Raw genomic sequence first — 72089 nt, 5'->3', positions numbered from 1 at the left:
CTCAATTTAGCTTTTGCAATGAAATATTTAGGCTCAATTGAACTTATTTTAGGCATGTGCATAGCGAGAGATATGCAATAGAGACCGTTGTATTTGTCTCAAGAAAAGTACATTGAAAAAGTACTTGACAAGTTTAAGATGGCTGACGCTAAGCCTTTGAGCATGTCATTGTAACCATATGTAAAGTTGAGTGCAAGTGATCGCCCAAAAATTGATGATGCAACCAATGCTATGAGGGGAGTACCTTATGCTTCAGCTTGTGGCTCTCTCATGTATGCTATGATTTCCACTAGACCTAACATTGCTTATTTAGTGGGAGTAGTAAGCATGTTTATTTCTAATCCTTGTAGAGCACATTGGGATGCTATAAATTCCATAATGAGGTATTTGAAAGGGACCAAAAGCAAATGCATGTTATGGAAAGGGTCCGTTAAAATTGCAGGGATATTGTGATTTTGACATGGTAGGTGATGTTGATACCCGCAAGTCAACTAGTGGGTACATTTACACCCTGGCAAGTGGTGTTATGCTCTAGACTTCAGAGGATAGTTTCACTCCCTACTACTCAGGCTGGATATATTTTAATCATTGAGGCTTCCAAAGAAGCCATATGGTTATCCCACCTAGTCAGTGAGCTTGGATTAACTGATGACACACATGTGCTTCGATGTGATAGCCAAAGTGCAGTTTGTTCGGCTAAAAATTCCATGTTTCATGCATGTACCAAACACATTGATGTGTAGTAATTTTATCGGATGATGGTTTGGTCTCATTGATCAAAATCTGAACGCATGAAAACCCTACAAATGCTCTTGCCAAAAATCTATCTAAGGCATGACATGAGCGTTGCCTACAAATGATGGGAGTTACATAGCTTAAAGGTGATTCTTTGGGCCTTTAAGTGGAGGTTGGTGGGGATAAATGAGTAGAGGTCACTCTCGATCTCCTCTGGACCATTTCCAGTGCGTATCTCTGCTTAAGAGCTTCGTATATATTTTTAGTATATTTTTAGCACACCACTTTGGGCTTGTACAAGCATTATACTTCATTTTTTGGCCTTTGGGCCACTTGGACTATTTTTTAAGGTTTCACATTGTCCAAGTGGCCAAATGGCACATTTTAATAAAAGAGCCTCAAAAACCTCATCACTTGAGTTTTTGGACTTCTAAAAACTTACGTAGCCTCTTCGCTGCAACTAGTGCTACCTCTTTCCTTTATGCACTCCACTTGCACGCACACACTTTGTTGCTTCTCACCCAACCTGGTTTAGCAAAACTCCTCTTTCATACACATGCATCCACACACCCCTTCAACAAGGGAGGAGAAGAAAAAGAGAGAAGGCCGCCATCGGAAGCAAAGAGAGAGACTGTGTCGGCACGCACTCCTTCTCCTGCATTAGAGAGACCAAAGGGGGGCTGATTCAACACACACATAGATCAGCCCAATGTTCTTTCTACACACACATACACACACACACACAATTTTCTAGCCTCGACATTCATGGCATCGGATCTTATTTTTTGGCGCTCTCGGCATCGCATCGGCATCAGCATATTTGACGAGCAATTTTTGGCACACATAGGAATGCTTCTTGATGCATGCTTATTGTGGTTTGAAGATTGATTTTCCTTGAGTTTTAGCATAGCCGTGTTTGGAGACAGGTTCGAAGGTGTTTACTTGTTGCAGGATTTGCAATCTTCTCTGTAGTTTTGAGAGAGTTTGTTACTACCATACCCGTCTTGGCACATGTATGGCATCTACGGTTACATGCATAGCCTAGTTGGCTATGTTTGACATATTCTTACTCTAGTGGGAACTTTATGCATTGTTTCATGCGTGATTAGCACTTGTGGTGCTATTGTGCTCTTTTGAAAGCGGCTTTCACTCCCTACAAGGAGAGGTCAATACAGAGTGCTTGCACTCCTTTGGCTCCTATTTATGTGCAAATCATGCTACACTAGGAGAGACTATCATTACATGTACGTTGAGTTGTGGATAATGACATTGTATGACATTATAGAGCTAGTTTTTGACTTGTTCTTGGTAGTCACCCGATCGGTTTTGAGACTTGGTCAGGAAGAGCCCTTTCTGAGACTGTAATTAGTCATTGACTCTGCATAACCTTTTGTGAGGGTCATTGCGTGAGGTTTTTTGAAGCTGAGCATTGGGGTCCGGGTTACCCATTGTGAGGTGGATTAGGTTGTTGGAGATCCCCATTTGTGGCCTTACCATAGGTTATGTATCGACGGTACAGGTGCTTTTGAGGTTGAGCTGGCTGTCATCCATGCTCTGTTAGTGGTTTATGCTATCATTTTATGCTAGTACATGCTTTGAGATAATTTGATCTTGTTTACGCTTTCTTTTACATTCATATTGGATTGAGATATCACTCCCCAAACAAAGGAGACAATGCCGGATTTTCCTTTGCGAGTCGTCTATATGCATTCTTGGCACACTTGATTGTTCACGCAACGATTTTTGTTGCATTTTCTTTTGAGGTTTTGCTCATGTTATAGGGAAAACTCTGTCAAAATTCTCCCAATTTTTTTTTCCATAAGTCTTTTGGTCACATTCTCTTGAAATATGGCTACTAGTGGTGTGTCGGACAAGGATGAGTACTACATTAAGAAGTTTGATGGCACAAACTTTGCGATCTGAAAGTAGCATATGCACCATGTGTTGATTAATAAACGCTTGATAGCACCATTGCATGAGAGAAAAGAGAATGCATACACTGTTGATCAGTGGAGAGATTTGAATGAGCATGCCATGGCAACCATTTTCCTACACCTTGGTAAATCCATTTACTTCACAATAATGAATAAGACCAATGCCAAATTTTTATGGACGCCTTATGTGTAGCATGGGATGGTAAAAGTGCCTTAAACAAGGTTTTTCTCATGAAGAAACTTATGCACATGAACATGAAAGAAGGCAACAGTGTTAGCTCTCATTTGATTGAGTTCAACAATGTATTTTTGCAGCTTACTTTCGAAGGTCTTAAATTTGATGATGAGATGGAAGGCCATCTTCTTGCTATGTTTGCTGCCATTGTCATGGGATACGTTCAATACAGTCATAAGTAACTCAGCACCCAAGCAGGAATGTAGTGTTCGGTGATGTCCTAGCACGTTTCTCACTGAGGAGATTAAAGTCAGTCTCTTGATGCGATTGGGCATGGTGATGCGTATATGGCTAGTGGCAGTCGTGACAAAACAAGGCAGTGTGGTTGTAGTCATGGTCGTTCTTAGGATTGCGAGAATAGTCATAGCAAGAGTCATGGAACAGACATGAAGAACGTTAAATGTTATCACTTTCATAAAAAGGGACATTTGAAGAAGGATTGGCGTGCATTACAGTGTGAAAAAGGTAAAGAAAAAGCAAATCTTGACACACCTAAATGTGCTGGTCTTCACCTCACATCTGAGTCCTAATGCATTGTTAGCTCTTGACGAGTATTATGCCCATAATTGGATAGTGGAATCAGGTGCTAGCTTTCATGTGACTCCTCATAAGGTGGTTCTCCATATATATTGCTACACATGGTACAATGAAGTTGGGTAATTCTTATGAGATCAATATATGTGGTATTGGGGCCATAAAACTTTGTATGTGTAATGGCACCAAATTTATGTTGCAGAGTGTCAAACATGTACCCAAATTGACAAAAATTTAAATGTATGTAGGAAAATTATACGATTTGGGTTACACATTGCACATGGTCCTGGGATAATCAAGAAAGGAAACCTGGTCATGCTTAAAGGCCAGAAATCTAGCTCATTGTACTCATTCTATGTCTCTTCAGGGAAAGTGATTTCTATTTGTGTAACCAAACTGACGTCTATAAAGTTGTAGCATAGCCAGCTGGGACATATGAGTCAAAACAAATAAAGGTATTGCAGCGTCCTCGTTATACCCTCGTGCTAGAATACATTGATTTCTCTTTATGTAAGCATTGCATTTATGGAAATTAGACTAGGTTGACCTCAACACCTTTAGACAAGGAGTTAGGAAGCCCTCTAGATCTTGTTCATAGCGACTTATGCAGACCTTTGCATGTTAAGTCTCTAGGGGAGAACTATACTTCCAAACATTCATAGATGACTCTACTAGGAAGGTGTGGGTTTATCTCTTGAAGTAGAAGAGTGCAGTCTTTAGTGTCTTTCAAAAGTTCTCAGCCATGGTAGAAAACCAATCAAGTATAAAGCTTAAAGCTTTACAAAGTGACAATGGAGGTGAGTATATCTCCTCTGAGTTCAAGGACTTTTAAAATAAACAAGGCACTAGAAGATAGTTCACCACGCCTTACAAACCTGCTCAGAACGGTGTGGCAAAAAGGATGAATAGGATTATCCAAAAATGAGTCACTTCTATGTTGTCTACGGCCACTTTACCTCAGGAGTTTTGGGACGAAGCTGTTATGACAATTGTTTACTTGATAAGATAGGTCGCCTAGTACCATTGAAGTATAAGATTCTGCAAGAGATGTGGATGGGAAAGCAACATAATTATGATAGATTATGTATATTTAGGTGTTAGGAATTCTCACATGTGCCAAAAAGTATTAGGCAGAAGATGGATCCCAAACCATACAAGTGCATCTTCGTTGGATATGGTGTGGATGGAGAGATGGGGTATCGTCTTTGGCACTCAAAATCTAAGAATGTCATATGCAGCTCAAAGGTGTTATTCAACGAGTCTAAGATAGACAACCAGTGAAAGAGATTGAATATAAAAAATTAAGGTTTGAGGATGTTGCCTCACCACTAAGTATGCAAAATGCTGGACATGCTAGTGATACACCTTCCACTAGTACACAAATAAATGTTGCTCCACAGAGAGAGAAATCCGACAGTCAGTAGACACTCAAGAGATCTACTCATGTATCTCATGCACTTGAGATTTTTTAGCCGGGGTTGGACTATTTGTTAGTCATTGACTACGGTGATCCCACTTGTTATAAATAAGCTATTCAGATGAAAGATAGTGTGAAGTGGAAGCAGGCTATGCAATCTGAGTATAACCCAAATGAGACTTGGGAATTGACAAAGTTACCAGAGGGTAGAAAAGCATTGTGTTTCAAATGGGTGTATAAGAAGAAGTACACGGCAGAAGATATCGAGCCTAAGTATAAGGATAGATTTGTTGCTAAAGGATTCAAGCAAAACAAAGGCATAGATTTTGATGAGATTTTCTCCAATGGTCAAGGTGACTACATTGCATCTTGTGCTTGGTATAGTAGCCATAGAGAGCATAAAATTGGTCCAAATGGATGTGAAGATGGCATTTCTTTATGGGGATCTAAAACAAGACGCCTACATGATGTAGCCAGAAGGTTTTGAGATAAAGTTTGAAATGCCAACAAGGGTAGAACTCGTTTGTAGACTCAAGGAATCTTTGTATAGACTAAATCAAGGCTCAAGGCAATGGTACATCAAGTTTGATAAGTACATTGAATCCCAAGATTATGTACAGAGCCAAGAGAATCATTGCTTGTGCACAAGGAGGTTGAATGATGGTTTTCTCATCATTCTAATGTTGTACATGGATGATATGCTTATAGTCCGGAAGTCAAAAGATGAAATTGCACCTCTCAAAGATGCCTTAGGCAAACATTTTTTCCTTGAAAGATTTGGGCGATGCAAATCACTTTCTTGGCATGCATATCAAGAGAGATCGTAAGCATGGAATACTTGAAATATCTTAAGAAGAGTATATTTGCAAGGTCTTGCAATGTTTTAACATGCAAGGAGGAAATCATTAAGTATCCCAATGGTTGCATATGTAAAACTTGGGGGTTTCACTAAAAAATGTGTAGAATAGCACGTGAATTCAACAAGAGGGTTAAATTTCTCTTATGAACTTATAGAAAATATACATATAGAAGTGTGTTTGAAATTGAAAAAAGTGAAAATTTGGTACATAAGGGGTCTCTATATACCTCAAAAGATGTAGAAAGGGGGTTTTAAAAATACCTCTTGAAGGCACATGCTATCTGAAATCTCTATATAGTGAACCCCTCGAGATGTAAAACTTAGCAAAAATGATAGCCCAAATTGGATGCCAAAAAGGTAAAGCAAAAATGATTGCCCCAAATCAGATGCTCAATAGGCAAAGATGGAAAAGGTGCCATATTCTTCGGTAGTTGGTAGTCTCATGTTTGCCATGGTTAGCACGCTGTGGATGAAATCATTGTGGATATCCTACAGTTCTCCTCGATGAATGAGATAGTACTACCCTCTAATCATACTCTTCCCTATCTCATGGGTAATTATAAAATTGATAAGGAGGAATTTACATGGATAACCAATGCACATGACTGTATTTTTTCCCCTTTAACTAACCTCATGGCATCAATTCTCAAGGCGGTAAACATTGGTCTTAGTGAATATAGTGAAGGTCTGCATACTAAATTAAAAACCTTCTCGAGGATTAGTACTAATGGATACTAGATTATCCATAATCAATATGATTTTTTGATAAACATTCTAGATAAAGTGTTCTTAGCATATTCTTTTGATATAAAAGCTTGCTACGAGGAAATATCCCAGTATGGTAATAATAGATTGGTTGACATACTTGAACGTATTATAAAACTACTTAGTGGAATGGGTTATAAAGGGTTTAAAAAATCTCAAAAAAATATTATCCTCACCAAAAAACAAAAAGAGACTACATGTTTATTTGAGTTTTTTATCACTTTGAACCCCTTTTTGTTGGATAATTGTGTATCCAAATTATGAAATTACATTTTTGATCAAAAACAAGGGATCCCAATGGGATATGCATGTTCCCCTTTATGGTGTAATCTTTATCTAGCATGGTTTGGACTTGACTTTATTAGAAAGATATCAAGACTACAAAAAATGACATGTTAAAGGCATTTCTGTATTCATGGAGATACATGGATGATCTGCTTTTTGTTAATAATCGATATGTATTGGATTGCCTAAACCATAGTAGACATTTCTCAGATGAGGACCCCTTTTCTATTTACCCACTTGATATTATCAATATCAAGCCCACTTTTGACAACCACATAACTTCATACTTGAGTACTACTATCAAATTGGTTCGTCCCTTTATTGGGGAATTTGAAACCTTCACGTATTGGATAAAAGACACATTACCAAGAGACCATGTTAATTTTATTCATGCACATAGTAACATACCAAAACAAATCGCTGAAAAAGTTTGCATATCACAGGTGCTTCCTATCATTTACAATGCGTAAAAAACATTGTTAGCATTTATTGATTTGTCACGTTTTATTAACATGTTTGAAATAAATAGTTTTTGTCATAATAGGATCACTCGTCATATTATACATTTTTGAAAAGTAAGCAATTTCTTGACGTTAGAATTAATGTATCTTTACTTATTAAGCTTTTGGTGGGGGATAGGTCAATTTGGTGGCCTATCTCCCACCAAGTGGACCTTTCCTCTGGGATGGGAGAGGGCCACACACACACACACACACACACACACACACACACACACACACACACACACACACACACACACACACACACACACACACACACACACACACACACACACACACACACACACACACACACACATAACATTGGTGGGTTGTGAAGACTTATCAGAATAACACCGTGATAAATATCGGACCTTAAGATCCCATATGTTGAGTTAATAATTTAATACTTTATGCTAGGATAATTTGGCTACCAGTTTTTATAATAAAATATATGTGGTAACAAGATTAATTTTTGTGCAAACAAAAACTCCTTCCGGAGGTACGGTATCTTCAAGCAATTTTTTGAGCGGTATATAACCGAAAGGATATCGGTGTTCGGTTTTTGGAAATAAACCATGGTGTTACCATTTACAAACTTTGGCACTCATTGTAAATTGATATTGCTTGATGCAAACCTTTGTAGTTCTATTTTGGGGCTCCCTGTTTTTCTTGTAACGTGTGTGTATGCTAAGCTGGCCAGAGATATTTGGTAGCGGCTCTCATCCTAAATAAAGCAAACCATATTTAAGGTTCACCACGCTTCAAGTGGCTCTCATTCTTTATGAGTCCTTGTGTCATTTTATAAAAACTGGAGCATCCTTGCATGCATTCCCTACTTTGTTCTGCACGATATCTTACAGTGCTCGCTGCACGCATAATACGTATAGGTATTCGGTCACATAGTAATGCTGACTCGTATTAGGAGCATACACGCGCAATTAAGATTCGGGAACACACAATCACAAACACACGTACACATTCACATACACACCAGGGTGTATAGCTTGTATCAGATTGTGTGACAAGCTGAAAAGACCAAGGCCTTGCGGGTTCTCTTGGTATGACAACATAGCCATATTTAAAAGCTTCTGCTGCGTTATCTCACACATGGCGGCCACTTCTAACCATTAGGTAGGTCTTTGCACCTACTGAGATAAACTATTTCCTCTTTTGATACATCTTGAATGATTGAAAGTCGGTTTCAATACTATTTGTTTCTATCTCTGAATACATCACTTGATCTACAGTAGAGTTAATCCTTTTTTTTTAATGGTTTGTTATGTTTCATTGTGGCGACGTGAATGATGTATACGAGACGAGAACTTATTTTCTGGGATAGGCATGCAAAGAATATATCTGTTTTTGTAAATGGGGACATGGGCTTGGTATTTACAATATCGCATCAACAGAGATATCAAATCCTGGTTTTTTAACTTGCATATAATATAACAATATCTATTCATTTCAAGCACTACATAGATTTTCTTGGCTGACTGTATACCTATATACAACATGGGAATGGTCGTAATAAGATAGACATAATCATTATCTGGTCATTTTTTGAGAAATGGGTATACTGGTGGTATGGCATTACATAATTTTTTGGATTTTCTGATAACTTTGCATAAAATGGGAGATTTTCCATAACCGGACTTAAACTTATGATGAAGCATTCTGTATACGATAAAAAATTGGGATTCTATACATTGTTTTTTGCATTTAATAAACATGACATTCATAAGCAACTTATTCTAAATTTTACACACACACACACACACACACACACACACACACACACACACACACACACACACACACACACACACACACACACACACACACACACACACACACACACACACACACGCACACGTGTATACTATAGGCATAGTAACCTTATGGCTCAGCTAAATTTCCCATGAATAGACTTTGAATGTAACTCTAAGTTCTTGGAAGGCTGCCGGCATGTGATTTTACATGTACTGCATCATTACCATCCCATACCGATTCAAATTTCTGTTTGTTGAAGGTCCTTTGCTGGTAATAATTTCTAGAATGAGGTTCGTACCTATTACCTATGACTTAGTGATGAAAAAATGCATCTAACCTTGATTTTCATGCTGAATATCTGTAGGTATTGGCACCGAATGTGAATTTTTTGAATAACATGCATAAAAAAGCAGTTTTTTAGCACTTTGATAGTAGCATAAGTTGGGTTTTGCTTGTCTTGTATTATGAATTTTTTTTTGGTATCTCGTATGAATACAACAAAAAAACTTAGATGGTATTGAGGTTGGCAATATCTAGTGTTTACATAAAGCAAAGTCTGGAGAAGCTTACACTATAGATATCTAAGATTGATATATGGTGATCATAAAATTACATACATGGGGGTTACCCATAACCTGACCTGGTTTCTTTGATGCATTACACAACCGAGGTTGCCGAGGTGGATTGGACATAAAACAATATCTGTCATATGTTGATATATGGGTTTTTTTGGGAGAAATTATACTAATTACAAACAGAATGTTGTCAATTTTTTTACACGTGTAGTAGTATTAATTGACCTGTACTCTGGTTCACATAGAGTGACATATTCTTGGCTTAGAATGTGATACATATGACCATTCTATTTCTGTAATAGAAGAAAGTATCATACTGGAGGTATCTCTCATAAATAGAGGGTGCTTTGTTATTCATAATGGTGTCATATTGGAGGTATCTCTCATAAATAGAGGGTGCTTTGTTATTCATAATGGTCAAATTGCTCATATTTTATTGAAGTTCTGCAATAAACATAGGATATATTTCAATTTTTGCCTTTATAATATCTTACAATGATTGCCAACATCTCATTAATAGATGTGTATTTCAGGAAAAAGCTAGTACCATGGATTTTACTTATAAATGTACAACTAGGATGCATACTTGTACTGACCCAGCCAAGATGGCAGCTATCAATTGGAAAATGGAATTAGAACGTGAAAAACAGGAATTGGAGTACCTTGTGACTAATCATAAACCATTGTCTAAAACTAGACCATATCTTGCCCGACTGGCCAAGAAAGTTGTAATATATCCAAAATAAAATGTACTGACATTTAGTTGCGGGATTTTTTTTGGGGATTGACAGCGATAACAAGCGATTGAGGTTGCATTGTACCTGTCTTCCCGCAATGTCAAAATGTGTTCTAATGCATCTGTGTTGTTGGATGGTGGGCAGGTATAAACTTTAGTCTTGTTCCTTAGAGGATTTGTCGCCACAACCTTCGTACCAAATGATTGTATTTGGATCATTATTAATATAAAATGTTTGATATATGTCACATGTGTTTTGTATTCTGTCGGTCTTATTATACAATCTGTATATCGAAGGGGATTTTCATATTAAACACACACACACACACACACACACACACACACACACACACACACACACACACACACACACACACACACACACACACACACACACACACACACACACACACACACACACACACACATGGTTGATTATAGCGTGTTGTTATTTCCCTAGTATAATTTTGCTAGAAATGTTGGCTTGGGGTACCTTTAGTGAATAACTCACTTAAATTCACTAGGTACTGCATATACTGGTACTAATATTGGCACTATACACTACTGATACTGCTACAGCTACACTAGTACTGGTAGTTCTGGTGTACTGGTACTGTATATACTAGTACTGATATTGGTACTTAGTGATACTATCGGACTATACTGGTGCTGATACTGGTACACACATACACTCACGTGGCTGGGTATTTACTGTTTCCATTTCCCTGGTATAATTCACTGGAACTGTTGGCCTAGGGTACCTTTGGTACTAACTGTTACTACTGAACTATACTGGTATTGATAAAGGCACTATACACTATTGATACTGATACTGTTATTGGTACTGATTGGTTGTACTGTTACTGTATATATTGGATCTGGTACACACACACATGGCTGGTTATTGTGCGTTTCCATTTCCCTGGTATAATTCACTAGAACTGCTGGCCTGGGGTACCTTTGGTGTTGATGACTGGTACTACTAAACTATAGTGGTAGTGGTAATGGCACTATACACTACTGATACTGATATTGCTATACTACTATACTTGTATCGGTACTGGTACTTACTGGTACTACTGGACCATATTGGTACTGGTATTGGTACACACACACACACACACACACTCATATGGCTGGTTTTTACCGTGTTACCACTTCCCTAGTATAATTCGCTGGAACTTTTGGCGTGGGGTACCTTTGGTGAATAATTGGCTTCAACTCACTAGAAAATATTTTTTTAGGTGGTACCTTAATGGTACCTAACCCTTAGTTATTAAATGGTTTATGGGCGGGCTACCCGGCTTTGTAAATGATGTTGTCCTCTGCTTAATAGCGAGGTGGCTCCCTCCTATCATGTCTGCAATACTGTGCCCTTAGCTCTCTCTCTCTCTCTCTCTCTCTCTCTCTCTCTCTCTCTCTCTATACAAGGCGGCGCTGCTGCACTTTCCCCTCTTTAAACCAGGCTCGTCATATGACCATGAAGGACAGTGGCTATCTGCTCCAACCCCTATAAAAAGATGAGCTTTACATGATCACTTAGCATTGGTTGTGTGTGTTCTTGGGAGTTGTTGTCTGACATTAGAACAGTGAAGGTTTTACCTGCAAGCGATAATGTTAAGTGTCGGATCTATGGCAAAGGGCAAGATAAGCAAGCTATTGTGGAGCTGGATGCTCCGACTCAATCTTAGGTCACTGACATTTTGGCATTGAAATGGACTACTGTCCGAACTAATTGATGGGTTGTGATTCACGTGTTGGTATGGGAAAACTCTCATGCATATGATGGTAGAGGTACTTTAATGGCAGCTTTTGTTGAGATGTTTTTGTATTTACAGCACTGGTTTTTTACTCACCTTATGAGTTAGGAATTTCTTTTTCCTATCATATGCATGTATATGAACACCCTTTCGGTGTCTATGACTTTGGTTTAAAATTCACCTTTGAGTTTCGGGATATTTGTCAATGCATTTCTACGGTTTGTTATAAGCATGTAAAAGAGCATTGATAGGTTGCATCTTCTTAAATGTGACCTTGAAAGGGGGTTCCTTAAAAAAAGAAGGGGTGTATTGATAGAGGTTTTGCCTAAAAATCGGGTGTATGACCTTATATAGTGGGGTTGACACACTTGTGGGGCGTATTAAAGCGGCATGTATGGTCTGGCCTTATCTCATGAGACCTTGCAAAGCTAAAGGGGCTCCAAATGGTGCAGCTTCACATTTGCTATGTTTTTTCTTTGAAAACAATTTAGTTAGGTGACATCTATAACATGTGGGATACCCATGCATCACCTACATACGGTGCCAATGCTAACTACAAGTTGTGTTGTTTCCATGGGTGCAGGTGAGGGTTACCTTCTCAACTACGGTTTTCAAAGTTAGATGACGGACTAATATATCTTCTGGCCCTTGAATTCAGCACTTGTGTATAGAGACTATTCTGTACTATGAATGGGAATTATACCACCTTTTCATTTACATAGTTTCTAGTGTCTTTTGTAATTCGAAAGGATTTTGGTGTAAATGTTATATTGTTATTAGTACACACACACCCCTAACACCAAGAATTATATTCAAAGACCTAGGGATAGTATGTTAATGACACTGGTGCTACTAGTACTAGAGCTAGTTTTGGTATTGGTGCTACTTGTGTACTGGTACTGATATTTGTACTATATTATACTAGACTGATATTGGTGCCACATATGTACTGGTGGTGGTGATACGTGTGTATTGGTACTATATTGTATTGATACCGGTATTGTATTGTACTGAACTGGTACTACTGCTACCTATACAAGTACTGTAAATGTTACCGATTGTGTACATTATTATACTGAACTGGTACTTGTGCTACTCATGATATTGCTACTGGTACTTCTTGTGTAATGGTATTGAACTGGTACTGATACTGGTACTGATACTAGTACTGTAATATACTGGACTGGTGCTACTTGTGTACTGGTACTGGTGCTACTTGTGGATTGGTACTATACTGGTATGGTACTGGAGATATTGGAACTGGTGAAAAAATAGGTTAACCCTTTACCCGGCTAGGATAGTATAAGGATAGTATGGGCATTATAAACTGGTACTATATTATAGTGGTATTGGTATTGTATTGTACAGAACTAGGAATGCTGCTACTTATGTGATATATTGGTACTTGAACTGGTACTGTTTGTGAACAATATTATACTGGACTAATACTGGTGCTACTTGTGATACTAGTACTGGTACTAATTGTGTAATGGTACTGGTACTGGTACTACTTGTGTACTGGTATTGGTACTACTTGTGTATTGGTATTGGTACTACTTGTGTACTGGTACTATACTGTTATTGGCACTAGTACGGTTTGTGTACAGGTATTGGTGCTACTTGCGTACTCATACTGTAATGGTACTAGTACTCGGATATTGGAACTAGTACAAGGTATACAGATTGAAGCTCAAATGATTACAGTAGAGCCGTAATGATTACAAAGAGAAGTTATAGGCGAAGAGTTTGTAGCTCAGCAAATACTTAGAAGGCTCAACTAAAAGTAAGAAGCAAGAAGCCCGATTACAATGTAGTGGGTCCTATTTATAGCCCTCTAGATTTACTGTAGTAATTGTCGTGGTAATTACTAGTGTGTGACTGATCCATTGTTTGGCTTTCTAGGAGACAGTTCTTGCCTGTTGGGACTATCTTCGCCTTCTACATCCTTCCCTCCTTTCTTGAATTTTGGTGTAACTCCAAATTTTTGAAAAATCCCCCGCCTAATTTTGAAATGGTGTTGAAGAACCCGTCTGGGTTTTTGGTTGAGTGCCAAACCCTAAACCCTAAACCCATTTGTCTATTTGGTGAGTTGGCCAATGTTCCTCCTGAGTTGGCCGATGTTTCTCATGATAGTACCCTTCTGAAGCCACTAGCTCTATTGGTATTGGTAGCTTTATGCCATATTTCATGCTTGTTGAGTGCTTGATACCCCTAGAATTGTAATTCCAAGGGTGTCGAGCCAAAGAAATTCTAGCGCCTCACTGGGAAAATCCACGGTCTGATTTTGAAATGGAACTACCTAGAATCCTTCCACTGAACCCGCTTCCTCTTGCCCTTCTTCTGTTTAGTGCTTCAGAAGTTCCAGTGCCAACATTGTCCTTCTTGATAAGTCGATAAATGGCCTCCCGCTCAAGCTAATTCCGCCTTGCTGTGGACATTTCCAATTGTTAACCCTCACGGCTCACGGACATCCTATCACCTACGACGGACCTTGTAACCTACGGCGGACATTGCATTATTTATTTGGTAGAGTCAGGTACCGGGCTTGTCGGTCCAATAGGAAAAGGGTAAGAGTGATCGCCGATGAGAGGCGCACTCTAAGTGGAACATTCAAGGGATTAGTTGGCTAAGCATGGGTGCCCAAGTGTGAATGGGGCGAGCTCATATAAAAGTCAACTAAACCTAAAATTCATTCATTCTCTCATTTGTGCAATAGAAGAGCGCTCTTGCTCCATCTCCATCTTCTTCTTCTTCATCTCCTTGTGTGTGTGTGTGTATGTGTGTGAGAGAGAGAGAGGGAGAGGGAGAGAGAGAGAGAGAGAGTGTGTGTGTGCGATCGAGCATTGCGACGACGGCATGGCAGCGGCGAAGCGGTTGAGCGCGGCGAAGCGGCGGCTCCTTCTTCTTCGCGGCGAGGAATCCTCCACGAAGCAAGCGTAGAGCGGTGAGTGACACACCATCACCTTCTTTGAGCTTACTAGTTTAGGCTTGTTGTGTGCTTGGAGCCATTTGTGGCTCGCACATGGTGTATCGGCAAGTTCCTTGCATTGACACGTGCGACATACGCGCACACCAATTCATAAGGTGTGAGAGGATTATATGTCTTGGTGTTGGGATCATACAGCGTACGTCTACCCTTTGTCAGACGGCATCGGGCCAATTTATGACAATGCAAAGCTGTGTGGATCCATCCTTCTGGGAGAGGTTGATTTATTTAATCCTAGTTTCAAAGAGTATCTTATCCATTTCTCTGTATTGTGGCCCCAAACTTGGTTTAGCTGTAATATTCTTTTCAGGAATCTTAGAGCACTCCATAGTGAGTTGAAGCAACTGATTTGTGATCTTGGTAAGACCTTTGAGCTGGATTTTCCATTGTTCCATACAAAGCTTGATCCTCTGCATTTCTTCTTGCAATTCTGAGACATCAAGTAATTGGAGAGCATCATTGATCAGCGTTTGCCAGGTTTTCCATTCTACAGTGGCCCGCTCATACCAATCTTGAAGATCACCAGTGACGTTATGGTATGTGAGCCGATCCACTGGTTCCAGATGTTGAGGATATAAGGTTGGGAAAAACCTAGGCAGCTCAGTCTCCCTAGTAGGAAAGGCATACAGGAGAATTGGGAAATCAGGTACAAACTCTAAAAAGTTGAGAACGGTCTGGTTCTCCTGTTGCATCATCTTCCTGGTGACTCGAACCAACTGGAACAGATTTCGGGGAGCAGTTGCATATTCCCCTACTATCATTTGAGTTTGCGGTCCTTTACTGCTGGAAGTTTGATCTGATCTTCAATAATAGTTTGTACCCTCTAGTCCAAAACTCCTATGGCAATTTGCATTTGCAGTAGGACTTCTTTCAGTTGATTTCTGACCTCTTTCATACATTTATATGTGGGCCTACTCCCAAGCAGGAGCTCTAATTCAATGGCTAAGGAATGACAGTCTGCAGTAGACTGCCGTTGCCAGTGTGGATTGACCAGCTTATTATTAGAGGTTAGTGCCCATTCAGGTACTCTCTCTAGCAGTCAGCTCAATTCTCCTAGGATGCTCAGGTAACTGGCACAATTCCTGATCATGGAAAGCGGTTGATTTCCAATGCTGGATCATTTCTCTGGTGCCCACATAGAGTCACTGAAACCGTTCTAGATTAGAAAGAAGAACATCATCCTCTAGATACATCCTAGTTATAGGAGCTTGCTGAAGTCTTAGCCTTTTGTTCAGTGTGATGAGCTATAATGAGTGTTGCTCATCACGTTTCGAGGCCTCATCTTTAGCTTTCCCTTCACATCTGAACTGTGCTATGAGACTGATGTACTTGGGAATCTTTAGTGTTGCATGGTTGCTGATCATGAGCCCCTTGGTCTCCCTACCGCTGATCTTGGTACTGGTCTGGCTGGTTCGTGTTGGGCAGACAGCCCCCTATGGGCCAGAAGCTATTCCCCGGAAAAGTGATTCCCCGAAAGAGATCTCTCCATAGAAAATCCTCTCTTCCAATCCTACACACAAAAGAGGTGTGTTCTCGGGTTCCTTCTCGTAAATCAGCCCCGTCTATGATGTTTATGGGCTGAAAACAGAGAAAAACAGCAACTTGTCGTGATGGAAACACGCTTCGTAGGCACTTCTTCGCGAGGGAACTCGCGCACTGGGTCTTGGCGACATCTGGTACACTTGGGGCAGCCATGGGCATCACCGGCAACATCTTCTTTACGGCTGAAATCTACAGCAGCATCTCCTCCTTGCAAAGATTGGTCCTCCCCTCTGAGTAAGGGCATGTGATGCTTTTATAGCTCCTAGCCACGGGCACGAATAGCTGCTTGCGTAGAGATCGCGGCCGTTTTTTTTTTTTTCAAAAATTCTTTTTTTTTCGTTTTTTTTTTCCGCTGCTCTGCCAGAAAAAGAGAGAGAGAGAAAACGCTGGCTGATCTGTTGCCTTATTTATTAGATGGCTGCCCACTTATTAAGTGGGCGGTCAGTCACCTTTAAAAATGGTATGAATCTGTCCAAAAACTCAATAAAAACTTATAAGTTAAAAACAATGCTTTCACAGCACTTCCCACGCGTCCCTGGATGCAATCACATGCACAGTTGCAATGCAGACATAGACTTCCTCGCGAGAAAGCATCTGCTTTCCCGGAGGTGGAAATGGAGGAGAGTCATTATCGTCATTATGACTATCTATCGGTTCATCCTCCTTCTCTTCATCCTTCTCTTTTGCTTTCTCAGAATCCTCATTGAGATCATTCTACTTCTCAATATAGTCTAGAATGGCTTGATTTGCCAAAGCACTATTATAATAAAAAAGTTTATCCTGCAAATCACTTTGCATTGTTTCCATGAGCGCCCTCAGATTATCCATATTGTAGACGGCGTTGCCTTCTGGATTCAAATATCTGCCAAATTATTATATATGTATCTTTCTGTTAAAGAGGCTTTCAATGCAATGTGGTTGGTCAGTAATGAGTTGAAATCAACTCTCTTCATCCTTAGCATAGTTTCAAATCTGTCCGTAGCTGTCTTGGCCTCTGCCTTTTTCATTCAACTGCCTCATCTTAAGCTCAAACTTTGACAGCTTACTCTCCAATGTCTGAATTGCCTTGCCTGACAGATTTTCAAGAATATTATGCCGCAAGAATTGTGTCCCTATGTCTTGTTTCAACTTCGCAACTTGCTACTCCTTGTCCCTTAATTCAACTTTTAACTTGGTTGTTGAGGCATCCAACATTGTCCCAAGGCATTGAAAATCTTGTTCCAGGATGACTGAATAAGTATTGAGCATCCACCATTGACCGTCGCTGGGTCAAAGGCAACTGGCTCATAAACTGTAATAGGAGCCATATATGATAATGTGGCATAATCAGGTTTGTGCAGGACTAACCTTCCTTTTAGAGGATGAGTCTGCAACTGTTGTAATTTGTCTTTCTTAGTTAAGGCTAAAGCCATTTCATTGAAAGGGATAAGAACTTTTTTAATTGGACTAGCAGGTGCTGAACCTTTTTCCTTATCAGTATGGACTGCCAACTGCTCTGCCTTGGTTTTGTCTGGTTGGTCTTGTTCTACACTGGTATTCACTGAACTCGGCCCTACTTACTGGTTGGTCTCAATAGAAGGCTAGTCTACCTGGCTAATTGGAGTCTAGTCTACTGGAGATTTTTCAGTAGACACAGATTTGACCTGACTTTCTAGCTGCTTCAAGAAAGCACTGCTCTTAGCCAATGTAGTTTTTGGTTTCTTAGAACTACCAGCTTCCTCCTGCGTGGCCTGTCTCTTCTGACCAGTGAGAGACAATTGAGTACCTGGGGCCTCTTCATCAAAAGATAAATCAACATTGTTAGTTGTTGGAATAGGTTTCTGACTCCAAGCCATCCGTACTTGGTCATGAGCAGGAGGAGAATTTGCCCAGTAAAGAAACTGCCAGACATACCAGGCTTTGAAAACAGTTTGAGACTTCAACTTAGCAATCTGCTGAAGCACATTATGTGACAGAATCTGACATAAGTTGATTGAAGCTGTGGCATCTATTCTCTTTGCCAGTAGCATAGCGAATAGTTTTTTTGACACATATGTTGGGTTATTCTTCAGACTTACAGCTTCAACCACAAATCAATAAGCAACGGGGATGTCCAGTCCCGCTACTGGAACCCTTGTGCACTGGCCTTGCGTTTCTTCTTGGCTGTGTCATCTTCCTTCAGAGCCGCACTTATGTGTTCTACAGTTGCCACAATTGGCTTTGGCTCGTTGGGCATCGTGAAAGAAAAAGCAATGCTATCCGGAGTGACTGACACTTTCTTACCATATACTACAGCGCTGCCGTCATCAACATTAAAGGAATCAAGAACATGCCTAATGATAGTTGTATCAAACTCAATTCTTGTGGCTTGCACAACCACATGGAAATCCCAAAGTCGAAGCAACGCTTCTGCTTGCTCGGTAAACACATACCACTGTATCTTGCTATGGGGAATTAATGGTAGAGAAGCTTTGGCAGCGACAATAAGTGCTTGGGTTTCCTCTATGGTTTCTTGCATCTTCTCTGACATTTTCTCCATACACTCTGAAGATGATGACTCAGTAGAAGAAGAAAAGTTACTTGAATCTTCAATCCCGTATCCAGGTGTGGCTGATAAAGACAAGCAGCAATCAACAGTTGCTTCGGACGAAGAAGTTTGCGGTTGCAGTGAAGAAGCTTCAGAGCTTGGCGATGGCGAATGTGTAACAACAGGTAGACATCGCGCAAGAGATTTATGAGAAAAAATGCCTACTCACCTTACTCTTCTATGCGTTCTCGCCATAAAAGCTCCACTACTTACCGTTCCTAGAGTTCTATGCACCACTAATGATGTGGCATACATGCATTGACTAATACACTCTATGTTCTTTGAAATGATTATCACAGATAGTCCAACTGACCCTTTTTCTCATAAAAACTGATACTGGCTTTGACACTTGATCGATTTTGCCACTGACATGGTTTTGTCGTACTGGACTTTTCTGACCCTTGAGCTACCTCTTTGACTGGCTCTGGTACTGGCTGTACATGAATAAGGATTAAAATAACTGATTCTGAATTTTCCTGGTCTTCAGTTCCAAGAATACCAGTTTCATTATTCTTAGAAGTCTCTTTGTCATCTGAATAATATAACTTGATTTTGGCCCCATTACACACTCCTGACAGCAGTAACCCACATAAATCTTTCAGCCTTACTGTGCCATTGGAAAACACCCAATCGACTTCATATGGACCTGCCCAAGCTATCTTTAAGTTTGGTTTCTTAGGACCCAGTTTAGATTGATAGAGCAAAACCAAATCTTCCTTTTAGAATTCCCTGACTTTAACTCTTCTATCATGCCAGTGTTTCCTTCTTTGCTGAACAATTTCCTGTTCCAGCATAGCCCTCTGTCTCAACTCATCCAGCTGTGTTAACTCCTCTAGTCTCTATTTAAGATTGAGATTAAAATCCAATCCATAATTCACTGCCATCCTGAGACTGGGAATTAGAAACTCCATAGGCACAACATCTTCAGTTCCATACACCATTCTAAATGGTGTTAGTCCAGTGGTGAACTTATAGGCTGTTCTATATGTCCAGAGAGCAGTCTGGAGTTTTAGATCCCATTGGTGTGGCTCCTTCTGCACAATTTTAGTGAGAATGGTCTTGACAATTTTGTTACTGCTCTCTGCTTTCCCATTGCATCGAGGATAATATGGTGTTTATTTTCGATGCTTCACTGAGAGCATTTCCATTAGAATGTCCATAATATCATTTATAAAGTGTGTTCCTTGATCATATACAATCTCTACAGGACATCCATAATGACATATGATATTTTCAAATAAAAACAAAGCAGTGGACTTCGGGGTGTTGTCAGGAAGAGCTTTAGCTTCCACCCAATTGGTGACATAACAAGTAGCCATCAATATATACCTATTCTTCCTTGGAGTAATTTTCTTGAATGGACCCATGAAATCCATACCCCATTTCATAAACACTCCCAGTGGTGGCTGAACTGGAGTTAGAGGAGTCATGTCTGCTGCTGTGGGTCTGCCCATCCTCTGACATATATCACATGTTTTAAAAAGCTTCTAAAATCAGCTATTAAAGTTTTCCACCACAAACCAGCCTGCAAAATTTTCTTGTAAGTGATATCAGTAGAGAAATGTCCTCCAAAATCCCCATCATGTGCCTCTGAAATAACTTGCATTCTGCCTTCCATAGATACACATCTTCGAAGAACCCCATCTACTCCTAGTCTGTAAAGTGATCTGCCAATGATGGTGAGCTTCAGACTCTTAATAATCAACACCTTCTTCTATTCTGTGTCCAGTTGTCTGGGAATCCTTCCATAGAAAGAAATTGATATACAACATACAACTCTGGATCAATTGTTTCTTCAGCTGTTATCTGAAATAGTTTTGCATCCACTGGCTCATCTCTCAAAGATGCCTCAGAGTAGCCATCCGTACTTCTGGACAGGAAATCAACACCACAATGGGTTTTACTAGGCTTATGAAAAATGAAAAACTCAAATTCCATTAGGAACATCATCCATCTTATCAGTCTGCCTTGAATAATGACTTTGTTGATAAAAAATAATAATACCTAATGATCCACATAAAAATGAAATAGCTTGCTCAGCAAATATTGTCAAAGTTTGGTAGCACTGAAAACCATTCCTAAGGCTGCTCTTTCAGTAGTGGTATACCCTTGTTCAGCCTGACTGAATCTTCAACTAGCAAAATATATTGGATAATCAGTCCTCCCTTCTGGCTGAGCAATATTCAACTAGCAAAATATATTGGATAATCAGTCCTCCCTTCTGGCTGAGCTAATATTGCTCCCATTGCCAGTCTTGAAGCATCTACATGTACATGAAAAATGACATCCCAATTTGGTTGTCGAAGTACTGGCTTACTAATAATGGCATTCTTTAACTTCTGGAAACTCTCTTCACAGTCAGCAGTCCAATTGAACTTATTGCTCTTCTTTGTGAGCTCATACAAAGGTAATGCCTAGGAAGCAAACTGATGCACAAATCTTGATATATCCCAAAAAGGAGCTTAGCTTAGATGCATTGCGAGGTGCCTTGGCATGTTGGACATACTGAATCTTGTCATTGGCCATTTCTATACCATTTCTAGACACTACATGTCCCAGTAGTTGTCCTTTCCAGACCAAGAAAACAATTTTGAATGGATTTAAACAGATCCACTTTTCCTGACATCGTTGGAAAACCATTTCCAGAAAAAGTAAATGCTTATCCTCCTCTGAATATACAGTGAAATCATCCATGAATATAGCAAGGAATGGGTGGAGAAATTCACTGAATATTTCCATCATACATCGTTGAAAAGTCGCTAGAGCATTGCAAAAACCAAACGGCATCATTAGATACATGAATGCGCCCCACTCAATAATGAAGGTCGTTTAACTCCGGTCCTCAGGAGCAACTTGTAATGGGTTATAACCACTATAATTATCCATGAAGCTATACATCTTATAGCCTGTAATTTCGTCAAGCAGCATGTCCGTAAAGGGTAATGAAAATGGATATTTGATGGTCTGAGCATTCAGCTTTTGATAATCCACACAGACTTGAAGCTTTCTATTCTTCTTAGGTACCACCACAATGGGAAATAACCAATCACTACTAGCAACTTCAATAATGAATCCAACCTTCAGAAGGTTATCAATCTCTTCTTTGCCTTTTTAGCAACCGTACTGGTCTGGCATCTGGTTTCAATCGTATTCGATGTTGACATACCTCTGGATCTACTCCCTTGAGATCAGTATATTCCCATGCGAACACATCTTTGTAGTGTTAAAACATGTGTCGAGCCTTTTCTTTCATTACAGGATTCAGATGCTGTTGACTTTTGATCATTTTGAGATTTTCCTCCGAACCCAGATTCCATTCCTCTATTTCCTGATCATTTGGAAACAACTAGTTAGGCCCACCACCTTTTTGTTTGGTTGACTCCTCAACATAATCCCAAGATGGCCCTTTGAGCTTTGAACCACCATTCTGAATTTCAATGATGTCTACAGAATATTCTTGTTCAAAAGTCGCTGATATATTGGGATCAACTGGGTCTTCTAGTCTCCCAGATAGCTGAACTAGTCGTTCCCGAGGTTTCAGTTCAGTGAACTGATATGGAAATTGCCTCTTTTGCTTTTCAACCTGATCTTTGTCCTATAAGACTGCATTGAGGTCTATTTCAGCTAGTGGAAAGATATTCATTGCAACAATCATCCTCTCAATTTTCCTCACCTTACACTTCTGGAAAAGCTCTTCTGGTCTCAGCTCCTTTCTCCAGCTCCTAGTGTTGTTTGTCTGAATCTCAATTCTGCTAATGGCACCTTGTATTGTTAGAGTCTGATTAGCATAGTCGTGAATAGCCTGTGCTGCTCGCAACCATGGGTGCCCCAGTAGCATCCCATATGCGCCTTGCACGTCCAGTACTAGGAAGCTAGTTTTGAACTTTTCTTTGCCTACTCTTATCTACATACTCTCTATCATTCCTATTGCCTGCACCACTCGATGATCTGCCATTCAAACTTTGAAAGGTGCCGGTTTTAGTTTTGTGATACCCATTCTTTGCTGAAGGTGTGCCCCCAGGATATTTACTCCTGTCCCTCCATCCAGTATGACACTAGATAGTGGCTCCCACTGTTTCCTAACCTTGTAGTCCACCTGGATCACCGGCACTTCATCATCTCTAACAGCAACCAAATCAACTGCTCTGGCTTTTGCTTCAGCTTTTCTTCACTGTTTGATGAACTTCGCTACTTCAGGCAAAGTTTTTCTAATATCATCTAGTAACGATGAGTTTCTGAATTCTGTCACAAATCTTAACATGAATTTCTTCTCTTTCTATGTCAGAGTTATTGTCAAAACTTGAGGAATCGAGAATATCTACACAGTGCCATTCCTCTGTTTTGGTGCCTTCAGTGCCTCTTCCATTGTTCCTTACTTCTTCCATCAGTCCTTGAACTGCAGCCAACATAGTCTCAGGAATCACAGACCTTGACTGATCTGATTGTGCTTTCTCAGAAGACTAGGCTGGTATCTTCTAAATGACATGGGCATCGGAACTTTCAGGCTGCTCTAACAGCTTCTGGCTAATTCCTCTGTGATCTTAGCCGCCAGTTCCCTCTGCTCCTGCCATTCATCAACTACCTTTTCTTTACCCTTTGCCTTCCATACCTCTCTCTGCTGATCCCATTTGCTATCTTCAGGACTGATTGGTTTTACCAGCTCATCTAGAATTTACTCAATGAGCACCCCTTTGCTGCGTGTAACTGCTCGTATAGGAAATGGCTCTGGGGCCTTTGCCTCAGTAGCCGCAGTAGTAGGTGTTTCTGGACACCGAGCTGCAACATGCCCATACTTGCCACAAGTATAACAGTTCAGACTTCTGTTCTGGAAATTACCACCATGACCCGGACCCCGGCGAATACCCCCTTGGTATTTGCCGCGCCTAGCACCAGTGCCATTGGTACCCGATTTCTCTTCTTGGGGTACACTGGTAGTCTTCACTTTGACTGGTTCATTCAGCTTTGGTAAATGCCACTACCAACAAATTTTCCCCTTCTTGAAGTGATGAATGTGAATGCCACATTCATCTCATAGATGACCATATGCTTTGCAATAAGTACACTGTGGACATTCATTGGAAAGATGATCTTTGGATTTACACTTTGAACACCAAGTTTCCATTCTTCTCACTAGTTGTCTGGTCTAGCTGATTTCAACAATTTGCCGTGCCATCTCATCAATTCTTTTTGACCAAGACCCTTTCTTGGCCTTGTCTTTGCTCTTTTCATCTGAGCTGCTTTCAGAGCTACTGGAGGTGTTACTGGAATCAGAATTCTCAGTGGAAGAGCTACTACCACTGGACCTCCTCTTCTTGTGACTCCTCTCCTTCTTTGCCTGCTGTTCAAGCTTCAGGGCACGCTTCACCAAATCATTGAACTTCTTTGTTGGTGTAGGTACCTCCTGTTCCCTAAGCTTTTTACTGTGGAACCCATTTAAAAACCATGCTTGCAACCTCTTTTTTGATGGTGGCTCCTACAACTGTTTGGTTAGCTTCTTGATTTTCTCGACATAACTTCTGATTGATAATTTTCCTTGCTTATCTTATCCAGTTCACAGAGGATGTCCTCATCACCTCTGTTGTCTGAATATTCTAGTCTGAAGGCTGTGAGCAATTTATTGTATGATCTGAGTTGACAAGCTGGGTAATGGTAGTACCATTTCCTTGCTGCATCCTTCAATGTATGAGGAAAGTATTCTCCCCAATCAACTTCATCAATATTCTTCAACTTAGCATACTGTTCAAAGGCTTGGATATGAACATCCAGATAATCTTTCTTCCCACCTTTGAACACTTGAAAATAAATTTTTAATGAAGAGGTATATCATGTCGGTCAGCCCCTTCTTTGCCTCTTCTAAGCTTAGGAGCCTAACTTCGTATTGAAAACTTCTTGTAATGGTATGTATCAGCATCCCAATCAATTTTTGTGTCAGTTTCAGTTTCTATCTCATCTCTGGCTTTTCTACTGGAACTGTGACAACTACCCTTGCTGCCTTTGGACCCATCATCCCTATGTGTGGTCCTAGAACTCCTGGCTTTGCGTTCTTCCCTCTCAGTCCTTCTCCTTCTGGACTGACTGGAGTGCTGAGATTCCTTGGCCTCATCAGCATGACTGTGCTCCTCTTGGGCCTCAGTCTCAGTTACTGGTTCCTTCTGGGTATCAGAGTCTCTCTCCGATTCCTCAGGAATAGGGTCAACACGGTGTGATGATTACGACCACGACTGGTTTTGGGTGCCATCAGTACAACTGAAAATTCTAACTGGGAGATAAGAGTTTTCTAGTCAACAACCAATCAACTTTAACCACCGTGATCGCCGAAATGCAATTGGAGCTGATCTATTCAGATAGCTGATTCTAGTGTAAGATGTCAGTTCAGTTATTGAAACTAGAAAGAAGACTAGAGACTAGACTGAAAGAGTTATCTAAACTGAAATAGTATATTGAGATGAGAGACAGACTGGACAACTAGAAAAGTATTTGTAGTTTCAGATTCATAACTCAGGAAAAACCAATAAAAGGTATACAGATTGAATCTCAAATGATTACAGTAGCCATAATGATTACAAAGAGAAGTTACAAGCAAAGAGATTGTAGCTTAGCAAATACTTAGAAGGCTCAATTAAAAGTAAGAAGCAAGAAGCCCGTGTTGGAATTAGGGTTGTAGAGAAACGCACACAGCTTGGAGAAGACTAAGGAAGCTCAAGGCACTCAATAGAGAGTGTATTACTTAGTGTGCAATGGAAAGATAGATATCCCTAGAGTGATGGGCGTATATACAATGCTCGGGGAAAAAAACCTCCTAAAGAGGGAAAAAATGCCCCGGCGGTCCTAGTGTGTTCACACACATCACTACCACATGTATATGGTAACAAATCCCCCCTGGAGTGATGCGGCGAACGAGAGCTGGCACATGAGGAAAGGGAAGTGGCATGCCCTGAGGACATGATCAGTCCACAAAGGGGAGTAAGCCCAAAGCTTTGTGGAAAGCTTCAAGCTTCTCACGAGACAATGCCTTTGCGAAAAGATCTGCAAGGTTGTCCTGTGTTGGCACATAAGCCAAGCTGATCTTTCCTGTTGATAGCCTCTCCCTGACATAATGGTAATGCACTTCAATGTGCTTTGTGCGAACATGAAAAATTGGGTTCCTCGCAATTGCCAATGCGCTCTGACTATCAGTGTAGATAGTGTTGTTAGTGTCCTGTCCAACACCCAAATCAACCATAAGGCGTCTGAGCCATACACACTCAACCATAGCTATGAAGACTGCCCTGTACTCAGCCTCACAACTCGAAGTGGCCTCAGTAGGTTGCTTCTTGCTCAACCATGATATACATGAACTGCCAAGCATGAAACAAAAACCACTTGTGGACACTCGCGTGTCAAAACAACCAGCCCAATCTGAGTCTGAAAAAGCATGTAAGTCTGGCGGCAATGATCCCCTTTTGGGATAAAACAAGCCAAGATGTAAAGTGCCACTAAGGTAGCGGAAAATCCTCTTGACAGCCTGCCAATGCTTAGACCCTGGGCTATGCATAAATGTGCTGACCTGTGAGACTGCAAACTGAATATTCGGCCTTGTGTTGCATACATAAATGAGGCAGCCAACAACAGTTTGGTAAAGAGTGGCATCAGCAGGATCACTAGCATCATGTAGACTCAACTTCAAACCTGTTTCCATGGGAGTGGCAATAGGTTTGCAATCCTCAAGTCCAAACTTACATAGCAATGTCTCTATGTAACTTTTCTGACACAAGGAAATACCACCATCACACTGCTTAAACTGTATACCCAAGTAATGATGCAACAGCCCCAAATCTTTCATCTTGAAAGTAGCATTCAAATCAGTCTTAAATTAAGCAATATGTCTCTCATTTGGTCCAGTGATCAGCAAATCATCAACATAAAGAACCACAATGAGAAGTACATCAATGTGCTTTTTGTTGGACTTTTACGAAAGCCTTGTTTAACCAAATGAGTGTCAGCTTTCTCATACCAAGCACGAGGAGATTGCTTCAACCCATACAAAGCCTTCTTACATCTGCACACTTTGTCCTCTTGTCCTTTTATGTCAAAACCGCGAGGCTGTGTTACCTAAACTTCCTCAAATATGTCACCATTCAAGAAAGCGGTAACAATGTCTGATTGATGTACATCCCAACCAAAATGAGCTGCCAATGCACATAGAAAACGTACAATAGTCATACTACAAGTGGGAGCAAAAGTCTCTTCATCATCTATGCCTTTTTGCTGTGCATAACCTTTAGCAACAAGTCGACCCTTATGGCGATCGATCTCACCATCCGGCTTGCGTTTCAACTTGTAAACCCACTTCATACGAATGGCCTTTTTTCCAGGAGGCAAATCACATAAAGTCCATGTGTCATTTTCTATAAGTGCATCATATTCTGATTGCATGGTAGCCATCCAATTTTTTGAATTCCGTGCTTCATCAAAAGACAGAGGCTCCTCAACATCATGTAAGCTAGACACAGCCAAAGCATAACAATGTGATGCATAAGATGCATGGCAAGAGCCTGAACGAGTATGAGGAGACAAAGGTGCATCCAATTTACTGTCACGCAAAGTGTGCACCAGCCATTTTGGCATACCTCTAGCCTGCTCATTTTCAGCCCTTTCCTCATCAAGTACATCATGTACATCTGCATCAGTAATAGGCTGATCTAAAACATTTTCAGAAACCCCCATAGGATGTACATTTGCCTCATTGGAACTTACATTCGTATTTCCACCATTGAAAGAGGCAACAAAGTGTCATAAATGTCCTGTGAGCTTACATTACTGTCTCTAGTACATGACAACAAGGGCTGAACAGAATCTTCCACAAACACTACATCCCGTGAAACCAGAATACGTTTTGGTTGCGGATGATACAACCTGTAACCTTTGCTTTCAGCACTATAACCAACAAAAATACATTTGACAGCCTTATCATCCAATTTTCTGCGTTGCACTTGTGGCACCAAAGCATATGCCAAACAGCCAAAAACACGCATGTGCTCAATAGAAGGCTTTCTATCATGCCATGCTTCATATGGAGTAATAGACTGCAAAGCTTTCGTAGGACACCTGTTAAGTACATAAGTGGCGCACATGATGGCCTCAAGCCAAAAAGAATGCGACAAAGCTTGACTTTTGACCATACATCGTGCCATTTCCGTAAGTGACATGTTTTTCCTCTCAGCAACACCATTTTGTTGAGGTGTATAAGGCACTGTACATTGGTGTTTTATCCCACGACTAGCCAGAAATGCATTAAATTCATGAGACATATACTCCCCCCCTCGATCGGAATGAAGGGTGCCCATAGTACATTTCGAAACATTTTCAACCATAGCCAGAAATTGTTTGAAGCACATAAAAACTTCGGACTTTGTTTTAAGCGGAAATACTCATGCATGCCTGGAGTAATCATCAATGAAAGTCACAAAGTAGAGGTAATTGCCCAAGGACGGAGTTTGCATGGGCCCACAAACATCACTATGCACAAGCTGCAACCTGCATGTGGCCCGAACTGAACCATCCTTTGGAAACTTAGAACGCTGCATCTTATCCAAAATACAGCCTTCACAAACATGTTTGACAGGTGCTTCAAGAGGCGGCAAAGAAGCAACCATATCAGATTTTTGCAAACGCAACAAACTGGAAAAATTCAAATGACCAAAACGTGCATGCCAAAGTTTTGCATCCGAAATAGCCCTTGAATCTGCAATAGCATTTGCAAAATTTTGTCCACACTTGTCATACAAAGTGAGCGTATACAGCCCACGGCACAAAAGGCCAGATGCAACAATTTCATCACCAAAACTGAGATCATGAACTGTACATCTGTCATCCACAAATTTGACTACAAGTCCAAGTCTAGCAAGTGCGGATACAGATAAGAGATTCTTCTTGATCCCAGGTACATAAAGTGCATCAACAAGTGTGAAAGAACTGTCATTAGCAGCAGTAAGCACAATCTTTCCAACTCCCTGAACTGGATAAGAGGCATTGTTGGCACAAGTGACTGAATTCCCATGAGGGACAGACTCGAGAGAGGTAAACAATTCACGATGTGAAGTAATGTGCTTTGTAGCACCACCACTGTCAAAATACCACACATGTGAATCTGCAGCAACTGACAAGCATGCATCATGGACAGCAGGATTGTAAGTGCACTTTGCGCTAAAAGCCCATTCTGCATCAACATCAACATCACAGTCTCCTTTCACAGAAGACTCAACAATGGCTACATTTGTAGTGGAACCAGCATTTGCAATGGAACCACCCTCTTTCTTCTTAGCCTCTTTGGCCTTCAACTTAGGACACAACTTGATCAAGTGATCATTAGCTTTACAATAATGGAAACGCATCTTCTTTTTGCCCTTATCACCAGAATTTCCAGACGAAGTGCTGCCAGCAAAAGCACTAGGAACAAAAGTTTTGCCACTCGCAGCAGAACCATAAGAAGTGGCTACATTACTATTACCACCCTTTCTTTGAGAAGCATAAAAAGCCCGTTTAACTGCACGCTGTCTAGTCCTGTTTTTTCTGGAAAGTGACTCTTGCAACATCAATGTGCATAATGCATCAAACTTGACAACTTCTGGATTTCCTTGGGTCATCAGTCTCCAAGTACTAGCAAAAGTCTGGTAGGAATCTGGTAAGGCATCAAGAACAGTCTGCACAAGGGAACTATCTGAAATGACTTCACCTGCAGAAATAAGCTGCTCATTGATATCCTTAACACTAGCAAGGAAAGTGTCCATATCATCTTCCTCATGCATAATCTTCGACTCCAGCTCTTTACGCAGCAAAGCAATTTTAGCCTCATTGTGGCTTGCATAAAGACTTGCTAGAATATCCCAAGCATGTTTTGCAGATTTTGTTGAACGGATGTGAGGAACAATGGTGCGCTTCACAGACAACGCAATCAATGCATGAGCTTGCGCATCCTTAACATCCCAATGAGCTTGTTCTGCCGTAGGCAAAACAACTCTAACAGCTGCAATCCTTACAGCAAGACCTGCAACATCCTCAACATCGCCTATATCCTCAGAACCAGGACGTACATCAATGCCCTGCACAATGTTCCAGACACCCTTTGACACAAGAACATGTTGCATCATATAAGCCCACATAGGGTAGTTGTCCCCATCCAACCTGCCCTCAGCAGCAAACATCTTCAACACATCCGTGTTGTTGTTCTCAGCCATTGTAAATGCTGCACTTGATGTGAAAACTGTCGAAAAATAGGAGAAACGGAGCGGGAACAACCTATGCTATATAGCACAAACCGTAGAAGACTATAAGGCACCTGTTATGCGGAAAATGACACTGACAAAAATTTTGCACAAAATGATGAAATAGCCTGTGCAGTAGTGGCCTGTAGTGGAAACGGAGGTCGAAATGAGCCCAAATCAAAATTATGAGCAGACCAAGCTCTCTGAGCGTTCTCCCAAAATATTTATCAACCTGCGAACGCTCGCCAAAGCTCACTGAAATTGGAGAAAGTGAGCAGGCGTGTACTGGAGCAGCTGGCGACTAAGCCTGGGAGGACGCAACCTGCTCTGATACCAATTGTTGGAATTAGGGTTGCAGAGAAACGCACACAGCTTGGAGAAGACTAAGGAAGCTCAAGGCACTCAATAGAGAGTGTTTTACTTAGTGTGCAATGGAAAGATAGATAGCCCTAGAGTGATGGGCGTATATACAATGCTTGGGGGAAAAGACCTCCTAAAGAGGGAAAAAATGCCCCGGCGGTCCTAGTGTGTTCACACACATCACTACCACATGTATATGGTAACATCCCGATTACAATGTAATGGGTCCTATTTATAGCCCTCTAGAGTTAGTGTAGAAACTGTCGTGGTAATTACTACTGTGTGACTTATACATTGTTCGGCTTTCCGGGAGACAGTTCCCGCCTGTTGGGACTTTCTTTGCCTTCTACACTAACCCTTGTAGTTAAAAGGGGTTATGTTCATTTGGCGGGTTTCCTGGCTCTGTAACCTTGTCATTTTTTGCTTAACTTCACGGTGGATCCCTCTTGACAAGTCCGCACTACAACACCCTCTAAGTGCTGTCTCATTCTCTCTCCTTAGATCTCTCCCTCTCTCTTCCCCTGTCTCTGTACTAGGTGGCGCTGCTATATACCTCTTACCTCTTAATGATGGGCCCTCCATACTGCGTTGGAGGAATGTGGTCACTTGCTCCAAACAATATAAAACGTGAGCTCCCATGCTTACTTAGCATTGGTACGGTATGCTTGTGTGGTGTATGCATGTATTTGAGAGTTGTTATATGTACATTGGGATTGTGAGGGTGTTACCCACTAGAGGTGTTGTGTTAAAATGGCAAAAATCAAGGATGAGCAGGCGATTATGGAGTTGGCAGGTGACCTATGGCATTGATATGGACTACTGTCCAAACTATTGGGTTGTGATAGGATTCACTTGTTGTTATGGTTGTACTCTTCATGCATATGCTGGAATATACATGAATGGAAACTTCTACTGTATCATTTACGGCACTGGTTTGTTTCACCTTGCGGGTTTAGGAAAGGCTTTCTAGTTTATGATTGACTTATCAATAGCATATATATGTGCATCCTTTTGTGTGCGGCTGAGAAATTCCTTTTGAGGTTAGGGATAACTGGCAATACATATCTACAGGGTTCTTTCATAGGCATATTTTTAGAATAACTTTTAAAGGTGGTATCCTTGTACAAACATGGGATAGATGTTGCCTTGAGTTATTGAGTTTTCTAAAATATAATAACAAAAGCTCTTGGGAATGGCCCTATATGATAGGGTTGAGGGGTAGACTCATTAGGTATGATGCGTGGGTAAGGGTGGGCACACGCGCACACACACACACACACACACACACATTGCTAGGGATGGTATGTTAATTTCACTATACTGACACTGTGCTACTGGTATCGGAGCTAGTTCTAGTACTGGTGCTACTTGTGTACCAGTACTGGTACTGATACTATATTATACTAGACTGATACAGGTGTCACATATGTACTGGTGCTGGTGTTTTTTGTGTATTGGTACTATAATGTATTGATAATGGTATTGTATTGTACTGAACTGGTATTTCTGCTACTTGTCTGATATAATGGTATTGTAAATGGTACTGGTTGTGTACAATATTATACTGAATTGGTATTGGTGCTACTTGTGATATTGGTACTGGTACTTCTTGTGTAATGGTACTGAACTGGTACTGGTACTAGTATTGTTTGTGCACTGTACTATACTGGATTGGTGTTACTTGTGTATTGGTACTTGTACTATACTGGTCTGGTACTAGAGATACTAGAACTGGTGAAAAAATAGGTTGACCCTTTATCCAACTAGGATAGTATAAGGATAGTATGGGCATTATAAACTGGTACTATACTCTACTGGTACTAGTATTGTATTGTACTGAACTAGGACTGTTGCTACTTATGTGATATACTAGTACTAGAACTGGTACTATTTGTGTATATTATTATACTAGACTAATACTGGTGCTACTTGTGATACTCGTACTGGTACTACTTGTGGACTGGTACTATACAGGTATTGGTACTAGTACAGTTTGTGTACGTTAATATACTGGAATTGTGCTACTTGTGTACGGGTACGTGTACTGGTACTACTTGCGTACTAGTATTGTAATGGTACTTGCACTGGGATACTGGAACTAGTGATTCTGGAACTGGTGTAAATAGGGGTGGACCTTTTGCCCAACTAGGATAATGTAAGGATAATATGTTAAATTCCTTGGACATTATTTATTGGGGCTAATTGACTTGGGGAGTCCTGGGTGAAATATAGTAGGTAATTCAATAGTTGATATTTTGGAGGTGCCTTAAATGACACTTAACTGACGCCTTAAATGCCACACACACACACACACACACACACACATGGCTAGTTCTGGCATGACACTATTTCTTTGGTATAATTTGTTGGGACTATTGGCCGGGGGTGCCCTTGGTGTATAACGGGCTTGAATTCACTTGGTACAATTATTTTTAGTAGGGGGTAACGTAATGGTATCTAACCTTGGGTTGTGAATTGGGCTATATAAGGGTTGAATTCACTGAATAATTCTAAAAAGTCACTAGAGGGTGGTACCATAATGGTACCTAACCCTTGTAGTTAAAAGGGGTTATGTTCATTTGGCGGGCTTCCTGGCTCTATAAACGCTATCATTTTTTGCTTAACTTCATGGTGGCTCCCTCATGACAGGTCCGCGCTACAACACCCTCTAAGTGCTGTCTCATTCTATCTCCTTAGCTCTCTCCCCCCCCCCTCTCTCTTCCTCTGTCTCTGTACTAGGTGGCATTGTTGTAGACCTCTTACCTCTTGATGATGGGCCCGCAAGCTCCCATGCTCACTTAGCAGTGGTACTGTATGCTTCTGTGGTGTATGTGCGTACTTGAGGGTTGTTATCAATACATTGGGATTGTGAGGGTGTTACCCGCAAGAGGTGTTGTGTTAAAGTGTCGGCTCTATGGCAACATGCAAGGATAAGCAGGCTATTGTGAAGCTGGTTGCTCCGACTCAATTTCAGGTGACCTATGGCATTGATAAAGACTACTTTCCAAACTATTTGGTTGTGATAGGATTCACTTGTTGTTATGGTTATATTCTTCATGCATATGCTGGAATATACATGAATGGCAACTTCTACTGTATCATTTATGGCACTGGTTTGTTTCACCTTATGGGTTTAGGAAAGGCTTTCTAGTTTATGATTAACTTATCAATGGCATATATATGTGCATCCTTTTGTGTGCGGCTGAGAAATTCCTCTTGAGATTAGGGAGAATTGGCAATACATATCTACGGGTCTTTTCATAGGCATATTTTTAGAATAACTTTTAAAGGTGGTATCCTCGTACAAACACGGGATAATTGTTGCCTTGAGTTACTGGTTTTGATAAAATATAATAACAAAAGATCTTGGGAATGGCGCTATATGATAGGGTTGAGGGGTTAATATATGGCCTAGTATACTCTGCTATGGCTGGCGTGCTAGTATGATACTGATGTTGTGCCTTTGAGTTTGTTATCAAGCTTACCATTATTTCTCGATTTCAGTCCATATTGTCCTAGTGTTATGGATATAGAGATTTAACATCTGCTCACTTAGCCATGAATGGGTGGTTGTGTACAGGGTTATGATTGACTGTGGGCATAGTGGTTATTTTGTCTATACTGTTCTAGTGTTATGGATATAGAGCTTTAACATCTCCTCACTTAGCCATGAATGGGTGGTTATGTACATGGTTATGATTCATTGTGGGCATAGTGGTTATTCCACTGATGTGTGCTTATGGGGTTGGTACCGAGCTTACCATTCTTGCTCAGATATCGTCTATGCCGACATAGTGTTATGTATGTTGATCCCTTGAAAAAGTGCTCAATTTGGCTCAAATATGGTTATTAATGGTTGTGAACAGGGTTATGACTGATTGTGGCCGATTAGGGTTAAGATAATGGTTTTGAAAGGTTGTGGATTATGGTAAATACGATTGTAAATGGGCTATTCATGAGGTTGTAAATGGCTATTTATTGGATCAAAGTTATGGACCATGGCGACTCACTTTCTTAGATTTTTGAACAAATGTGGAGCTATGGAGTATCCCAGCTTTATGTTGTATGTTTGAGGGAAGTAGCACTCATACTACTATCTTACATGTAGTTTCGACTCTGTCTAGGGAGGTATAGGACTTAATTACTAACATGAGATATAGGACTTAATTACTAACATCTTTTTATGTTAGAGGTGTCTCCAAAGTATAGATTGACTGCATGTATGAGCACTGCCACTGACCCTGAAAAAATAGCAGCAATTAATGCCAAACTTTGTAAAGTCAAAAAACAGGTATATGTGGCCCACTTCAAGGCTAAATTACTTCATAAAACTCATCTCCGGCCTTATCTCATGAGAGCTTGCAAAGCTAAAGTGGCTCCAAATGTTTTTGTCCCTTGTAAAGGAAACCATCATTGAATATATGAGTAGCTTCACATTTCTTATTATTTATCTTTGAAAACATTTTAGTTGGTGACATCTATAACATGTGGGATACCCATGCATCACTTGCATACGGTGCCAATGCTAATTGAAAGTTGCATGGGTGCAGGTGAGGGGCACCTTCTCAACTATGGTTTTCAAAGTTCCTTAGAGCGAAGATGGTGGATTTGTATATCTTCAGGCTCTTAACTCTCTTGTACTTATGGATAAGACTACTCTGTACTATGAATGGGAATTATATCACCTTTTCACTAACATAGTTTCTAGTGTCTTTTGTAATTTGAAAGAATTCTTTGGTGTTTATGCTATATTATTATTGGAACACACACACGCACACACACATTCTTACTTCACCATAAATTAAAAGACCCCCTTTTTTTGTTACCATATACATGTGCTAGTGATGTGTGTGAACACACTTAGGACTGCCGGGGCATTTTTTCCCTCATTAGGAGTTTTTCCCACGTGCATTTATTTACGCCCATCACTCTAGGGCTAACTTATCTTTCCATGGCACACTAAGTAACACACTCTCTATTGTGTGCCTTGAGTTTCCTTCGTCTTCTCCAACCTGTGTGTATTTTCCAGCAACCCTAATTCCAAGAATTGGTATCAGAGTAGGTTACATCCTCCTGGGCTTAATCGCCAGCAGCTCCAACACACGCCTGCTCACTTTCTCTGATTTCAATGAGCTTTGGTGAGCATTTGCAGGTTGACAAATATTCTAGGTTCATTTTGGGATCCGTTCCCACTACGGATAGTACTGCACAGGCTATCTCATCATTTTGTGCAAAATTTCTGTGAGTGCCATTTTTTGCAGGAACATGTCCCTTACAATCTTCTATGGTTTGTGCTATATAGCACGTGTTGTTCCTGCTTCATTTCTCCTCTTTTTGGGTAGTTTTCACATCAGGTGTAGGCATTCTCCATGGTCGAGAACAACACAGATGTGTTCAAGATATTTGTTGTTAAGGACAGATTGGATGGGGACAATTACCCTATGTGGGCTTACTTGATGCAACATGTTCTTGTGTCAAAGGATGTCTGGAATATTGTGCAAGGCACTGATGTACGCCCTTGTTATGAGGATGTGGGCGATGTTGAGGACGTTGCATGTCTTGCTGCTGTTAGAGTTGTTTTGCCTACGAAAGAACAAGCTCGTTGGGATGTAAAAGATGCACATGCTCATGCATTGATTGCGTTGTCTGTGAAGCGCACTATTACTCTTCACATTTGTTCAACAAAATCTACGAAAGAGGCTTGGGATATTCTGGCTGGTCTTTATGCAAGTTGCAATGAGGCAAAAATTGCATTGCTGCGTAAAAAGATGGAGTCGAAGATTATGCATGAGGAAGATGACATGGACACTTTCCTTGCTGGTTTCAAGGATATCAATGAGAAAATTATTTCTACAGGAGAAGTCATTTCAGGCAGTTCCCTTGTGTATACTGTTCTTGATGCCTTGCCAGATTCTTACTAGACTTTTGCTAGTACTTGGAGACTTACGACCCAAGGAAATACTAAAGTTTTCAAGTTTGATGCATTATGCACATTGATGTTGCAAGAGTCCCTTCCAAAAAAAAAAAGGACTAGACAACGTGCAATTGGGCAGGCCTTTATTGCTTCTCAAAGAAAAGGTAGTCGCTTCTCATGGTTCTTCTGTGAGTGGAAAATCACCTGTTTCTAATGCTTGTGATGTCCGCAATTTTTCTAGAAATTCTGGTGATAAGGATAAAAAGAAGATGTGTTCCCATTATTGTAAAGCTAATGATCACTTGATCAAGCAGTGTCTTAAGTTGAAGGCCAAAGAAGCTAAGAAAGAAAGAGGATGTTTCCACTACTAATGCTGGTTCCACTACAAATGCAGCTATTGTTGAGTCTTCTGTGAAAGGAGACTGTGATACTGATGCTGATGCATAATGGGTTTTTAGCACACTTATAATCCTACTGTCCATGATGCATACATGTTAGTTGCTGCAGATTCATATGTGTGGTATTTTGATAGTGGTGCTACAAAGCACATTACCTCACATCGTGATTTGTTCATCTCTCTCGAATCTGTCCCTCATGGGAATTTAGTTACTTGTGCCGACAATGCCTCTTATCCGGTTCAGAGAGTTGAATGATTGTGCTTACTATTGCAAATTGCAGTTCTTGCACACTTGTTGATGCACTTTATGTACCTGGGATCAAGAAGTATCTTTTGTTTGTATATCTGCACTTGCTAGACTTGGTCTTGTAGTCAAATTTGTGAACGAGAGATGTACAATACATGATCTCCCTTTTGGTGATGAAATTGTTGCATCTGGCATTCTATGCCGTGGGTTGTATAAGCTCACTTTGTATGACAAGTGTGTGCAGCATTTTGCAAATGCAGTTGTGGATTCGAAGGCTATTTCAGATGCGCATGCCTCTTAAAGCACCTATCAAACATGTCTCTGAAGACTGTATTTGGGTAAGATGCAGTGTTCTAAGTTTCCAAAGGATGGTTCAGTTAGGGACACATGGAGGTTGCAGCTTGTGCATAATGATGTTTGTGGGCCCATGCAAACTTCGTCCTTGGGAAATAGCCTTTACTTCGTGACTTTCATTGATGATTACTCCAGGCGCATGCATGGGTATTTCCGCTTAAAGCGAAGTCCAAAGTATTTATGTGCTTCAAACAATTTCTGGCTATGGTTAAAAATGTCTCAAAATGTACTATGGGCACCCTCCATTCCAATCGAGGGGGGGAGTATATATCTCATGAATTTAATGCATTTTTTGCTAGTTACAATGCTTTATACACCTCAACAAAATGGTCTTGCTAAGAGTAAAAACAGGTCACTTATGGAAATGACACAATGTATGGCCAAAGGTTAAGCTTTGCCTCATTCGTTTTGGCTTGAGGCCATCATGTGTGCGCCACTTATGTACTTAAGAGGTGTCCTACGAAAGCTTTGCAGTCTATGACTCCATATGAAGCATGGCATGATAGAAAGCCTTCTATTGAGCACATGTGTGTTTTTGGCTGTTTGGCACCTCAACAAAATGGTGTTGCTAAGAGGAAAGACAGGTCACTTATGGAAATGACACGATGTATGGTCAAAAGTTAAGCTTTGCCGCATTCTTTTTGGCTTGAGGCCATCATGTGTGTGCCACTTATGTACTTAACAGGTGTCCAACGAAAGCTTTGTAGTCTATGACTCCATATGAAGCATGGCATGATAGAAAGCCTTCTATTGAGCACATGCATGTTTTTGGTTGTTTGGCATATGCTTCAGTGCCACAAACACAACATAGAAAATTGGATGATAAGGCTGTCAAATGTATTTTTTTTGGTTATAGTGCTAAATGCAAAGGTTATAGGTTGTATCATCCACAAACAAAGCATATTCTGGTTTCACGGGATGTTGTGTTTGTGGAAGATTCTATTTAGCCCTTGTTGTCATGTACTAGAGATAGTAATGTAAGCTCACAAGACATTTATGACACTTTGCTGCCTCTTTTTAGTGGTGGAAGTTCAAATACAAACTCCAATGAGGCAAATGTACAAGCTATGGGAGTTTCTAAAATGTTACTAATGAGCCTATTACTGATGCGGATGTACATGATGTACTTGATGAGGAAAGGGCTGAAAATGAGTAGGCTAGAGGTATGCCAAAATGGTTGGTGCATACTTTGTGTGATAGTAAATTGGATGCACCTTTGTCTAGTCGTACTCGTTCATGTTCTTGCCATGCATTTTATGCATCAGATTGTTATGCTTTGCTTGTGTCTAGCTTACATGATGTTGAGGAACCTCTGTATTCTGATGAAGCACACATTTCAAAAAATTGGATGGCTGCCATGCAATCAAAATACGATGCACTTATAGAAAATGACACATGGACTTTATGTGATTTGCCTCTTGGAAAAAAGGCCATTGGTACAAAGTGGGTTTACAAGTTGAAACGCAAGCCGGATGGTGAGATTGATCGCTATAAGGCTCGACTTGTTGCAAAGGGTTATGCACAACAAAAAGGCATAGATTATGAAGAGACTTTTGATACTTGTCATAAGACTATTGTGCATTTTCTATGTGCATTGGAAGCTCATTTTGGTTGGGATGTATATCAATCAGACATTGTTACTGCTTTCTTGAATGGTGACATATTTGAGAAAGTTTATGTAATGCAGCCTCGCGGTTTTGTCAAGAAAGGACAAGAGGATAAGGTGGGCAAATGTAGCAAAGATTTGTATGGGTTGAAGAAATCTCCTTGTGCTTGGTATGAGAAGGCTGATACTCATTTGGTCAAATGAGGCTTTTGTAACAGTCCACCAGAAAGCACATTGTATGTAAAGCGCGAGGGTGATGTACTTCTCATTGTGGTTCTTTATGTGGATGATTTGCTGATCATTGGACCAAATGAGAGACATATTGGTGAATTTAAGACTGATTTGAATGCTACTTTCAAGATGAAAGATTTGGGGCTAATGTATCATTACTTGGGTATACAATTTAAGCAGTGTGATGGTGGTATTGCCTTGCATCAAAAAAAGTTACATAGAGACATTGCTATGTAAGTTTGGACTTGAGGATTGCAAACCTATTGCCACTCCCATGGAAAGAGGTTTGAAATTGAGTCTAAATGATGCTGGTGATCCTACAAATGTCACTCTTTAGCAAACTGCAATTGGATGCCTCATTTATGTATACAAGACCAGATATTCAGTTTGCAGTCTCATAGGTCAGCAGATTCATGCATAGCCCATGGTCTAAGCATTGGCAAGATGTCAAGAGGAATTTTCGCTACTTGAGTGGCACTTTACATCTTGGCTTGTTTTATCCCTAGGGGGGATCATTGCCGCCAAATTTGCATGCTTTTTCGGACTCAGATTGGGTTTGTTGTTTTGACACACAGTTGTCCACAAGTGGATTTTGTTTCATGCTTGGCAACTCATGCATATCATGGTTGAGCAAGAAGCAACCTACTGTTGCCACTCCCAGTTGTGAGGCTGAGTACAGGGGGGCAATCTTCATTAGCTACGATTGAGTGTGTATGGCTCAGACGCCTTATGGCTGATTTGGGTGTTGTACAAGACACTGCCAACACTATCTACACTGACAGTCAAAGCGCATTGACAGTTGCGAGGAACCCAATTTTTCATGCTCGCACAAGGCACATTGAGGTGCATTACCACTATGTCAGGGAGAGGCTCTCAGCAGGAGAGATCAGCTTGGCTTATGTGCCAACACATGACAACCTTGGAGATCTTTTCACAAGGGCATTGTCTCGTGAGAAGTTGAAGCTTTTCGCGAAGCTTTGGGCTTACTCCCCTTTGTGGGCTGATCATGTCCTCAAGGCATGGAACTTACTTGACTCTATGTGCCAGCTCTCGTTCACTGCATCGTTCCAGGGGGGATTTGTTATCATATACATGTGGTAGTGATGTGTGTGAACACACTTAGGACCGCCGGGACATTTTCTCACTCGTTTTAGGAGGTTTTTTCCCCCATGCATTTTATATAGGCCCATCACTCTAGGGCTAACTTATCTTTCCATTGCACACTAAGTAACACACTCTCTATTGTGTGCCTTAAGCTTCCTTCATCTTCTCCAAGTTGTGTGTGTTTTCCTGCAACCCTAATTCCAACATCTTTCACGAACCTTCACTTTTTTTAAAAACTTTCATTTTTTAATCCTCTCGTACATGTAATTCTCTAATTTTTTGAAATATTAAAAACCCCTCCAAGTGAATTCATGTGGTACACTTCCATAATTTAATTCCCTAGGGCATACACAAAAAGTCCACCTTGTGCAAATGACCCCAAAGAAGGGCTCCCATGCCTGACATAGAGTGGCTAGAATGCCACAATCTGAGTTGCACACAAGAGCACCTAGTGTCCAGGATCACAAACCATCTCATTATACTCCTAGTAGCACTAGGCCTATTAATTGAGTAGGGGAGTGGTTGATTATCTAGAAAGAAGAGGAGCTTATTCACCAACAAGTAGTGGGAAAACTTTCCAATCACATAAATCATCGATAAGCCCTCCATCTCTATCATTGTGTGGTTTAAGAACGGGAAAATTTTATGTGTAGGTATATGGTTATCTTGCGCACAATAGCAAATTTCATGTCGAGAATGATATTTTCATGTATAGCCATCAATACATAGGTATATGGTTATCTTGCACACAATACCAAATTTCATGTCGAGAATGATATTTTCATGTATGGCCATCAATACATAGGCAAATTGTTTTGGGTCTATCTTTCAAACCATGATGAATTTAACCAAACCCTTTACACCGGGTGGTGGCAATGACATTTGGAGCATTGTTTCTCCTTATGACCACCCTACATATAATTCTGCCCTAAAAAAGTGGGGTGTTGCCCAATACTTGCATTTATATGGAATCTTTATAAACCATCATTCATGGGAAGAAAGAAAACTTCCAACTAGATGAAACACTCCAAAGATTGTGGTTGAAATGTTGCATTTCCCGATTAGATTTAAATACAATTGTATATTACCAAGTAGGAATGAGCCAAATGAGAGATATTGTGAGAGACGACAAGTTGACAGAGCCAAACACAGTATGAACTTCGTGGTAACATTTTGTACATATTTTGTGGCATTCTTGAACAATATATTAAGAGGCCAGGCTGCAAAAATGGGCAACGGTTGAAATTTTGTGATGTTTGGACCCTTAATTCACGTTTTGGTAGTGAGGCCTCCAACAATCATCAAAATTTCAACTCCCTTTTAGCAGTCAAGTAAGTTTGGAGAAAATGTTGGTTCATTCTTGTGCTCTGGCATTTCCAGGAGATTGTGGGTCAACAGGAACTCCGTGTTAGAGATTCGTGTGAGAGAAAACTCTTTTCTACAAGCTACTAGGCTACTCGTAAACTTTGCGCGGGGGGACTTGTCAAAAAGCTATAATGGGAAGTGCTACAAATGTCAAGCAAACCTTAATTAAAGTAAGGAGGTGAAAACTTCTATGCTCAGCCCACGCTACGCATCAAAATTTCCATGTCGAATGTTCTCAGGTCAAGCATTCCACCTGGTAAAAATGTGTCTTTGGACCTCTCCACCTAGTAAGAATGTGTCTTTGGACCTCTCCACCTAGTAAGAATGTGTCTTTGGACCCCCTTAAAAAAGAAAAAAGTATTATGCCCCACACACACACACAGAGAGAGAGAGAGAGTCCTGAGAGGACCACACCACCCAACTAACCTCCTTGCGTTGAGACATTGCAAGGCAAGGCGGCTACAGCTCTCACACACTAGTGAACAATTCCCTCGAGTCAACCTGCAACGCTCTTTGCTTTCGGTCGCTACTCAACACATCTCTTATAAATAGACTAGAGCTCCAAACTTCAAAGCAAGCCAAGGCTTCCCAATTGGTGTTGCAAACCCATCTTTATCCTCATTTTCTCACACACATTTCTCAGTCATGTCTCTCATTAAGGATGGCACTGTCTTCATCCTCTTGTGCTTCTGCCTTTCCAATACCATGAGGGCTATTGCAACCACTTATCAACTAGATTGGAAGGTACATTCTCATGCAAGACACCGCGACAATCGAATGCTTTTTCAAGCATTCACATTCTCACATTCGGGCTCTCGATTGTTCATTGTAGAGCATCTCACAGCTCTTTGATAGTTGACTTTGTATTGGTTCTAAATTTGCGAGCTCATGGTTTTGGTTCTACATAGCTCACTTAATACAGATTTTTCCCTTTCTTAGTCCTCCCTTCCTTTCATTCGTAAGGAACTTGGCTCAAAAGATGCGCACACATGATATACTTCACATGTCTTCATGGAAAGAGCTGCACACCTCAATTTCTGCCTGAAACAACTCACATCAAAAGTATTCTCAAGATTGACACATCCATTTTCGATTTTGCTGTGCCAAAAGTTATGTCCAAAAAACAAAAACTCACATCCATTAGAGCACTTCAGCCCATGATCTTCAACACTATACGTCCCGGCAACTGCAACCCTGTTTGCTACCCCACTGCTCACATAAGAAGGCCTGGACTTTGCACTGTAGCAAGACATCTATCCAATTATTCTCTAAGCAATTTGCTTTGGTTTTTGACAGATACAATACACCGATGTTACACGCCTTTGCCATACCAAATCACTCGTGTCTGTCAATGGGCAATTTCCAGGTCCGACTGTGTATGTGCGAGAAGGTGACACTGTCGTTGTCAATGTTACTAACTTGGTCTCTTACAACGTCACCATTCACTGGTAATTCTCTTGTGAACAGACTTCTAAATCGCCATGATCACTCATTTAATGCAAATGTTTTCATATAATTTGCCATGATATATGCAGGCATGGAGTAAGGCAGCTAATGTCCGCATGGGCTGATGGGCCTGCATATATCACACAATGCCCCATACAAACAGGAAATTCTTACGTGCATCGATTCCAGGTTACGGGGCAGCGAGGCACTCTCTTCTGGCATGCTCACATAAGCTGGCTTCGTGCAACCTTATATGGAGCCTTCATCATTCAGCCCAAGCAAAGTGTGAACTATCCATTTAGCACTCCTACCACAGATTTTCCAATTGTTCTAGGTGAGTGCTATAAGTTTGAGTTACTTTTATTTATCAACCCTCAACTGTAAAGCGCAAAGTGTTGACCCTTGTCTATAAGTATGCCTGTTCACAATCCTTCTGTAGTCTCGCAAATAACAGGCCTTTGTATTTATGGCACTCTGCAGGAGAATGGTGGAATGCAAATGTGGAAGACGTGATAGCTGCAGCCCTAGCGAGTGGAGCAGGGTACAACATTTCCGATGCACTTACTATCAATGGACAACCGGGCGACCTATACACTTGCTCACAAGGAGGTAGAGGTTGCAAAACATTTGATGCATCTATGCACCCCCGTGATCCTGTGTGATCAAGTGGACGAATAAAAGATCCACTCAGAAATGCAAGAATTTTGTGCTACTATTCATACACACGAGAAAGGACATGCACCTACACACAAACTCACATTAATCAAGTGCAAAAACATGATTGAAAGTAGCATAATGAATGGTAACATACTCAAATCTATTTGACATTTTGCAGCAACGACGACGTTCAATGTGACACAGGGAAAAACCTACCTTTTGCGAGTAATTAACGCAGCTGTAAACTTCCAGCTCTATTTTGGAGTGGCCGGTCACAATCTAACAGTGGTGGAGGCTGATGCAGAGTACACAAAGCCTTACAACACGCCCTACATTGTATTGGCTCCTGGTCAGACCACCAATGTGCTGCTCACTGCAAACCAGACTATGGGACAATACTATATGGCAGCCTCAGTGTTCTCTCCAGCCCCAACAGGACCAGTGCCCTTTCCCCAAACCGCAACTACTGCTATTTTGAACTATGTAAATTCTACTTCCAATGCAAGCTCAAATACAAATGGTACAGCTCTTGGAGCATTGCCAACATTCCCTGCTTACAATGATGTACAAGCAGTGGGAACATTTTTCCAGGCCTTGCGTAGCCAGTCTTACTCCAAGGGCTACTATTACATGGATGTGCCGCAGGTGGTTGATGAAGACCTCTTCTTTACAGTGGGCTACTCTTTGCAGCCATGCCCAGCAGGCAGCCAATGTCAAGGGCCCTTAGGACAACGGATCTCTGCATCCATTAACAACGTTAGCTTCGTAGAACCTTCCATCTCGTTGCTACAGGTACAGACCAAACTTTCTCTATAACCTTGTGCACTTCACAAAAATTTGCCCATTGTTCATATACATGAAACTAAATGGCATATGCTGTATGCACCAGGCATATTACAATCAAATCAACAACGTGTACCAGGCGGATTTTCCAAACGAGCCACTGATCGAGTTTGACTATACGGGGACATATGCGGGAGGGTTCCAGACGGTGCTGGGGACGAGGGTGAAGGTGCTGGAGTTCAATGAGACGGTGCAGATAGTGTTTCAGGACACATCTCTGCTCTTCTTTGAGAGCCACCCGATTCACCTCCACGGTCAAAATTTCTATGTGGTGGGCAGTGGCTTGGGCAGCTACAATGCCAGCAGCGACCCGCTTTCCTTCAACCTCAATGATCCGCCCTCGCGCAACACTGTATCTGTGCCCTCAGGTGGTTGGGCTGCAGTTCGTTTCCGCACCACTAATCCTGGTGAGTAGGGGAACTCTCTCTCTCTCTCTCTCTCTCTCTCTCTCTCTCTCTCACATCTACTTAGCTAGGCTGCGTAAGCACAGCAGAAACCAGCACCGTGAGGTGGCCTGTCTGTGTCCCTCCCTCCCTTCCTCTCTTCAGTGACAGGTCTTGAGTTCAACTCTCTCGTCGGATAGATCTTTAAGGTCTCTTGGGATAGTTTCCTACGACGTTAAAATTCTCTTCTCCTCCTCCCCTCTCTCTCTCTCTCTCCCGCCAGCGACGATGTCGAATGGAGTTGTCGCGTTACTGCTAGCCATAGCCTGCTCAGGCCAAGTGGCAACCTTTAAAGTCAAGTAAACTAAGAACCACACACCCTGAGAGTCGGAGACTTAGAGAGGCAACATTTTGATTTTTTATCGCTAGGGTAAAGGAGCCATTTGTAATACATGTGCCTTTTAAAAATCATGCACGGTCCAGTTTAGAGACAAAAATTTGGAATATGTTAGGAATCTTGCTTATGTGTCAACTTGTGATTTGCTGAAAACTCTATCATTATTGGGCCTTGGATGTTTCTAACCCCTAAAAGACCTCAAAATTTAAACTTTCTCAAATTGACTGCCCAAATTAAATCAAAAAAGTATCGTCTTGGTATTACCTAATCCACCTTTGCATGAGGAATCTCATGCAAATTTCAAAGTTCAAATCTGACCAAATTTGCAAAATCCCACCCAAAATTACACTTTTTTTCTTGAGTGTCTCTAAACTGGCTCCTTTACCCTAGCTGAATGTAGAGATGTAGTGTGCGCATGTTGGACTCATGCTGATGGTCTCTAGGTAGGCTATTTGTCGCGTGCAGATCCTTTCTCGCCTAGTGACACAACAGCTAGCCTCGAGGGGAGAAGGGGGCCTCCGCACTATCTAATAGTGGGTGCAAGCGGTGGGATCTACGATCAAGAAGTGGGTACACGAATCTCGAGGCAAAGGGAGGGTCCACAAAAGGTCAAGTTCGAACGAGGACCATAGATTTGAGCCCACGACCTCGTAATTGGGAGGCTTATGAACTAATCACGCATGCGTGTGTGGTTTGTTGAAACCACTATGAGTGCCCTTGGTTATAAAGTGAGATTACATCCCCCCCTTTTTACTTTTCAACAATCAACGTCCGAACGCCTCCCTGCCTGCACTTCCCGACCGTAGATCCCACCGCTTGGGGGTCATTAGGATTCTGGGTTAGATATGGGTTACTTTTTCAAACTTCAAAGTACTTAGCTTCTGAGGAACCATCACTTTATATGTACTAGTATGGCCGGCCGCCTTCGACGGCCTCTCTCTCTCCATCACGTGCATTGGGCAACCTCTCTCTCTCTCTCTCTCTCTCTCTCTCTCTCTCTCTCTCTCTCTCTCTCTCTCTCTCTCTCGGCGGGCGCGTGCACAATCGTCGGGTCCCAATGAGCCCCCCCCCCCAACACACACACACACACACACACACACTGACCCACCACAAAAATCACAATCTCTCCCTCTCACTGATGAAGGGCGCTAATCCTAACCTCAATATATTGCTACAGACAGATACAACGTTGAAACTATAGGTTTCAAGTTACCTATAAACACCCAAGGCCCCCTATGTTATAGGCGAAGATCAAGGCACCTCCGTGCTCTTAACCTCTTGCAAGCCATGGCAACGACCATTGATTGGATGTAGCTAAAGGCCGTCAAACCCCGGCGAGCTAGGCCCTCGTTAATGGGCAAACTACATCTTTTCGGGTCATCCAATTCTGACCATCGTCATCATCACCTACGACGACATCGAAATATTGTAGACTGAGCATACAGAAGCAGCCACTTTTGGATCCAGAAACTTATTATGAGTTGCTGAACCAGATCTCCAAAATTTGTCGGCTTTTGAGGCAGCCTTGCCGCCGCCAAGCCTTCTTTAAGCTTCATGGTTGCACATGCAGCACTGGAGCCTACCACCCATTAAGGAAAAAGCGGATGCCACCACTCATGACTCATGAGATATCACCTTGAATTCTAGTGATTAGGCATAATGATTGGATCAATAATTGTAGCTTGGATGATCAAAGAGATTTCTCTTTCCCCCATCATCACATGCATTGGCATCTCTCTCTCTCTCTCTCTCTCTCTCTCTCTCTCTCTCTCTCTCTCTCTCTCCTTCACCACACGCATTGGCAACCTCTCTCTCTCCTCGTCGAGTTAAGGTCTCTTAGGATAGTTTCCTATGACGTTAAAATTCTCTTCTTCTTCTTCTTCCTCTTCTCTCTCTCTCTCTCTCTCTCTCTCTCTCTTCTCTCTCTCTCTTTCTCTCTCTCTCTCTCTCTCTCTCTCTCTCTCTCTCTCTTTCTTCTCTCTCTCTCTCTCTCTCTCTCTCTCTCCTCTCTCTCTCTCTCGTGTGTCAAACTTGGAGCAGGATTTGCTTTGTATCTCTCTCTTGCGCTTGTGGTACATGTCGCTCTCAGGAGTTAGTTCTCTTTCTCGCAACTTGAAGCACTCCTCATGCGAAGTAAGTTTAAACGCCGCCATAAATTCCCATCATTAGTATTATCCATAAATTCCCTCTCGCTCTCACTTGTCGAATGGGCTCGATAAAGTCTTTCTCTCTCTCACTCTCCGGATGCCCTCAATAAAATTCCGTCCCTCTCACTCACTAAATGCTCCCAAGAGCACCACGTGTCAAGGGGAGGTTATAGTGTGACATATGAGCCGATAGCAAGTAGCTCCCGCAAGCATCAGAAAAAACACATCAGTATGCCCAACCTCAGTTTAACTTCCTCGTCCAACTTGGTTGTTCCCTTCTTGCTCGGCACAATGGCTGTAAGGACCAACTCCTCGAGCTTGCTTTGATTGACTATCAACCATTACCTGCATCATATATGATCCACACTGCAACATTGAACTATAGCACAGAATCATGTGAGAAAACGCATAGGGAAGGTGTAAAATAGTAAAAATTCGCATAAATTTCAAAATTTTCTCACAATGTTTAGCATAGTTCAAAGGATAGCTCACATTTCCACTTATTAAACATAGGCTGCGCTGCAATGGTAGTTCACATTTGAACTCATTTTGGAAGGTTCGAGGGTAAAATAACAACATACACCTGCCTGCATAGCTACCGTTACTGAATTTTCTCTTTGTTTACTATGTCCAATGTGCCCAACCATAGGCCAGTCCTATTCGAAGGATATTTTGGCTACCCACTTGTCCCAATGCCTCTGCCTCATACTGCTGAAGAGCTTCATGGATGCAACTTGCATCCTTAAGAACCCATTGAAGATAACGTTGTGAGTAATGATTGTCCTTGCCATTGCATATATTGAAGCCAACGAATATGAGCATGGGCTGAAGGAGAATGGCTAAATCATGATGACGGAGGTTGCAAATACGTAATGGGTTATTTTTAACAGGCTCTACGCATGCCTAGTTACAAAATTGGCAATACTTGGATGCTGTGAGAAATGAAGCCGCCCTTTGTCACCCTATGTACGTTGCTATATAGCAGCCCACCTGCCCCATCTATATAGTTGCTGAGGGCGCTGCCCTCTGCTAGACCCACTCACTACCTCCCACTTCCACCCCACAGGCCCCTTATTTGCCTCTTGTTGGCTGCGAGCTGCTTATTAGAGTTGCCCCACTATCCCTGCGATACAGTTGTCCACATGGCCCATACTTCCCTTAGCCAGACCAGTCCTTCCGACTGATCTACCTCTTGCTGACTGCAGGTATCCACCCCCATGACGACCCTTGCATCCTGCAGGCTACTTTGCATGGAATGCTATGGCACCCACCCTACGCTTCGTTAGCATGCTTCCTAGAGCATCGCAAGCGCGAGCGGTGTAGTACACACACACACTTACAATGCCGGCAGGTAACTCTCTCTCTCTCTCTCTGTGTGTGTGTGTGAAAATGCGCTCGACTTCCAAAGTTCCTGTAGTAATGGGCTCTCCCTCTCATCATTCATGGCATGCCAACCTTGCTTAGTAAAGCGGAGAAGGAACAGGTTGGGGATGCAAAGCGGAGAGAGAGAGAGAGAGAGAGGAGAGAGAGAGAGAGAGAGAGAGAGAGAGAGAGAGAGAGAGAGGTCGCAGTAGAGTACCACCCTGCCCCTCGCAAGCGGATGTTTTTTTTTGCAAGAGTGGGGTACTCGAGTGAGCGGCGGTTTGTGCGGTTTGTGCACGGGGGGCACTCCTTCTCATTACACCCTCCTCTCTTTTCAAAATAAGTGAAGTGATGGGGGATTTGTCTAGTCTTGGGACGTTTTTCGGGTTAAAAATTATGGGGCCCTTGCTTTGGGAAGGTAAAGCTATATAAACCTTGACACCCGCTCGGCTGGGGAGCACTTATCAAGAAGGGCTTGTACAGAAAAGCATCTGTTTCCCATACATTTCCCTAATGTGTTGCACTAAGGTTTAAATTTTAATTTAAATGCTATTGCAATGGTGTGGAAGTTGGAGAAAATGGCGCAGAGCAGGCAGAGATTTTGAAAATTGGCCGATGGATATTGTCGCCTACAGAGCAGGCAGAGAGAATGAAATTTGTACAAGCGCTGCCGCCGTTGGAGTCCTGCAATTTTGATTAGCATGATTAGCAGTGAACAATTAGTGATGAAGGAAGCTTCAGGTAAAGTGGCAGTGCCATGCAATGGCCACTGAGGGCGCTGTTGCTTATCGCTGTAGCGATGACAGTGCGCACTGCAGCGGCGGGCTCGGTGGAAATGATCGACATTGTGCTCAGTAAAGCGGAGAAGGAACAGGAGAGAGAGAGAGAGAGAGAGAGCAAGAGAGAGAAGTGACTATTCCTTTGGAATTTAGCCTTCGGCTTGCAGTTGATGACACGTGTAAAGGTCGAACCCGTCCGCCATAATATGTTAGTAGATAAGCTCTTAAATTCTACGAAACTTTCAACTCCTTGGGGCAAGCTGGATGTCAATAAGCAGTTCGTTTCCTTCTAGAGATAACTCCGCCATTTTTGGCTGAGTTGGTTTGAGCGAGACCTCGTTTTGCATAAGCGACAAAAACGGATGAGAGAAGCTGTCCGATGTAAGGTAAAACGTAGAAATGTCAGTGTTCATTTGTGCACCTGTTCTTTTATTGAAGAGTAATAGTTGGTAGTATTATACTTTAGGACTTGAAAGCTAAAAGTAAAAGATGTCTTCTTGTTGAACTATGCAGGTGTTTGGTATATGCATTGCCATATTGATCTTCATAATCATGGGGTATGTCCATGGCGTTCATTGTGAAGAATGGAAATGGACGTCTCAAACGCTTCCGGCACCCCCTGCTGATCTACCCCCATGTTAACAAACAAGAGACTATCGCTCAAGTTTCCTTCCACTTTTTTCTCGTATTCAAGACTTCCCCTCCATAAATAAGACCCTTACATTTAACTTTTACTGATTGTCCTCCATTTGTCTCTCTCCTCTATCTCTCCATCCCAGATCTTAAAATATTGGAGCCATTGTATATTGAAAAAGGAGGTCAAATTTCCTCAACATCCACTTGATTTGATCACTATATCTCACCCATTCATAATTGTGAGTATGGCAAAAAAAAAAAAAAAAAAAAAACTATTTGCTTATTTCTTAATTTGCACTGTCCCTATATAAATTCTTACCCCATCAAAGAGAATGATACAAATCGTGAATACTATGCATTTTTGCTTTTAAAACTCACAAAATGTGAGTGAGAAATAAATTAGAAACCAAAAACGTTACATAGTGAATGCTATGCATTTTACACAAAACATGAATTAAACTTCATCTAAATTTTCTCAATAGAAATTAGCAAAAAAAGTTGTCCTGCCTTCTTCTTGTACAGGGCATACATTTTAACAAGAGATGAAGTTAACAAGCGATCTTAATCTCGAAGTAGAGGCGTTAAAAGAAACTAGTAATCGACCCGCGCGTTGCTGCGGCCAAAGAAACACTATTCTCGTAGGGCTATCTTCTCTTCCAAGTGGAACCTTATATATACTCTCTTCTTACATGTATAGTCTATCGCATTTCTAAGAGTGATGCATAACACAACCTCTTAATAGATGCTGCAAAGCATTCTTTGATACCAAGATTGGAAGCTTTTCATAAACATTAGTTTTCATGAGGTGCTAACCCTTGTTCAACAAACTTAAGAGTGCTCTAATTCTATTGGGGTGTGTGTGTGTGTGTGCGTATATATATATGTACATACATATACATATATATATACATATATACATATATACATATATATATATATATATATATATGTGTGTGTGTGTGTGTGTGTGTGTGTGTGTGTGTGTATGATCTACCTTTCGGTCTACCTTGATCTAGCAATGCTACCAAGCTTGATTATAGAGATTAGATAAGTTAGCATGGCGTGAAAGAGATGAAAGCTAAGAGAAGTCAATGTAATAATAAAACATTTTTTTAATAATTAGAGTGGGTTCTAGAATTGATTTCAATGATAGGAACACAATTGGATTCAATGTCTCTATTCCACTCTCTTACTTGCTTTTATCCTTGCATCTTTCTTATGAGCAAGACATGGCAGTAGATTATAGTGCACATCGTAACTACTTAAGGTTGACAAAAGTGCTACCACATCAAGAAGTACAAATTGGGTAAGTAGCAATCTTTCAAAGATGAAGGTCCATAGTTGTTAAACTATGTAGTTATAAAACTTTTCATATCTAAGAGTAGAATTATAGAAAGATTAGGGCTCATACTTTCCAATGTAGCAGGAGAGCTTTCAAAGATATTTCTTTTAATATTAAGAATGTGATTGACCCTTCCATCTATGTTTTTCTCTAGATGCCTTGTTTACATCTCTATCTATGTTTTGTGCACATGCATAATAATGTTTTACATCATTACCTAATATAATAATGCATAAGTAGCTTAGTACAATAAGGTGCACATTATTTGTTCATGTACACTTTCACATCATTTGCACCTTAAAATGTGATAAAAATGAAAGCAAAATAAGGTCATTCAATTGTTTGTTCTTGCAAGAGTTTTGGCCACTATGTTAAACTGAAGGACGTCGTGCAAAATTGAGGTTGTGACCTGAAATCATGCATGTCATTTATCTCTATCCCCTCTCTCCCCAAATTATAAAAGCATGTTCCTTGTTGAGCGAGCAAATTGTATTCAACTATTTACATGCTTGAGCCTATTCCCTTACACACAATCTATATCATACCAACTTAGCTCTTGCTGCCTTAAATGTGAGACCAGACATTGAGGTAGTGTAGGAGAGCCTCTTTTCGTATACACATTATGTCCCTTGAAAATTTGAGAGTATAGATATCATACCCTACTTGAGTGCTCAACTTTTGAACACATGAAATTTCTTGTCTTATCTTTTAGCATGGATCATGGCCTACATTTCTTTGTCTCCCAGAAACTTCATGCATTTAATTTGTTAGTTGCCACCATTATATCCATGGTCTTCAAGCATGTTATCTGTAGTATTTCGTCCCATAGCTCAATCTAACGTTTAACAACGATGACTCTCTCTCTCTCTCTCTCTCCTCTCTCTCTCTCTCTCTCTCTCTCTCTCATTGTTTCTAACAATATTAAAAATACCTACCCCCTCTCCCTCCTTGAGAAAGTATGCAATCGTGTAAGCACTTGTATTCAAGAATCAAAGCTTGTTAAATCTATTTTTTAGGCCTCTTGCCTTCTTATTTTCCTTCTCTCTCTCTCTCTCTCACACAACACCACACAACACACACACACACACACACACACCACACACACACACACACACACACATACATACAAAACTCATGTGATAGTACGTGTCATTCATTATTTATTTTGGTGAGTTAAACTTTTGGTGTGTGTGGATTGTGCGGAGCGCGGGCAGCGGTGTGTCTTATATAAGCTATGTAGAGATCAATCTTTGGCCAGTAGTGTTTGGAGAAGGTTTGCTAAGCTTAAGCCATTCAGAGTCTAAATCAACGAGTCTCTAACCGTGTTAATAGGAAGTAAAGTGGGTAAAAATAGTCAAAAATTACTCTAAAATTGCAGATTAGAGAATATTAGTACTTTGGTATACATCCTAATAGAAAGGAGATGTGCATTGTAAATACATCAACAAAGTGAAGCATTTTGGCTACAAAAGGACAGGTGCCAAAAGGTTCTCAAGCACTTGAGAGAGAGAGAGAGAGAAAGAGAGAGGAGAGAGAGGCACATCACCTAGTCAAGGGAGACACACATGCGGCCACCGCTATTTGTTGATACATTGGTTTGTGAGCATCTTCTCTAATTGACACTATGCAAGGGTAGAAGGGGAGGGTTACGTGTAGAAAGCCAAAAGTTTAGGAAAATTTTTATGTCAATAAAGAAGTTATCAAAAGAAGTTATCAAATATTCTAACATCATAGAAAAATCTCAAATTATTTCAAAGTTTTGAAGCATCTGATAAAATTGGAATGATACAAAGATGACTGACATAAATAAATTGCTCTATCTCTCTCTCTCTCTCTATATCTCTCTCTCTCTCTATATATATATTATTATATATATATATTTATGTATAGTATGTGTGTGTGTATACATACTTACTTATACACACACACCACACAACACACACAACACACACACACACATATATTTATGTATGCAAATACATAACGTTTAAAGACGATCTCTCTTCTCTCTTTCTCTCTCTCCCCAAATTTTGAGGTCATATGGATTGTTTTTACGATATTAAAAATCCACCTCCTCTTCCTCTTGAGAAAGTATGCGAGCATGTAAGCACTTGCGTTCAAGAATCAAGACTCTTTGGCTATGTGTTTTAAGTCTCTTGACTTCTTCTTCTTGCTCTCTCTCTCTCTCTCTCTCTCATTCCTCTCCCTCTCAAAACTCATTTGGTAGTATTGTTACTTGATTATTTATTTTGGTGATGTTAAACATTGTGTGCGTGATGCTCGTGCGCATGTGTGTGTGTGTGTGTGCGTGTTGGTGTGTGTGTGTGTTATTTTAAGTTATGCAACATGACCGCTTCTTGCAGCAGTGTTGTAGAAGGTTTGCCACTAAGCTTAGGGGTGAAAGTCTAGATTAATGGTCTCAAGCCATGTTATTGGAATTAAAGCAAGTAAAAATAATCAAAAATGCTCTAAAATTGCAATTTTTAGAGTTATTAGTACTTATGGTGTGCATCTTGATGGAAAGGAGATGTGCTTTGTAGATACATCAACAAAGTGAAGTCCATTTCGGCTACAAATGGGGAAGGTACAAAAGGCTCTCGAGGGTTTGAGAGAGAGAGAGAGAGAGAGAGAGAGAGAGAGAGAGAGAGAGAGAGAGAAGATCGGGGGGGGCCCGGGGGGAATCACATTGCCTAGTCAAGCGAGACACATATGGGGCCACCGCAATTTGTTGATACACTGGGCTCTTCTCTTGTCAACACTATGCAAGGGTAGAGGCGGAGGGTTACATATGGAAAAGTCAAGAGTTTAAGCAGCTTTTCATGTCAATAAATAACTTATAGAATATTCTGACATCATAGAAAAAGTCTCAAATTATTTCAAAGACTTGGAAGCATTTGATAAATTGGAATGATATACAAGATGGACTCACGTAAGTTAAGCGCTCTTCTCTCTCTTTTCTCTCTCTCTCTCTTCTCTCTCTCTCTCTCTCTCTTCTATATATATATATATATATAATATATATATATATATATATATATATATATATGTGTGTGTGTGTGTGTTGTGTGTGTGTGTGTGTGTGGGGAAGAGAGAGAGAGAGACATTATACTTATATACATACATAGATATATGTAGTATATATACCTTACATACACACAAAATATGTGTGGTGTGTGTGTGTGTGTACGCGCGCGCTTGCGCTTGAAGTGAGATTTGTCACATAGGTCTTGAGCACCTTGCTATGTTTCCAAGTATGTCTATATGTACACACACACACACACACACAACACACACACACACACATATGTATGCTTGAAGAAAGATTTGTCAATAGGTCTTGAGGCATCTTGCTATTGTTCCAATACAATAACTATGACATTCAAAATCTCTATGCTCCTCATCCCCCGTCCCCAAAACCCTCTAGTTGAAGTGACGATCTCAAGTGGACATTTTAAAAGGAGAATCGAATCCTCTTTTCATTTTTGAAAAGAAAAGTAGAGATAGCTATGAACGGTCTCTCTCTCTCTCTCTCTCTCTCTCTCTCTCTCTCTACCATTGGATAGATCTTTGAGATCTCATTGGATGTTCCTACAAATTTCAATTCTCTTTTAATCAAGATGTGTGTGGGGTGTGTGTGTGTGGGTGTGAGAGAAGAGAGAGAGAGAGAGAGAGAGAGAGAGAGAGAGAGAGGATGAAACAAAAATAACTTTATTCTTATCTATGTTTTTAAATATATCTTTCGATGGCATTTAAAAAATTTCTTCTTTCTTCATCTCGTCTTTCCCTCTCTCTCTCTCTCACTCTCTTCCTCCTCCTTCCTCCCCATAGATATTCACTTTGTTGAGACTTGGCTTGTCATTTTTTCTTAACCTTTTAATGTCTCTTTAGATTGTTCCTAATCTTGAACATTTTGCTCTCTCTTTCTCTCTCCTTTAGTGTCGTTTATTGGGCACTAAAAAATTGTCCCCCCTCCCTCTCTCTCTCTCTCTCTCTCTCTTCTCAGTTGATTTTTGATTGGCACCCTTGCATGCCAAAATTTAAAGAATTTATAGATTTTTAAGATGGCTCACAGGTTAATCTTAAAAATAAAAATAAAAATCCAAGAATTGTAAAAGGTTCATAATTGGCAATCTCTCTACCACATCTGGGGTGCAAATGTGGAGGGTTTGTCTTTGTCGGGCCTTTAATACATTTTCTACGGGTGAAAAAACTTTAGCTACCGTTTTAAAAATACACTAATGCCAATAAATAATATCTTGAAAAATTTGAAGGGTGCGTGAGCTCAACGATTAAATCTTTCTTTCTCTCTCTCTTCCTCATACATGTGCACGTGTAAGCACACAATGCAATGTGATGGTCTCCTCCTCTCTCTCTCTCTCTCTCTCTCATAACACACACACACACACACACACACATCCACACACACACACACAACACACACATGATGCGATGGGCTCTACCCTCTTCTCTCTCTCTCTTTGTGTGTGGTGTTGTGATTGTGGTGTGTGTGGTGAGTGTGTAGTGTGTCAATAAGTGAATAACGACCCCTACTTTGACGTCATGCATGTTCTCAAAAGAAGCATTCCCAAGTCGACGCTAGGCAAGCTGGTTTTCTTTGTCTCAAGCTCTTTAAAGAATAGATACTTCCAAAAATTGTAAAAAATATCATTATTGATCTTGAAAAAGCATCTTGAAAAGATAAAAACCAAGTGTATCTTCAAAATTTACATTTCATTAAATAAAAAAAATTCATTAAATTCTTCCATTTTGTTTAAATTTTCAAAAAGTAAATTTGCATTAAGTAACAAAACCTTTTGGGATCAGACTGAAACATTAATTCTATGTGGAATAGAAAATCATTTGACTTTTCATTTCTTAATTATGCAAAGGTGTCATCTCTTACAATTTTACCTTTTACTTTTGCATTTTAGATTAGATGTTTCTGACAAGTTTTTTTTTAAAAGTGAACAGGAGTGACATGTGGAGGGCCTCTCTTTCCTTGAAAATTTTAAGCTGCTTCATATATAGTATAGAAATGCAAAAGGCCAAATACTTCCGCATGTAATAGTGACTAATGGAGGAAAAAAAAAAAGATATGATTTTTCAGTACTTTTGAATTCTTAGATATTGGCTATGCAAAACTAAGAATTTGATTCGCATTGTATGCAATTCTCCTTGGATTGCAAGCATGTGTGGTGGCATGTGTTAAGGCGGTTACGCCGCTAGCGGAAGCTAAATAGCGAGAACTCAACCAACAACAGAATTTGTCAGACGAGGACGGAGCTTGACCCGCAGGCGCATGGAAACAACTAGGTGGGTGTCAAATCACCTACTCGACCTTCTAATGACAATCACTACTAAGGAAATCAAATCTAAGTTCTAAAATACGCAAGTGACTGAAATCCGTACTACGAACGAATGCTATACGAAACAGGATCTAGAATCATTGAATCGATCTCAAACTCAAGGGGAAGTCTATACACTAGGTAAGAACAACACCCTAAAGACTTGAACTGCAAAATCAACCTATAACCACTCCGTGCGGTAAACGCGTATGAAGACAGGCCGAAAAATACAGGTGACCGAAACTTGACCCCGATGGTACTAATGTGTAGCTCTACTCGTTGTGGTTCTATAGATATGCTGCACGCTCTATTCCGACACACGAGTTGGAAGAAAACTCACACCGAAGCTCGTAGGAACTTACCACACGTAGAAGCCGATAGCGCGCACTCTTGGTATCTGTGCGTAGCTCTCACCGTTGCTAACACAATGGTGGTGTCGCTTCTCCAATGGCGGCCCGTAGCTCGCGTAGCAAGGAGATAAGACTCTCTCTCTCTCTCTCTCTCTCTCAGACACAGTCACGGCGCTCAAAAACTCACTTTGATTAATAATTGAATCCTCCTTTAGGTTACAAAACTTTGGCTTATATACCTCAGCCTTGGAGGTGAGAACATCTCTAATTATTTACATCAACAGGTGAAATTACTTCGGGATTACAAGCTGGAAACTCAATTGAGTCCCGTTACTTAATGAATGGCTCAAATCAAAATTAATGTCGGAAAGACATTTATTACAATCAATGGTTACAAAATGATGGGTGTGAGCAAAAATGTGGGTGTGATCCTCTGCTGGCTCAACACTCCCCCCCTCCGCGTTCATGTCGTCCCTGACATGACTTTTAGGCTTGGTCAATAGAGTCCTGTCGTCTTGAGCATCTGCAAATGTGATTCGTAGCGTAGGTTGCCGATGGTCAAGGTTGGGCCGAATATTTTGCTTTCGTGAGTGAAAAAGCCGGTGTAGAAAGCTTCTTCGAATGTTTGCATGTGGAAGCTAGGCAAAAACATAATTCTTTGGTATAAGAGATGTAACACCTTTGGTGATGGCTGCAATGAAAGATCATACATCATATCCGTCACTGTGTCGGCCGTCGATAGTAGACTCGAGGTCGTGGCTTTATCTGGCGCGAACACTTCAATGCATGCTAAGAGAGTCCTGCAGATTTTCTTTAGCATCTGACACGAAAGGTCAGGAGAGCCAGTAAAGAGTTTGATGGTGCCCGTTAGGGTTTTCACCATGTAGGCTTTACCTATTCTCTCTCCTTCCTTTGGTCCTGGCATCCTGGGTAATTAAGCCAATTTGGCTTCTTTTCTGCAATCCTGCCATGCTCTTTCCAGCTTCTGACTCTTGGCACCGGCAGAAGGTTGCATCCTCCCGAATCTCCTTTGGAGCCTCTACCAAGTAGATGAGGTAGGCTGGGTATTTGTTCAGCCAACCTTTCCTCCATCTAGGTTGAGAATCTACAATCTTCTTTGATTGTTCATCCTTTGTGATGTCGCCTTCGTAAAGAGCGACATACTGCTCCTCCTCTATTCTCTTTTTCGTCTTTATCACTTCAAATTTCATCAGAGGGAAAGGCAGGCTGGGTTGCATCCACTCTTCATGGAGCACTTTTGTGTCTAAACCTTGAAGTCTAATGGAGATGAGGAGTCTCCTTTCCCATTCCATTTCCGCCTTGGCACTTTCCTCTGTTGACTTTTCTATTTGGTCCTGGAGCCTTTGTTCTTCTTCTTCAGAGATTCCTGAAGTTGAGGCCACTTCTTGAACTGGGGCTGGATCTTCAATTGTGGTTGCCTCTCCAGTTTCTGGTAGCTCTATGGCTGCTCCCCCTGCTTCTTCTTGTGGTGGCTCTGTTTCTCTTCTTTGTTGCTCTTGGAGGTCTTGGAGCTGTTTGCGGAGGGCCTCATTTTCTGTCCTTAGTGTTTGGTTTTCTGATGTGAGCCTCTCCTCTGCAGCCAATGATCCCTCCGCCATGTGCAATCTTTGCACTTGCTCTAACCTTAGCTCTCTTTGCAAACTTCTGACCTGATCTTCCAGAGCTGTTACGAGGGCTCCCTCTTGTTCTGTTCCTGCTCTGCTAGCTCTAGGGGTGGTCCTGAGTCTCGTGATTGTCCTTTCTTGAAGTTCGACTCTTTCCCTTAGCTCAATGAGCTCATCCTTGGCTGCCTCCAGCTCATCTTCACTGTATCCGATCGCTACCAGATCCCTCATAATCATCTTCTTTTGCTGAACTGGATCTATCTCCTTTTTGGTCCCGCCTCCGGCTTTCCATAATTTCTGTTTCTATTTCTATTGTGGTTTCCTCCACAATAATTTCCATCTTCTTCGGCTTGGTACAACAGTAGAAGAGGGCTGATTGTCCTCAGTCATCTTGGCTTTCCCTTTGTTTGCTTGCCCGTCTTTCTCTTGAGGTTCAGTAGACTCATCTATTTTTTTCTTCCCTTGTCGTCCTTTTTCAGCTCAGCTTTTAAAAGCTGTACTTCCTCTTCAGTATAAGGCTCGACAGGTTGCTGCTCCAGTATGGCCTCCGACTCCTCATAAGCTCTAATATATTGATCATATTGATCAACATGTGGCCTGGCTGAGCTGGTTCCGACTTTAGTGGGGTCTGGCACCCACATTTCTTCAAAGTCCCCCTTTAGAGCTCTTTCCGCTCTAAACTGCTCCACCAGCCTTTCCATTCTTGCGGCTTTTTGACTTTTGGTTTGCTTGGGATCGGCCTTCTTCTTCGCTTTCTTCTTGAGCGGCTCGTCCACAGCCTCTTCAGGTTCTGAAACTATTTTTAGTTTTCGGCGTGCTCTTGTGGACGCCCTCTTGGATACTTCTTGCTGTTCTTCCTCCTCATCGGCTTCTCTAAGCCACTCATTCTGGGAGGGAATCCGTGGCCCTTGATCTCTAGCTCCAATAGCTTCATAAGCTATTCTTGTTAGGATTTCTCCTCCTCCTATGTACTTTGGTTTCTGGTTGTGCATGGCGATTACTTGCTCGTGGATGTATTGAGCATAATTCACCTCTTTTGGCATGTTGCTCTTCAGTGCCCATGTGATGGTTGTCGCAATGGCATGGGGTGGTGTAGTATACTTCTGCGGTCTTTTACTGCACACATGGAAAAACTGGTTGTATAATCGGCAAAGGGTTGCCGCTCGTTGATCTGCCATATCTCCGTAGGTTGTATTTTGTTTCTTTGATCCATAGACCTCTATGGCCTCCCTTCTTTCTCTGACAGAACTCCCTTTGTTGTGCAGCTTCAATGCATCTGCAATGAGCTGTGGAGTGATCTGTACTTCAACTGTTTCTCCATCCATGGCTGTCAACGTGGCTTTCCCATCCTTCTGAATGGATGTTGCCAACTCATACACTCTTCTTGTGTCTACACCTGATGGTCTCGAGGTGAAGAACCTGTGTAAGTCAGCCTTTTCCAGGTATCTGCTGATGTTCTCTGATCTGCTATAATCCACTAATTCTCGTGGGATCATAGGTACATCGACCGATTGCCCTTGAGGATCTCTGAAAGTCCCCTGGTAGATCTTTATTCCCTCTTTTTCTAGTACTGCTTCCTCCACCCAAGTCTTGGTTGGCTTGAGGGTTTCTGTTGGAATATCAAAAGGTTCTGCTTCTGCAAGAGCATCCTTGATGGTTGGTCTTTTTCTCTTAGTTGCCGATGACTTAGCGGAATCCATGGATCCTGTAACTCCAATTTCAGAAGTTAGCGTCTTTTTAGTACTGAAAGCCGAAATGAAGCTTTTAACTATTCAAATGACTTGAAAATTGAAACATGAGCTATTCAGGGCCTAAGGATGCAATGTAGGTGAAAAAATATGCAAACTGGGCTCAAAAACATGCTTGAGACATCATACGCGTATGATGTCTTTTGTGTCAGAATGACTTCATATTGGTTGTGCTTGTAGCTGATAGTGTATACATGAGTATCATATGCTTGGATTTGAGTTTGGATCCCATTTGGTCAAGTTTTGGCCAGTTTAGTCCAGTTCAGGCTCTTGGCAAAATTTTGAAAGGGAATTGGATTTTATGATCCAAATTGGGTAAAACTTGGTGGATTACTTTCAAATGGCATGTAGAACACTTCTGTTTGGTGGTTGAAGCCCTGAGGTGCCAAAATCACATAGTGAGACATCATACGCGTATGATGTCTTTTAGTGCATTTTTGGACCAATTTTCTCTATAAGCTTGGTTTTGGCTTTAGATAGGCTTATTCAGTGGATTTATCAAGTTTGGATAGAATTTGGACTAAAAATGGCTCTGGAGACATCATACGCGTATGATGTCTTTTTCATCAATTTTTCATGGGATTGGTTCTGTGGACTCTCCATGTGCTAGTGAAGGACTGTTTATACTCAAATCTTGGTTTGGACTTGAATATGTTGGATTTGGGACAAAAATAGGCTTTGTATGAAGGATTTTCTCTTAATTGGGCTAATGGGGTGATCCACTTGACCAAATGGTTCCAAACTTCATATGTAGCATGTATTAGATATATATAATGGATGTATGATGACAAATGAGCATTTTTGGCTCTGTAAGTGCAAATAGACATCATACGCGTATGATGTCTTTTGTGTCAAAATGGTGCTTTTTGGTTCCAGATAGCTTGTAGATGTGTTAATCAACAATCCTACAAAGTTTCAATGAGTTTGGAGTTATTTTGACAAAATTAGGACCAAAAATCAATTTTATGGCCTACTTTGCGTCTTTTTGGTTTTCCTTGGGTTTTCTAACTCCAATTCTCATGATACTTGGTTCATAGGATGTGATTAACATGTGGAATGAGGCTATGCACTCAAATGTTGAAATGGATGTGAAAATCATGCTGTGAGACATCATACGCGTATGATGTCTTTTCTTGAAATGTTGGTCTTTTTGTGCAAAGAATGCTTTGTGCTAGTGCCCTAAGCCCTGCTAACTAGTTTTCAACTTAAAAAGTCATCAGTTTAGCTAAAAAGCCCCCTTATAGGCATTTCAGTCTCCGAAGTCGTCTTTTTGCCTTGGAGTTGAATTTCTTCAACTTTTCTTCTTGAGAGTTGCATTTCCAGCTCATTGGATATGTTGTGAAGCCATCCATTTGGTTGACTTGACTTTGGCTCCCCGTTCTCCATCTTTCTCCATTTGGTTGCCCGAAAGCGTCTTTTTCACCATCGGTAAGTGAATCAGCTTTCTTTTGGGTTTTGCTTGCAAACATAAGTCATCCATGTATAGTTGAAACTGCTTGTGAAGTTTCATGTCATTTGGTCGTCAATTTTAGCCGTTATGCCAAAATGACGCTTTGTGTGTCCGCAGCCGAATCGGTTGTTCCGACCTACTTTTGGTGATCCAAACCCGGAGATACTCCATGGTTGCATTGCCCTCGATGTTGTTAAGCTTCCTGAGAAGTTTTGTGTCGTTCCGACAACTTTTTCTGTTTGCCTCTTGCAGGCTCTGTTGACCTAGGGTTTTTCCAGTCGTTCTTTCTCGAGCTTTGAGTGCTAGAAACTCATCTTCTATACTAGGGTAACCCACCTCTAAGTTCTTGCAAGGTTTGGTTAGGCGGTTGTGCCCCTACCTAGCGTTCTTCCCCATTCCCCGTCTGCTCTTGTTTCTTGGTTTTGGTGAGTTTTCGCGACAAAAGTTAACGATAAGCATCAAAAGCTTATGGCAACGAGTCTACCTCTCATGTCTGGTGTCCTCTGAGCTCTCGTAGCAGTCGTAGAAGGCGGTAGAAGGTCGGATGCTCCTGTGTGCTCTTTGCTCTCTCCAAGAAGGTAATAGTGGAAATGAGCTTGATAGTGAAGTGAAAAATACTTAACTTCGGGCTTCCCGGATCACTTGTTACCAAATTTGACATGTGCTCCTATCTCGTCGTGAAATGCACTTTAGGATTTGAAATTTCTCAATTTGGACTCCGTTTGACCTGTTTCTGAGAAATCTGTCCACTTTGCCAAAATTCTGTCATTTCGGGCTTTCCGCAACTTTTTCAGAATTGTACCCAATTTTTACCATGGGTTGCCCTTGTCATTAGGATCATCACCGTCTATTCTTTTCTTTTTTCCGATCTCATTTCACCTGCTTTTTTATTTTTCTTTTATTTTTATTAAGAAAATCATAAAAAATAAAGGAAAATAGCAAATTGAAGCCAAAAAATTCCAAACATACACGATAAATAGCTGGTAACCCTGTGTATATGAATATACACTTCTTTGTGATTTTTGGACTTGGATTACCACTTTTTTCCACTTTTTAGCTCCAAAAACACTCTTATTTAGTGATATTTACACATCTAGAGACCCAAATTCATCATTTGATCTCTTCTTGTTGCAAAACAAGGTATATAAGGGCATAAATATTATCAATATCCGCAATCAAACATAAAAAATTGCAAAATCATGTAAGACACTGCCCTTGTAATATAATTTTTTTTTTCTTTGTTTTTTCCGCTTGTAGCTGCTTTGTAGCTCCTGTATACCTCCCCCCCTCCTAGTCTGAGTCCTCCCGGACGACTATGAAGTGTCTGTGGGTGAAGCATTGTAGTTGTTTTGGTCATAAGTTCCCAATGCAATTGTAGAGCGATGATACAACAGTCTTTCCAATAAAGCTGCTCTTTGTTTGATTGAAGGATTGGTGGTCGGGTTTTGGGTTGGTTTTGGCACTTCGGTAGTAGAATCAGTAGATGGATTCTTCGTTACCTTGTTGTCTTTTTTCACAATCCAAATCTGCTTCCGCTTTGCTTGTGCTTGCCACAAACTCTTTGCGACCCAAACCTGCTTTGTTCTGTGTGTTGATTTCCTCGCCTTGAAATACCTAGGAGTTTCCGTTGATTGTATTGAAGGGAGTTCCTGTTTACAAATCTTTGGGATCCAAATTTGCTTGCTATAGCTTTGTGCCGTCATGAACTTCTTTGGAATCCAGATCTGTTTCACTGTCCTTGATTGTCTGGATCACTCTGTTGTCTGGTATTGAAGACTCTGTTTGTGTTTTTGGCACACCTTTTTTGGTCTCCATACCAATTTGACTCCGTTTTTTCCCAAGGTTGAGCTGTTATATTATTGCTTGTCTTCCTTATCCACTGTTGAGAGTTCCTCGTCGAAGAGCAATCCAGTTGTATAGAAACTTTTGGTTGCCATTGCTTCTTCTTTTTCTCTGTTTGTTGTTTGACTTTGTCCGTGGATTCTTCCTTTGGAGTTGGCTCTGCTCCTTTGGTGAACTTAACTGATTGACTTTCACCTTCGTATTTGATAAGCACTGATTTAGAACTCCAGTCAATCATTGCATTGTATTGCTTCTGCCATGGTTGTCCTAGCAATAATGGATGTTGTGTAGCTTGGTCTTCAACCACGTAAAACATATGAGGATACACATATTGGTTAATCTGTATATGTAAAACTGTGCATCCGACAGTTTTGATTGAATTCTCAGAGTAACTCTTTAACTCTTGCTTGGCAGTTTGTAATTTAGTGTCATTTGTCAATTGTCTATACAAACTGAGTGAAAGTAGGTTAGCTTGAGCTCCTGAATCCAATAGTGCTCTGGCTTTGATTTGGTTGGTTCCTACTTTGCATTCAATGATGGGTTCTTCTTTGTCATTCCCCATTTCTGTTATACTGACTGCGTTTATTCGTATTGCTCCTTCATTGCGCTGTTTCTGACGCAGTAGTCTTCTTTTCTCCATTCTTTCCTTCGCCTCGGCTTGCGCTTCCTCTACAATCTTTTTCTTTTTTTGGACACGCAGCTTTTCTTGATGTATTTTGAGAAGCATGTCTTGGTTAGCGGCAAAAGATACTTTTTCACTCTGCATCCACTAATCCAATTGGGCATTTCTTCTCCGTCTAATGTAGCAAGCTTGACGGCTCCACTTGGTGATAGATCTTTAATCACCAGAGGTCCCATCCCTCGCTTTTTAAGCTTCTTAGCATGCTGTTTCAGAGTGTAAACTAGGACATAGTCCCCAACTTTAAACTCTTTAGTCCGCACATGCTTATCAAAAAATTCCTTTTGTCGCCTTTTTTGAGCGTAGATGGAAGCTACTGCTTTTAGGCGAAGCTCATCTAGCTTTTCCAGGTCATCTATTCTATCAGAGAGCTCGTGCCCTGTCCACTCTAGATCCTTAGCCACCCTTAAGGTTGAAATCAAGAATTCTATTGGCAAGATAGCATTTAGCCCAAAAACCATGTTATATGGGGTCGTTCCTATTGATGTTTTATATGCTACCCTATATGCCCATAATGTTGAATGCAACTTCTGGTCCCAGTCAGTTCTCGACTCAGATACAATCTTCGTAAGGACCGTGCATATGGTTTTGTTTGTTGCTTCAGCTTGTCCGTTTGCTTGTGGATGATACGGGGCTGATTTCCTATGGATTACCATGAATTCATCTAGAAGGATCTCTATCACTTCATTTATGAAATGTGTGCCTCGATCACTCACAATTTCTATTGGCAATCCATATCGTACAAAGACGTATTCATATAGAAATTGTGCCGTGGTCCTGGCATCTGCTTTTTGAGTTGCCTTTGCTTCGACCCACTTTGTTAGATAGTCTGTAGCCACAATGATGTATTGTGCATGAGTCTTATATGCAGGAGGTGAAATGGGTCCGACATAATCAATCCCCCATTTTGCAAAAGCTCTTGCCCCCATCATTGGTCTAAGCGGCATATCATCTCTTTTAAGTGGTACTTTGGTCCGCTGACAGTCATCACACCGTTTAACGTATTCCTCAGCGTCCATATGTAATGTTGGCCACCATATTCCTGCGGCTAAGACAAGTTTTGCTGTCTTATCACCTGAGAAATGGCCTCCACCTACTCCTCCATGAGCTTGCTCCAGGATTATCACATACTCAGACTCTGATGCGCAAATCCTAAGCTGGTTGTCTTTACCTCTCTTATAGAGTTGATCTCCTATTAAAGCGTAATCTCTAGCTTCTGTCTCTACAGATTTCTGACGAGCTTTTGACGTTCCTTCTGGGAAAGTTCTATTTGTGAGATATTCAACAATATACTGACTCCATTCTGGAGCGATCATTATCTGATATAATGTTGAATACTCGGCTGGCGGTTTTGATGAACATACAATACATACAGTGACATATTCATGTACGCTTTCTTTCATTCCTGGCCAATAGACTCCCAATTGTAACAAATTCCTATATGTGTTCCTTCTTGAACAATGAAATGCACATTCCTGAACATGTGCTTCGCGCAGATATATATTATATTCCTCAGGATTGATGCATAGTCGTAAAACATGATCATTTCCCAATTGATACAACCTTCCTGCAATCAATTGAAGATTCTTGGATTGCTGAATAGCAATATGTTTCAGGTTGTATTCTCTTCTATCGAACTCTCCTCCATAGGTTAATAGGTCAACGACATTTTGAGACCACTTAGGTATCATTTCTATGTTGAACAAGTACGCGTCTGGCATGTCGTCATCTACTCCTATAGGGTCTTCTCCATTCGTCAATCGCGAAAGATGATCAGCTCTAAGATGTGTTTTTCCTTTCTTTACTACTACCGTGAAGTCGAATTCCAGTAAGATAATGAACCATCTCACTATTCTCCCGGTATTGCATGGTTTATTCACTAGGTAGAGCAAGGCTTGGTGATCCGTAAAAAACACAAACTTGTTGGCTAGAAGATAATGCCGAAATTTCTTCACAGCATATATCATTCCTAATCCCTCTCGCTCTGTTGTGGTGTAATTCTTCTCTGCATGGTTGAGCTGTCGACTGGCGTAACAGATAGGAAAATCCATGTTTCCTTCTTCTGGCTGAGCCAGAATGCATCCTATTGCATATGCAGAAGCATCTATGTGCACATGGAATATCTTCTCCCAATCTGGTGATTTCAAGACTGGAGCAGTAATGAGTGCCTCTTTCAATTTCTTGAATGATTCCTCACACTCCTCTGTCCATTCAAAGTTCACTATTAGCCTGTAAAGTGGTTGGCCTATTATAGCGTACATGTAAATGAATCGTCTATAATATCCGCAATGTCCCATAAAGCTCTGTACTTGTTTCGCATTGGTTGGTCTAGGCATATCCACTATAACTTTTATCTTCTCTAAATCCGTGGATATTCCGTTTTGTGAGACAATATGTCCCAGAATTCTGCCCTGTCGGACCATAAACACACATTTCTCAGGATTGAGACAAATGCGATATGTCCTACATTTCTCAAATACTTTTCTTAGGTGTTCTAGATGCTCATCTCTCAGTAGAGAATGTACACATAAGTCATCCATGTATATTTCGAGAAACAGCCTTAAGTATTCTTTGAAAGCATGCGTCATCAGCCTCTGGAAGGTTGCGGGAGCATTGGTTAGACCAAAAGGCATAACCCGATAAGCATAAATTCCCCACTCCGTTGCAAAAGCTGTTTTATGTTGATCTTCCAGTGCTATGGCTAGCTGGTTATATCCTGAAAAACCATCAAGAAAGGAGTATGCTGTTTTCCCTGATACACGCTCTAGAACATGATCAGTTATCGGCAGGGGATAATTGTCCCTGATTGTTGCAGCATTCACTTTCTTTAAGTTGACACACACTCGGAGTTTTCCGTTCTTCTTAGGTACTACCACAATCGGAGATACCCAATCAGTGTGTTCAATCTCGTATATGAATTCAGCTTCCATTAGCTTATCTATCTCTTCTTTGATTCGCTTAGCAAACGTATCATTATATGTGTATGGTCTCTGTCTGCTAGGCTTTGCGTCTTGTTTCAGTGGGATTGAGTGTTGGCATATCGATGGGTCAACTCCCTTTAAGTCCTTATAAGACCATGCAAACACATCCCTATACTCTCTGAGAAGACTCAAAAGTCTCTCTTCCTCGCCTGGAGACAAATCTGTGGCTATGTACACCGGTCTAGGTGTCTCACCTGGAGCTGCTAAATCAACTTTTTTTGCATCCTCCGGTCCGTCATAAGATTCGTTCTCCTTCCTCTCTCGAATAGGTGGGGTTAATATCACCTTCCTATCCTCTATTGTGAATTTCCTATAGTGAGAGGGAACATCCATGTTTTCCTTGATTTTGACGTTTTCGTCCTCTCCACTCTCAATTTCTGTCGTCCAAACTTCCTTCAGAGTTTTCTTGAGCTCTCTGTACTTGTTTCTACGTTCTAACTTGGACTCCGTGTATTCTCTGTTGCGCTTGTTCTTTTCTGATTTTTCTGTTTCAGTTTTCGTTCCATTCTTTTGAACTTGATTTCTTGAGCCTCTTTTGTCTTTTCGTAAGCTCTTTTGATCACTGCCTCTCATTCTTCCAGAAATCTTATCCTTAACACAATCTTCAGCCTTTACTAGCATTAGGAATTGATTTTTTCCTCTTATTCTAGGCATCGGATTGGTTCTAACCCCTTTTGTTTTTCTCTTTGCTCTATAGCGTTTCTGGCGTTGTTTAGTTTGGTTCGGAAAATCATAAAATCGGACATCCGTTATAGTTTCTTCGTTTCCGCTTGAATTGTCCGTTGACTCGTTGTCTGCTTCATTTCCCCACTCTGGATGATCGGGAATGTCGTGAAACACCTCCTCTTCATCTTCCTTTTCCAGTGTATCGTTCTTTTCAGTTTCTTTTTCGAGTACAGTTCTCAACATGAAATACGGAACCACGTCGTACCCGTCCTTGTCGCAAAATTTCGTTGTGGGACCATCCGGAATTGCACAAACATCTAGGGTTGCTAGAATGTGTGTCCATTCTAATGGTTCAAACGTGTCCTCTGGAAAGGGTTCTCCTACATAAGTTTCGTCTTCGATAGCCCTTTCTAAAACACATTCTTCTCGTTTCAGACTTCCACATTTCGAAGCTCCACACATCCATAACTCCTTGGGTTTACCTAACCAAGCTGGAAATTCGGATCCCGCCAAAGTAGCTGAATCAAACTCCTCTACCGGTGTTCGGTTCACATCTTTGTAGCTATGGTCTTTCAGGTTCACACGTGTAGTGGTTTCCATATTTCTCAAGTATATGTGATCGTAGCCCCAATCTTGGACCATTTTCAACTGTCTCATGAATGGTCTTCCCAGTATGATATCATAGTTATTCTCCTTGCCAAAATCGACAATAGCGAAAGTATGTTCGTATTCAATGCCGCAAGAAGTCACTACAACTTTCTCTAATAACCCCATAGGTTTCTCCATGTGTCCATCTGCTAATTGGAGTTTCAACCTAGTCTTCCTTATTGCTGGTTTCCCCCATTTTTTCCAGATTTCTTTTGTAGCAATGGCTACCCCAGCTCCGCTGTCTAGTATTGCCATTGTGTTCACTCCTTGGAATTCAACTGGTAAGGTTGTATTCCCCTCTTCACCTTCGCAATACTCTCCGACCTTGTTTAAGGGTACAGGCTTAGCGTTCTTTTGTGGCTTGCTCAGCTCCTCAATGCTCTCTTGCAATCTCGATGTTGGATCTTTTATCCCGAATTTCTCCAAGCATTTTCCTACAGTGGTCCACATATGTGGTCTTAGCCTCAAAAGCTCAGCTAGAGTGATAGTGCATGTCACTGGTGTTGACAAAATCTCTATCAATCCTTGCGAGTCCATGACTTTTTCTGATGAGATTTTTCGTGAGGGAAGTGCTCTAATCTCGGATTTTGCTTCATACTCTCCTAAGTATGAAGGTAAGGTTTTCAGTGAATGAGGTTTGCTCTCCATTGTTCTAACAGAGCCCCCATCTCCCCAGTAAGATTGCAGATCCAAGTCCACTTGAGATCCTGCCTCAAATTCCACTATGGGAGGATTCCTGATGTCCTTTTCCCAATTTGTCTGATTAGCTTGGCAACTTAGCTCGTTTGCAAAGTTTGCCTCTCTCACTTGTTTCCAAAATTCATTGTAATCCTCATCTTTTCCGTAAATCCTCTGTATGACTGGATGAAAACTCTCTATCTCCTGATCGGTTGTGTTCAATACTATGCGGTCATCCTTTTGTGTATTTCAGGCTTTTGTGCACTGGGAGTCTTTTCAGCTACCCGTGAAACGATAGTCTCTTGCTGAATTGGGTTTTCCTTTCCACAATTCATTGTTTCTTTTGGTGGTTCTAATAAGGCTTGTGCAGTCTCGATCATTCTCTGGCACATTTCAAGTCTCTGCTTTTCCAATTCCTGCGTTTGGGTATGTCATCCACCTCTGTTCTTGTGTTTGGTTGTTCTTTAACCTAGCTTCGTAAGCTCTCATCAGTGCGTCCAATGGTTCGTGTACTTTGTCGACTAGCACTGATCCCCCTGAGCTTAAGCTCGTTGTTTCTTTGATACTCTTTTGTTTCGTTCTTTCCGGGCTCATCTCTCGTTTCCCGTTTTGACTCTCAAGTTTTTCTAATCTAGCTTTAGTTTGCTTTAGTTCCTCAGCTAGAATAGCGTCTTCACGTTCTTTTCTCAACTTCATGCGTGCTTTTCTAGCTTTCCATGTGTTTTTCTGACTCCGCGGTCCTTGACTAACCACTTCAGTCGCTAACTTTCCATTCTCAGGTTCTCTAGTGGTTTTCTTAGCTTGAGCTCTAGTAACAACTTGCGTTGGTATCAGAGTTTCATTTTCAGACCCACTGCTGGTAGGAATAGTTTCTAACATATTCAATGTCGTCTTTTGCACTTTGTTTGGATTCTTTGAACAATCCTCAATGAAGTGAGTAACCCCACACTCAGTGCAATAAGCGTTAATTCTAATGATTTCCGTATGTGGGCAAACATTCATCAGATGGTCACCTCCACACTTGTAACAGGGTCCTAGTGCTGGTCTTGGTCCCATTTGATTCGTCCTTTGTGGATAGGATGGTCTTTGTCCTGTTAACCCTCCATGAGCTATGAACATCAAGGTTCTTGCGTCCAAATTGTATCTCTCTTCATCAGAAGCACTTGTAACTGTTGGTGTTCCAACATTCCCCATCATGCCCCATGGTTCTGGTTGTTTTGGTTCTTCTGGTGGGTAATACACTGTCGAAGACATGTGTGCACCCGATTCTTCATAATAGGCTTGAACAGGCACTAAGGCTTGTTCTTCCTGATTCTCTAAGGTTGGTGCATATCTAATGCCCACTGGTCTTGCTCCTGGTAAAGGTGGTTGTTGTCCCAATACCGGTTGCGGTCTTTCTATCCCCATAGGTCCAGGTACATTTCCCGTTGGGTATCGAGGTACTGGATGTACTTGAGGTGGTGCTAATTGAGCAGGAGGTGCATACTGGCGCTCCCTTACATACCCTTTGTTGTAATAACACTCCTCTGTTGGATGATTTGTCCATTTTTGTTCAATAGCACACCATTTCAGTGTTTTTGGCAATGGTTTTTGGTATGGTGCCATCCTTTTTAGAGCATCTTCTATCATTTGCTCTACATTTGGCATGGTTGTTGTTTGAACATTCTTTTTAGTGGTAGTCTCGCTCGCTACGGAGGAGGAGCTACTGGATGCAAAATCTGTATCCGCTGACACCTCTCCATAAACCGTACAGTTATCCACTAAGTACAATGCCTCTCTCGTTACTTGCTCGAAACTTGTACAAGCTTTCAAGTGCAAGTCCTTCTTGAGAGTGTCGTTCCTCAGTCCCTCAATAAAGAGAACAGATAGTCTGTCATCTTGTGGTCGTTCACGTACTGGACATCTCTCAATGTATTGTTTGAAGCGAAGTGAAGCTTCCTTCACTTTTTTGTGTTCTCTCTGTTTAAAAGCATATATTTGTGAGACCGTATTGTGCTTAATCCCTCGTTTTGAGAATTCCTCAGCAAACTCTCTTAGCAAATGGTCAATGTCATGGAATCCC

The 72089-nt window shown here is 41.1% G+C and overlaps 1 pseudogene across 1 annotated transcript; it reads left to right on the top strand.

Moving 5' to 3' along the window:
* The first annotated feature begins 42606 nt into the window (after positions 1-42606).
* LOC147458172 (putative laccase-11) lies at positions 42607-50945 on the top strand (annotated as a pseudogene). Its single transcript, XR_015188203.1, has 7 exons — positions 42607-42767; positions 43320-43471; positions 43559-43803; positions 43950-44078; positions 44305-44918; positions 45016-45376; positions 50551-50945. The product of XR_015188203.1 is annotated as a putative laccase-11 (transcript).
* The last annotated feature ends 21144 nt before the right edge of the window (positions 50946-72089 follow it).

This window comes from Adiantum capillus-veneris, chromosome 5 (assembly GCF_014529385.1).
Source record: "Adiantum capillus-veneris isolate H3 chromosome 5, ASM1452938v2, whole genome shotgun sequence".
Taxonomy (NCBI): domain Eukaryota; kingdom Viridiplantae; phylum Streptophyta; class Polypodiopsida; order Polypodiales; family Pteridaceae; genus Adiantum; species Adiantum capillus-veneris.
Note: the sequence above shows the minus strand (reverse complement) of the source record. Positions and strands in the feature narration are given on the sequence as shown.